A 64,393-nucleotide genomic window follows, 5' to 3' on the forward strand; every position below is an offset into this window, starting at 1 on the left:
CACTGTTGTTACCAGAGAGCCAGCATAAACTAGCTAGCTGGGAAAGGCTCATCAGGACGACTAACTCAACCGAATCCATTCGTTTCCACTCGACCCTCAGCTGTGCGACATACGTCATCAATTTGCGCACCAGGCGTGTCCGTATAGCCTCTCCCATGTAACTAGGGTCTGCATATGTGCATGAGACCATGAGCACCGTGGAAAAGTAACTGCGCCACAAGGAGGAGCACAGGCTAAATTAGGCTACATGCTACAGCTAGGACTACATACAGTACACGGTAGAATGAGGCAACATTAAGGCCTAACATCATGGATAGCAGGCTAGAAGTAACGTGACGCACATAGAAAATGATCTATAAAGCTTATAAACATGGTAATGACTCGACTGCCTTAGCAACACCCAACGAAGCAATGGCCTAAAGAAGCAATGACATGTACAGTACTTACACTTAGATGCATGCACTAAACACAGGTCAGATACAGATAAACAGTCCAACGAGACCATTCTCTTCTGACCGCGATCACTCTCTGAAGGCAGGAGTGGAGTTCAGTGAGGTACAAGGGGAATGGTGAACAATGATTGGCTGATGCAAGTGGGGTGACTTGTAGGTACCACTAATGAGTAAATAAGGGGTGCTGGGAAGTACCCAATTATTTATATATACACAGGGGGTGCTGTTTTGCAGACACTGTGCCTCCATCTTGGCACCCCCACCATTGTAAAAAATATTTTGGAAGCTATAGAAATGTCTAATGTCTACATTTGTTTTTGCCACGTTTATTATATTATAGACACTAATGCATACCTTTAATTTGCATTATGTGAGCTAAACATAACATTTTTAAAATGTATTAAAACATTTTCCTTAAAGTATACATTTTTTTTTAAAGTTCTATGTTACTGTCCCCACTACAACAATAAAAATACTTAAATACATTTAATTTTGTCCTTGAAATATTTAATTGAAATACTGTAGAATTACATTCATTGCTATGGAGGACTGCTACTTCTGGGGAGTGCCAATATAACTGACCGTTGACCTCAAAGTCTCTAATTGGGCAATACATAGCATCAGCAATCCAGGGTTTATATACACCATTGCAAGTACCACTAACTACTAGATTAGGAGTGATGAAACTGCTAAATAAGACCCGACCCTTTTAACACACACTCTATTGTACATACTGGAAGCATGTATATAAAGAACAGTAACACCAAATGTATATAAATGTGTTGTTACATTTGTATAGTGCAACTGTGTTGACAGAGCAATTTAATTTCCCTGACCCAAAAAGTACACACCGGTACACACAATTTTGAAATTATTCAAGCGACGTGAGCTTGGTAAATTTCCTGGTCAATGTTCAATTTCCTCCCCAAACTACTTTGTTCTATATTGATATTATGTTGAAATGCTACGGTGTACAAGAAATCACATATATGTTGAAATATCACTGTTTCAAGTGTCTTCAGGGAAGAGTCTTTTGAGGGATGTCTCATGTTGACCCCAAATAGAAAGTACAATAATGACTATAATTTCTCAAATTACAGGTGTAGATCTTCATTTGACCAGGAGCAAAATAACAGGATTTTAATGTTTAATTCATAATGTTGCTTAATCGGTGGTTAGATTATTAGCTGGACAAAAGTTGGCTACATGAAAAGTACCGTAATGTTAATATAACCGTGTGTTAGTGCAGGGTTTTAGTGAATTTATGTAAATCAGCAAGCTCATCTGCATTTCCTACGGCACAGTAAAATGCTAAGTTACAAAAGAGTGATAAGATCTCCCTCAAAATGAACAGCACAAGTGATTCATAGATCTGAGGAGATATCTTACCATTTCGAACACAGTGTACATATGTCCTGTTTAAACTCAAGCAAAACATGGGAGTGCATTATTTGTATTGCTCTACCAGAGGAGTTTTTAGGAGGGCTATTGGTCTGCAGGAGGTATGATGCAATGTGGAGTTTACGGACAGCTACTGCTCATTGACGGTAAAATGGGATAAAGGGGGCTGGGCTCTGCTTTCGAGAACAAAATGTGATCCTGTGTGGGAAATTCCCTCTCCTCTGTCAGAGCCAGGCACTAGGAGGGATCAGGGGAGGCTCCAGGAGCTGCAAGGGGCGGAACTACAAGGTCACACCAAGTATACACCAAGTGTGTGTGTGTGTGTGTGTGTGTGTGTGTGTGTGTGTGTGTGTGTGTGTGTGTGTGTGTGTGTGTGTGTGTGTGTGTGTGTGTGTGTGTGTGTGTGTGTGTGTGTGTATAAAGCTAAAGGCACTCTTTCCAAACTCAGTTCTTGTGTTGGGAACATTATAGAAAATATAGTTATTTGATCTCAGACAGTAATGTCCATGACTCATAGGGTGAGTAAAGTACTTAAATATATTGGCAGCTGCCCTGACTTGGCCTTATACACTGAGTATACCAAACATTAGGAATACCTAATGTTTGGTATTTTGCCCTCTGAACAGCATCAATTCATCAGGGCATGGACTCTACAAGGTGTCGAAAGCATTCCACATGTTGACTCCAATGCTTCCTACAGTTGTGTCAAGTTGGCAAGATATCTTTTGGGTGGTGGACCATTCTTGATATACGTGGAAACTGTTGAACGTGAAAAACCCAGCAGCGTTGCTGTTCTTGACAGTAGCTGCTCCTGGCACCTACTACCATACCCCTTTCAAAGGCACTTCAATCTTTTGTCTTGTCCATTCACCCTCTGAATGCACACATACACAATCAATGTCTCAATTGTCTCAAGGCTTAAAAATCCTTCTTTATTAACCTGTCTACTCCACTTCATCTGCACGGATTGAAGTGGATTTAACAAGTAACATCAATAAGGGATCATAGCTTTCACCTGGATTCACCTGGTCAGTCTATGTCATGGAAAGAGTAGGTGTTCTCAGTTGTTCACTAAGTGTAGACAAACTTCAAATCCTTTTACTCACATGCGTCAAATACAACCTTACCGTGAAATGCTTTATTACAAGCCCTTAACAAACAATGCAGAGTTTTACAGTTTTTTCCAACTGCTTACACACGTTTTCAAAACTGTCTCCTTTTTTCAAACCTCTACACACAATTCCCAAAACTGCACACACAAAATGCAAAATGCCTCACATCTCCTTCAAAATGTAACACTGCATTCAAAATGCCATAAACACATGTCAGAATGAAGCATTTACATCAAATGGCAAACACAGCTTTCATAATAGTACATTTTTGGATATACCATGTAAACACTGTTGTTCTAAATCTAAATCTCTTTGGTCTTTCATAGGCTTATATCTACATTTCAATACAATGTTCTACAGTGAAAGTAATCTGCTGAGAGGGGTAACAAGTACACTGTAAACACCAATGCAATGTAGAAACAGAAAATATTTATTAGGCCAAACATTACTGTTGTATACAGTAGCATACAACAAAACCATAAACATATGTAAACCAAAAGTATATTCTTTAGAATACAGTAAAGAACACAATGTGTGGGGTCCCGGGGGGGCAGTCCAGGAATTGGTAGGGGGGGCCAGTCACCAGTGCTAAGCTACGCTTCATCTCTTCTCCGGCCTGGGTCTGGCCACAATACTTCGTCCACATCACAAGATACGTTTTCTCTTGCCAAACATTGAGGGAAGTATCTCCTAGCATGGTGTATCCAACCTTGGACAGAGGCAACCTCTATGTCCCCACATCCGTCCTCCATTGCCTGGAGAAGCGGCATGCGGGCATAGGGTTGGCGATCATACACTTTCCAGCGCTAGGCTGAGAAGAATTCCTCTATGGGATTTAGAAAAGGTGAATATGGGGGTAGGTACAAAACTACAAATTGTGGATGGGTGGCAAACCAGTTTTGGACAAGAACAGCCTGGTGAAAACTAACATTGTCCCATAAAACCACAAATCTAGCAGGCTCCTGATCTGGATCAGGGACAAGCATTGTGTAAATTGCATCCAGAAAAGTGAGCATATGGCCGGTGTTGTACGGACCCAGTGTGGCAATGTGATGGAGGACCCCGTTTTGAGTGATGGCAGCACACATAGTTATATTACCCCCACGCTGTCCAGGGACATTGGTAATTGCCCTCTGTCCTATTACATTTCTTCCGCGGCGCCTGGTTTTGGTGAGGTTGAAGCCAACCTCATCCACATAAATAAATTAATGGCGAATTACATGGGCATCCAGCTCCAATACTCTCTGTAACAGACAAAAGGATATACAGATGAGTAAATATGGTATGTCTGAAGTACTGGAAGTAGTGTTGCATACATACCTCTACAAAGTCATGTCGCATATTCTTGACTCTGTCAGAGTTTCTCTCAAATGGCACCTTGTAAAGTTGTTTCATCGTCACTTGGTGCCGTTGGAGGATGCGTTGTATGGTCGACAGGCTTACAGCATTGATGTTGTTAAATATGGTGTCATTATTCAAGATATGCTCTCTTATCTCTCGAATCCTAATTGCATTGTTGGCCAAAACCATATTTATAATTGCAGTCTCTTGTACATCTGTAAACAAGCGTCCTCGTCCTCCATGATGTCTTTGCCTTTCCACTCTGTACAGAATTCAAACACAGTATGTGTTTAGCATAGGAACTGTAAACAATGTACAGAAAAATGTAGTACAGCATGATAACCAACCTCATTCATTCAATGCAGTGCAGTAAATGGATGGCTTAGAGTTACAAATGTTTATGCAATACTATGCAGTCATATGTATTTTACAGTACATTACTGTAATGCTAAAATAGTCATTAGATAGTTGCATACCTGTTCTCATTTCTGAAGGTTCGAATTATGGACGCCACTGTAAATCGACTCAAGTTGGGCTGGACTCTCAGTCCAGCCTCTCTCATGGTCAAACCGTGGTTGATCACATGATCAACAAGTGTTGCTCTAATCTCATCAGAGATGGCTCTCCTTCCTTCTCTTCTTTGCCCTCGTCCTCTTCTTCCTCTTCCTCTCCCTCCTACTACTCTTGCTCTCTGTCCATTGTTGGCATCCATTGTTCAAAACAGGTAATCTGACCTTTGACCTATTTATAGGCCTATACTACAGTAAAGCAGTGATTGGTTAGTGATCAGTTAAGCTATTAGTGTTTGCACATGTGAGGAGTGTGTGACCTGGTGAATAAGTGTAGCATTTTGATTGGTTGTGTTTGGAAAAGGAAAGCAAGTCACTTCCTGTTAGATTTTTGTGTTTTAGGTAGAGAATTGTGTGTAGTGTTTTGAAAAAAGTGTTTTATGCAATTGACAACTGAGTCAAAGGCTGAGAAATAGCTTATGGTTTTGGATATTTGGTGTGTAGTTTTGCACTTTGAGTGAGAGGTTTCAAAAATCGTGTGACATGAAAAGATTTTGTGTGTAAGCAGTTGGAAGAAACTGTAAGTAAGAAAAATGTGCTAAATAAGCAAAATAATGAGGCAATATACAAGGGGTACCGGTACCGAGTCAATGTGCAGGGGTGCGGATTAGTCAAGGTAATATGTACATGTAGGTAGGGGTAAAGTAACTACACATAGATAATAAACACAGAGTAGGAGCAGCGTATGTGTAGAGTGTGAAGGAATATGTGTGTGTGTGTGTGTGTGTGTGTGTGTGTGTGTGTGTGTGTGTGTGTGTGTGTGTGTGTGTGTGTGTGTGTGTGTGTGTGTGTGTGTGTGTGTGTGTGTGTGTGTGTGTGTGTGTGTGTGTGTGTGTGTGTGTGTGTGTGTGTGTGTGTGTGTGTGTTGGAGTGCCAGTGTAGTATGTGTGAGTGTGTGGTTAGAGTCCAGTGGGTGTACATCGAGCCTGTGCAAAAGAGTCAGTGAAAAACATTATAGTAAATAAGAATGAACATAAGGGGCTCAGAGAGAACAGTCTGTGACTTGTGTGGTTGGAGTCATTGACAATTTTAGACATGTACCAGAGAGTCTGTCGCCTTATAGTTAAGGATGGCTAACTGATAGAAGTTACAGTGACGTCTTGTGTTGGTTACAAATCTTAGAGCAGCATGGTAAAGTGTGTCTAGTGCAGTGCTTCCCAAACTTTTTCACTCATACTCACTATTTCTTCTAAGTGCACAAGCACTGTCCATGTCAAAAACTGTTCACACTCCTCTTGTTGGAGGAGAATGTTTTTTTGCAGGTTTAAAGCTTATTTCCTGCGATTCTACACATTTTGCCATGGGGCGGATTTTCTTTTGCTGTTTGGAAGCTCATTTCCTGCAATTCTACACATTTTGCCATTTCTTATGTGTTCATGTGATATCTGACTGACTCAAGCATTAAAACAAAATCATTGGGCTAAGAAACGTTAGCTGACATGGCTAGTTGATCAACTGGACATAAATAGCTCTCCAAGGTCTGCAATGACTGACATGACAAGAGGAAAACTGCTTTCGAAATTGCACCTTGTGCATTCTACTATTACAACTTTCAAGAATAAGTTGAAAGCCCAACTGAGTTCTCCTCCTACCTCTCCGCGCCCTACCTGCCGACCCCTTATGTCACAGTTTGGGGACAACTGGTCTAGTGTGCAGGTAAGACCCCGGTGAATTAAATGCAACCTTTATTTAACTAGGCAAGTAGGTTAAGAACAAATTCTTATTTACAATGATGGCCTACACCGGCCAAACTTGGACAACGCTGGGCCAATTGTGCGCCACACTATAGGACTCCCAATCACGGCCAGTTGGGATACAGCCTGGAATCAAACCAGGGTGTCTGTAGTGACGCCTCTAGCACTGAGATGCAGTGTCTTAGACCGCTGCGCCACACGGGAGCCCATGTACAGAATATCACCATAGTCCAATAAAGGCAAAAAAAGTGGCTTCAACAAGGTATTTTCTAGCCTGAAATTTAAAAAAGTATTGTTCCTAAAGAAAAAGATCAGCTGAAGGTTAAGGTTTTTACTGAGCTGTTGAATGTGGAGCCTAAAGAACAGAGTTTCATTTACACAGAGGGTAAAACTCTCATAATTTCCAGCAACAACATAAAAAACAACAAGAAATATCAATAACAACAAAAACAACAACAACACCACAGTGTATGATGGGAAGTGTATCATGCTGCTACACAGCTTGATTTGAAATGGCTTGGTTGTGATTTTGGTCTGTTATACAGAGCATGCTAACAGAGGTCCAGCACTACTCTCGTTATTTTTGACTCAATGATACTAATACTATGCAGCAGCTTAACAAACACAACCAAGATAGTACAGTATACACTACTTTTTTGGAAACAATAAAATCAAGTGAATGTACAATATAATTTGGGTGAACTATCCCTATTTCAACCTATTGCTAGATTTGTCTTGTAAGTACGTAGAGCATTGTTTTAATTGGGTGTGACATTTGAATTCACGGATGGAACAGGAAGATGTCGTTGAGCAATATACTCTGTTTCCATTATGGGAAGTTGTGTTGTGAAATTCACGATGTTCAAAACATTGTATTTTCTCTTTTATGTGATACAAGAAAGGATGACATTGTCAAAATGTACTTGGAGCTATTGGGTTCAGTAGCAAAGCCTAATCAAGAAATACATAAAGCACTAGCACACATACACAATTTGCTCTCTCTCTCGAAACTGGCCTCCTTTACAAACCTCTGCCCTGCATTGTCACGGGTTTACTGTAGTTCTCTAGGGATTCTCTCCTGTCCTATTACCAGGTTAACTCTTGATGGGCAAGTTTGATAGTATTTTCAGTCATTTCCACTGCCTTGCATTCATGTGTAGAAATGGTAGTGTATTTGACCAGTTCCACTTAGACCAGTTATTAGATTAAACTAAAACTAAACATACTGTATATAATCTTACTGAACAAACTGGACCTTTGGTGGATGATAGATTATCAAAGAGAATCTGTTCCACATCCAAAATCACTCTTCTCTTCGGCACATTTCATAGGCTAAATATTAAAGTATACCATTTGATATTTGAGGCTGGCAGGTTATACACGTTTTTAAAAACTATTTGCAGGACGGTGGTGGTGTGTTTGGGCAAAAGGTTAGTTAATCTTGGCCTGTGAGGCCTTGAACCCCTCTGTGGGTCAGTGGACCCACCAGACTATTGACCCGAGGTGTGTGCTTAAGATAATGGTGACATTTGCTAGTTGGGTGAAAAAGGCTCAGTTAGTATGGCTTCTTTCACCAATACACTGCTGTTGAAATATTAATTGTTTTACTGAATCACACTGAAGTAATACTGGTATTTTAGGTTCTCAATATTATAACTTATCATTTTGAATAACTATCATTAGATGAAAATGTGTCATCACATTCCAAATCAATCATCATATTTAAAATCATATTCCAAATCACACAATATCATAACTTATAATTTTTAATAACTATCGTTAGATGCAAATTAGTAATCATATTCCAAATCAGTTGTCCATGGGTCTAAAATGCAGTCAAAAACGTGATTTCCCTTTGGTTTATATATATTTCCACACTATGAGGTTAAAATAATACTGTGAAATTGCAAAAATTATGATAATGCCCCTTTAGTGTAAGAGCTGTTTGAAAAGACTGCCTGCCTGCAATGTCAGCATGTTTTGGTGGGATGGAGATTTGTGACATCACCAGGGGCCTGTTGCACAAAACTAGGATAAGGGATTAAGCCAGGATATCTTGGTGATCCTGGCTCAATTGATCCGTAATCCGGTTGCACTAAAGATGGATAGGGGGCAGGAGGATATGTTATGGTATAAATTACCATGGAGATTTATTCTGTGGAGCTAGCCTGCTCCAGACCAGGCTAAATTCCAGGATCTATTTAATCTCATCCCTAATGTCAGTCAGCAGTCACCACAAATGGAAACCAATAGTTATTTCACTGCTCACTATACATTGTTATCACATATAACTAGACCCACTGTTATTATTTAAACGTTTGTGATCATTAATTTCAATGATTTTGGATAAAAAATGATTTTTAGATGATGTTGCTATCATTAGATAATTTACAGTTTCCCATAGACTATAAGGCTATATATAAAATGATAGAATATTAGGGCCACAGAGGGGAAAAAAACACAAGTCATAATATTGTAACCAGTTGTTTTAAAGGAGGACAGTTGTTAAAATGACAGATGTGGGGCATTTCGTGAAATTGTACTTCAGTATGGTTTCATAAACAAAGACATGCTGATGTGCCAGAATATTAAGTATCACATTGTCATAAGTATCAAAACTGTAAAAACAATATGTAGCTTTTCTGCAGAAAGAACCAGCCTCATAAATTTATGACTTTATCCTTTTTCTTCAGTGTGGCCCTAGTACTCTGTCATATAAACAAATACACATTCCATATGAATATAAAAACACAATGTGTAACATTATGTTCCTTTATTGAATAAGGACAAAACAAAGCAGGTAAACCATCAGCTCCTTTCGAAACTGAAGTCACAGTGACTCTACAAGATGGAAAGCACAGAATCCAAGCATATTATACAAAATGATACATACACATTCAAAGGTCTGTATATAACACACCCTGCATGTCTGCACACTAAAATAAATGCAGGACAAATCCATACACATCAACTGAACAGACAAATGAATGGATGCAGTAGCCTCCCTGCAGCCTTGTATTACACACAGTATACCGCACAAACATCATAAGAGGCCAAATTCGTCAAAAAACGAACCCAAAAAAAAACCAATTCCTCTGCCACCGCAGGACATATTTAACCAAAATTTAAAGCACACATACTAACTAAAATAATTCAACACATATTGGTCCCTCAGCAGCCGACCACTGTCGTCATCAGGGAAGATTGCCGGATTGTCCCAGTCCATGGCTGGTGGCACTCTGGGGGCCCTCTCCTTCCTCAGGCAGGCCACATTGTGGAGGACAGCACAAGCCACAGTAATATCACATGCCCTAACAGGGCTGACCCTTAATTTGTGAAGGCAGTGAAAGCGTGCCTTCAGGAGGCCAAAGGTCATTTCAACTCTGGCCCTGGTCCTGGCATGGGCATGGTTATAGGCCTGCTGTGCTTCCTGGGGTTCTGTGAAAGGTGTCAGGAGAAAAGGCTGGCAGCCATACCCCCTGTCTCCCAGCAACACACCAGAGAATTCACCTGTCAACACAAAATCTCATCATTACTACCTCATAAACACAGTGATATTCTTGACACAGCCATGATGGTTATAAATAGGGGTTGTGTGGCTTACCTTGTGATAGGCACTGATAGATTTCAGAGGCCCGAAAGATTCTGGAGTCATGGACTGAGCCAGGCCATTTTGCCACAACATTGCTGATCACACAGTCAGCATTGCAGACCATCTGAAATCATAAGATGAGGGATATTACACCAATCAATGCACATCACTGGCAATGCAGAGTGTTCGTCAATGGACAATATCAAAAAGTTATGTTCACCTGAACATTAATGCTGTGAAAGGATTTCCTATTCACAAAATCGGCCTCATGGGCACCTGAGGGGGCTTTTATCCTTATGTGTGTGCAGTCCACTGCACCAATGACATTGGGGAAACCTGTCACACAAAGTAATGAGTATCCTACTATGTGTTAACAGTTGTCCTGTAATTTGTAGATCCTCTTACCTGCAATCCTATAGAACTCCTCTTTGATGTCACAGAGTCTTCTGTGGCCAGGGAAGGAGATGAAGACATCTGCTAATGCTTTGATAGCCAGACACACACTCCTTATTGTGCGGCAAATTGTGGCCTTGTTCAGCTGTTCTGCATCCCCCACTGAGTACAGGAAGGCTCCACTAGCAAAAAAGCGCAAGGCCACACAAACCATTTGCTCCACACTCAGTGCATGGCTCCGTGCAGTGCGGTGCTTAATCCTGGGACCCAGTAGTCTGCATAGATACCTGATGCCATCTGCAGAAAACCTGTATCTTTCATATAGATGGTCATCAGGGAAGGCCAGTGGGTCCAACCGGTCCCTGAAGACCCTTTCTCGCCTGAAGGCTCTCCTCAGCACAAGTGCTTCTTCATCCACCACATCTCGCACGAATGGGCATGCCATTGTCAGAGCAGAAAGGAACACACAATTTTGGCCCTTCATATAGGCTAGTGGCCACACCTGGTGCTGGGGGGGTGGGCAAAAGAGGGCGATGCCTTATAACGATGACTTGGTTGTACTGATTGCTGGGAAAATAAAAAAAACCTTAGAAAGATGCCACCGTCCTGTGTGCTCACAATAAGAGCTCATATGTCATGGCTCACTTGACTTTACGAGAATATACCTAATTTTTATTTTGAGCTGTGTCATCTTCTTGGAGCTGGGGGAGGAAAGAAAAATAATGATTAATACATTTGTGTTACAGTTAGCATACAGTGTACATTGAAGGCATATCTCACCTCCCTCTCAAGTTTTTTTATTTCAAGGTCCAGTTTCCTAATTGTCCTCTTTTTTATTTCGGACTCCAGTGCAAGATTTTCCATCCTTTTCTTCTTGTACTGAATGTCTATGTCTGCCAGTTCTATTTGGCGCCGGAGGTGGTTGCCATACAACTTTCTGATAGCTTGTGAGCTCTGTGAACACAATACAATTAGCGCAGCTGGAATTTGGCAGGATGTGGTGTCCTTTTATTAATACGCACTATGTTGCCAGGCTGGTTTTCCCACTGTATAGCATCTGGGTCCTGTAAAAGAAATTTGATTTTTTGATTTTGATGAGGACTCCTCACCATTGTAGAGTAAATAGTACTTTCACAGTCTTAACATGATACCTCATGCCTTCTGGAATCCAGAGAGATGGTCTCCTCCTCATCATCGTCTCCATCATGTGCTGTTGCTGCTGCACTGGGGCCTTCACCCTATCACATTTAATCGGATTCATATTGAAGCTAGTAGACAAGACATGCCAGGCCTACAGTATGCCTTTGATGGAGTACTCACTGGATCAGCATCGTCTGGTGCTTGTGCTGGTGGCTCTAACAGGAACACAGTGCTGCCAGACACTGCAAGGCAATAGGTAAACCAAAGTCAGACAGTCCAAATTGATTCAATATGAATGTGGTTGTATCCCATGTAGAGATGGAAGGACATACCTTGAATGAAGCGGGTGGCATCTTGGGAGGAACCTATGCTCGTCTCTTTCCCCCCAGGGATCCCCTCTAAGACGGGCCTGCCTTTATTTAGCTCCAAGGCCATGTCCTCTGCTGGGGTAAGGTCAGCCTTTGGTGACCCACCACCCGTGCCTTGTCTGTGGGTATTCTTTTTCACTGCTAAAACAGTACAGACAATGTGTGAGCAGGCACCTTCTGGGTACAATATATGCTTGTGCTTTGTTAAATATTAGTCAGGGACCATACCATTCTGCAGAATGTTCTTGTATTTGATTTTGACCTGCTGCCATGTCCGTTTTGGCCCGTTCATGTTTAATCTACACACACACACACATTTAATGGAGTCACACTGCAAAAAATTACTTGGTATTTTTGTCTTGTTTTCAGTAAAAATATCAAAAAATTTATCATAGCTTTATACAGTGTGATGGAGTTACTTTACACAATTTCACTCATATCTGCAGTGCATTTCAATTAAAAATTTAACCGTTTCATAATTACAGTACAACTGCATTTTTGGAGATGTGAATTAAATATTTGAATTGTAATTGTGATGTTTCAGCGGAGCGGTGAGTGTGTAATTGTGCACTACTTACGCATTCAGGCGGTCTGCAATACTTTGCCACGCTTTTTCTCTTTGCTTTATCACTGTGGCGGTGTTGCCTTTCTTCTTAATTATATCTTTTACCTCCTCGTATGCCTCCATGAGGATTTGTGCTTCCGACGGGGAAAAGTACGCGGCTCTAGTTGCCATGGTAAATCAGTTAATCTGTGATCTGTGGCGGGGTCTATTTGAGTGAGCCGTGAGCGCGCACCTATCCAGGATTGGTTTCACCTGGCTTAATGAATCCGTGTCTGCTCATCCTGGCTTGGTCTTTGTGCAACCAATTAAGCCTGGACGCACATGTTTTGGCTTCATTGAGCTCAGCTGAGTCATTTATCCCGGATGTCTTAATTCTACTTTTGTGCAACAGGCCCCAGGCAGGCCAAAATAATAATAATAATAAGGAATAATAATAAGGAAGAGAATTCCAAACCCCTCTGCCAATAACAGCTAGATTTCCATTTTCCCCTCCCCGCTTTGACCACTCCCAGACAGTCCTAGTAAAATTATTGCTTGATAAATTGCTATTTGCTATGAAGCTATTTGTGTTTCTTTTTGACCATTTTAATTGAAAACAATCACAGTAAGTTATTTAATTGTTACCCAGAAATGATTTGATATTGAGATAAAAACAGCTCCATTGGACCTTTAAGTTTGAGCTTATGTACACCTATAATCTTTTAATTACTTATACCTTGAATTCTTACACATGTGAGCGAAGAGATACATAAATGGTCTATTTAATTTTGTGTATGTCTGTGTGTATGTGTGTGTGTGTATGTGTGTGAAAGAGAGGAATAAACCTGTCAGGTGATCTACCACCTTTTTACCATCTCACAAATAAACAACATACAAATGAATAATATCAAAGTATAAATTGTTTAATTCAATAAAATATCAAGTACCATTTGTACATTTCATCATATTAAGAGATTACTTCATTCATTGCCAATACTGTTACAAAGAGTTGCATCATACCTCTGCAGTGGGCTACAACTCTTCCCTTGACAACCATTGCTCCAGATAAGGACATTTATTTTTAAATAACAGAATATTTACCAATATTCAATATAAAAATGCAAAACCCGTACAGAAATACTGCATACACAAAATTGTAAAGACAGAATGAAGGTGACATGTCAAGAATCATGAATAGTTGTACATTCATTGCACCTTCTTTACCCAATCACAACTTGTAAACTGTTGGTGGATTTGTCATATAGATACTGTACACAAACGTAACATCTTGGAATAACTTTTTCACATGGCACCGCGATAAATGTTTTTTTTAAGTCAGTGCCTGATCAAGTACCGGTTTCCAGTGAGAGGTGTGTTGGCACTCTGTGGCTAACACTGACCGGTGGCAGAGAGCAAGTTACGCAGAGTGGCAAGCTCTCTTGACAGCTGCTCCACGCGTTTTTGTAAACGGTCATTCTCTGCGGCCAGTTCCAGCACTTTGTGTTGTGTCTCCATATTGCGGATTTTGGCTTTATCCCTGCTCTTTCGAACGGCAAGGTTGTTTCTCTCCCGCCTCTGCTTATATTCCTCACTGTCCTTTTCCAGTCGCTTCTTCCCCTTGCCACCAGATGACATTTTCCCGCCCTGCAAAGGCGACCTGCCTTTACCTGGCGGGGCAGGTGTGCCGGGTGGACTTGAGGAAGACGAGGACGCAGTGGAAATATTACCAAGGCTGCCACTTGGAGTCGACTGGTAATGAAGATACCTCATGTCGTAGCCAGACGAACCGTTGTTGTCCATTCTTTGGTCCTCTTGAAGATCGTCTCTTTCACCGGTTTTAAAGTGGTTCCCAATAAACTCTGGGCTGAACACGGTGTCCACACGGGTCTCCTGCAGTTCAGGATAACCCAGGACATATGGCTCCCTAGGGTTGGCGTGCGCACTTGTCTCCCGCTCGTTGAGAGAGATGTAGTTTCTGTAGTTTTGTTCTAATGATGAAAGTCTCTTTATCCTGCTTTCCTCGGCAAGGAAACTAGCGAATACGCCTCCCCCTCTCTGCTGAGTTTCGTTGTGTGTTGCTAGTTGACAGTGCGCAGCAGCTGGATCCAAGTAGTCGCTGAAATCAATTGCTTTCTCGTGCTCGGCTATGCCAAGCTCCGTCATCGAGCCGTCAACGCGCTGCTTGCAAGTGCTGTTGTCGCTAATGGGACTGATAATGCTGTTTCTACTCTGGAAAGCAAAGCAATCCCCGTCGTAGAAGCCGGCCACTTCCATGGATCTTAACACCCGCCGAATTGCGGGAACATTGAAATCTGGTGCAGCCCGAGGTATTGGCTACGAGCGTAATTCTGGCTGAAAACACTCAAGTAACTTGGCACACGACAAAATGTCACTGTGATAATATTCAGTTATTGAAGAAAATAAACTTGAAGAATAGATCAGTAATGCAGCAGTGAGAGTCTATGAACGGTTTATATATAGGCTACTGTGAAGCTGAATGGGCGGAGCAAGCGTGATAAATCCCCTAACTACCGGTAACCTGTTCCCACTTGATTTCGTAGACTGGTTAGTTGTTTAGCAACAAAACTGATGTGTGCAGAACTATGAGGCTAAACACCCGGGGGTTGGCTTAGACTGTTGACAACATGTAGACTATATTCGTCTCCAAATTTGCATTGAAAATATAAATACATTTGCACAATGAGCACTTGTTTCTCAAATACATAGTTACAGTTGTTGGTTTTAGCCATATTAGCATTGCCATGACCATAGCTGTGGGAAGTAGAGGTGCTGAGTGTGCTGCAGCACCCCCCTGAAAGATCTGGAGAAAAGATTTTCACAGAAGTAGTGCATATTAGTGGACCGATATAGCCATTTCCAGCACAGGCAAAACTTTTTTTCCTGAATTGTAATTTTAAGAGTAGGACCTTAGAAAGGCAGAAATTCACAACTAGTCTATTAGTATAGGCCTAAAGTAATAGTCTACGGAGCTTGGTTCAAAAACATGTATATTTGAGTATATGTATTTGAAATATTTATTTGCTCTGTATTTTAGTATTTTTCAAATAATGTAGAATCTACTTATTAAAATAATTTCCTATAAAAAGCCTACTATTTGAAACGTTTCTACATTTCTTAATTACCGCTAGGACCAAACAGACCTGGATTTAAATGCATGTAGTATCTAAATATTTTTATTTGAAATACACTTTGAGTATTTTCAAATACATGCCAATACTTTCCAAGTGCATTTTTGAAAGACATTCCAATATTCAACTACTTGTATTTTCCAATAAAAAATATCCAAATACTGAACGAAAATATAAACGCAACATATAAAGTGTTGGTCCAATGTTTCATGAGCTGAAATAAAAGATCCCAGAAATGTTCCATACACACAAAAAGCTTATTTCTCTCAAATGTAGTACACAAATTTGTTTACATCCCTGTTAGTGAGCATTTATCCTTTGCCAAGATAATCCATCCACCTGACAGGTGTGGCATATCAAGAAGCTGATTAAACAGCATGATCATTACACAAGTGCACCTTGTGCTGGGAACAATAAAAGGCCAATCTAAAATGTGCAGTTTTCCTACACAACACAATGCAACAGATTTCTCTAGTTTTGAAGGAGCGTGGCACCAGTACTGTTGCCAGAGAATTTAATGTTCATTTCTCTACCATAAACTGCCTTCAATGTCATTTTAGAGAATTTGGCAGTACATCCAACCGGTCTCACAACCGCATACCCCATGTAACCACGCCTTCCCACGTCCTCCACATCTGGCTTCTTCACCTGCGGGATTGTCTAAGTAACAGGATCAGAGGAGGGATGTGAGGATCTTTTATAGAAAGTCTGAATTACATTTAATTCCACAATGCTCTCCATGACAAGGAAGCTGTAGTACATTACCAATATATTTTAAAAGAGAGACCCTGGCCAAAATAGCAGCACACAGAGTTGCAGACACATTTACAACATCAGACACAAAGCATTACAGTTTAAAAAACATTTATTTACACATTGGGAAAGTGTGGTGCAACTAATGGTCAAAACCTTGACAGCCCCCCAGATCATAGTGTTTAACTTAGTTTTAAACTTATTTAAAGGGACAAGCTCCTGTAATGTGCATCTAATGTCTATGGCTGTCTGCATTTAAGCATAGGCCACATATGACCTTACTCACAGATAAAGTTTTTGCCACTGTAGATTTGAAACAATTTGTAGAGATGATTGAATGATTTTATGAAATCCCACATTTAGGGCAGAGTGTAAATCCATTACCTGGCATATTGTAACCCACAGAGTCAAAGCTTTCCATTGAGAAGACTGGGAAAAGCATCAATACTTTGACTTGTGGGTCAGATTTTGTAAAATGATAATTTGTCTATTGAGTTGTACATAGTTGTACACTGCCATCTATGGGTAGTGTAAACAACAATTCACTCATGACTAAACTTCCCTTGATCTCTGCCTACTAGGCTTTGTAAAGCTTACGTTGCTTGTGACTTTTATTATTTTCTTTCGGTCACTCACCACAGTAGTTCCCCCCAAATTATCTATTGTAATAATGGTTTCATTTATGATCTCGAATAGGCCTAACACAGTTCAGTGAAAATGTAATTATGAAATTGTAAAAAGTGTACAACCATAGTGTTTTTACCTAACCAAAATCCTAATTTCAACATATGTGACATGCCTTTAAATTAAAGGCCTATCTCTCCTAATTGACCGTAATGTTTGGCTACCATGACCAGGTACATAGAACATGGAACAACGGTCCTTAACAGTCAAACACAATAGCTCTGATTGGCCACTCGCGGATGGGGTCAGGAAATTCGTTCGTTCACCTCACTACCTAATTGGTTATTCGCGTGATTATGGAACTATGTACAACTCAACAATTGGCTGCTTTAGATTGCAAGCGTAATGTGATAGGGTTAGAAACGCAATGTAGTTTTATCGCAGAATAAAAGGCCTGCATGATTTGCACCATGGAATAGCACGATTTTTACCAGAGCGGGCTGAGATTGATCTCAAATTCATGAGCACCGCGGCGTACACCTTCGCCAGAAGCAAGCGGCTTGCAAAACGAGTGCGCCCTATTTTTCGTAATGGCGTGTTTCTTGTGCGGTGTAGTTTCCACATCTGTTAGTTTCCTGACTGTGGAAAGGGGTTGAACCAGGAGTGGAACATGGCGAAAATGGTCAACGATAACGGGTGTGAACAAGATTTACAGAGCACAGAGCCAAATGGACCGGCTCGGAGTACGGCGCGGTCCCCAACACGCAGATGCTCGTGAACGTGCGAATTTGCCAGGTGAGGTAACAGCTATCTCTATTGTCAATGCCACTCAGGAATGTCGTAGCCGACTACATTTACAATGGTTCCTCTTACATATCGATTAGCCAAAAACAATTACATTTGTAATTTTTTTACTTAAAAAAAATAAGGTTTTTATTCATTAGGATCACGGGAAAGTAGTTAGGCATTTGAATTGGCCTACTAGTTGTTACGGAGTCTAGTTGATAGGTAATCGACTAGCCGGACTGTTCCCCGGGATAATTTCGAAATACAGAAATGATAACTAACTATGCTGTAAAAGCCATAGGCCTACATACAACTCCACACGCACACTGGGAGGGGTTTGTTTGATCTTTCAAAACAATATGCCCTAGTTGTATTCTCCTGGTCTCCTCCTCAAGCCATTAGGGGAGGGACCTCTGGCTTTGTAATCCAATTGGTTTTGAGAAGGAGAGGGGACTTGCGGAGAATGTAATTGAGAAAAGGCCATGGTGTCAAGAATGGAATCAAGTGGCCCAAAGCTCAGTCATCGTAATTTAGTGGTGCACTAAGTGACTAGAGTTGATATGCCTACAAAGTATTTAAAAAATATTCATGACATCTAGCCTATGATGACAAATTACTGTACCAATAGAGCATGTCATTCTTTAAATCTATTGCATGCTACTTTGCATGTTTCCTTTTGTACTTGATGCTTTTGACTGGTTTTTCTTCTTTGCTTGACTCCTATTGAAAGACACTGAATGCATAGGTGCTGCTGTGTCCTGGCTCCAACATTCCACATCAAATTAAATTTATTTATATAGCCCTTCTTACATCAGCTGATATATCAAAGTGCTGTACAGAAACCCAGCCTAAAACCCCAAACAGCAAGCAATGCAGGTGTAGAAGCACGGTGGCTAGGAAAAACTCCCTAGAAAGGCCAACACCTAGGAAGAAACCTAGAGAGGAACAAGGCTATGAGGGGTGGCGGGTGGAGATTATAACAGAACATGGCCAAGATGTTCAAATGTTCATAAATGACCAGCATGGTCAAATAATAATAATCACAGTAGTTGTCGAGGGTGCAACAAGTCAGCACCTCAGGAGTAAGTGTTAGTTGGCTTGTCATAGCCGATCATTGAGAGTATCTCTACCGCTCCTGCTGTCTCTAGAGTTGAAAACAGCAGGTCTGGGACAGGTAGCACGTCCGGTGAACAGGTCAGGGTTTCATAGCCGCAGGCAGAACAGTTGAAACTGGAGCAGCAGCACGGCCAGGTGGAATGGGGAGAGCAAGGAGTCATCATGCCAGGTAGTCCTGAGGCATGGTCCTAGGGCTCAGGTCCTCGGAGAATTAGAGAGAGCATACTTAAATTCACACCGGATAAGACAGGAGAAGTACTCCAGATATAACAGTCTGACCCTAGCCCCCGACACGTAAGCTACTGCAGCATAAATACTGGAGGCTGAGACTGGAGGGGTCAGGAGACAGTGGCCCCATCCGATGATACCCCGGACAGGGCCAAACAGGCAGGACCCACCCACTTTGCCAAAGCACAGCCCCCACACCACTAGAGGGACAACTTCAACCACCAACTTACCATCCTGAGACGAGGTCGAGTATAGCCCACAAAGATCTCCGCCACGGCACAATCCAAGGGGGGGCGCCAACCCAGACAGGAAGATCACGTCAGTGACTCAACCCACTCAAGTGACGCACCCCTCCTAGGGACGGCATGGAAGAGCACCAGTAAGCCAGTGACTCAGCCCCTGTAATAGGGTTAGAAGCAGAGAATCCCAGTGGAGAGAGGGGAACCGGCCAGGCAGAGACAGCAAGGGCGGTTCGTTGCTCCAGAGCCTTTCCGTACACTCAGTCATATGACCTACTGAAGAGATGAGTCTTCAGTAAAGACTTAAAGGTTGAGACCGAGTCTGTGTCTCTCACATGGGTAGGCATACCATTCCATAAAAATGGAGCTCTATAGGAGAAAGCCCTGCCTCCAGCTGTTTGCTTAGAAATTCTAGGGACAATTAGAAGGCCTGCATCTTGTGACCGTAGCGTACGTGTAGGTATGTACGGCAGGACCAAATCGGGAAGATAGGTAGGAGCAAGCCCATGTAATGCTTTGTAGATTAGCAGTAAAACCTTGAAATCAGCCCTTGCCTTAACAGGAAGCCAGTGTAGGGAGGCTAGCACTGGAGTAATATGATCACATTTTTTGGTTCTAGTCAGGATTCTAGCAGTCGTATTTAGCACTAACTGAAGTTTATTTAGTACTTTAGCTGGAAAGTAGAGCATTGCAGTAGTCTAACCTAGAAGTAACAAAAGCATGGATTAATTTTTCTGCATCATTTTTGGACAAAGTTTCAGATTTTTGCAATGTTACGTAGATGGACCACATGTGACCAGAATGCTGCTCTGTCAGCTCCATTTGTACTTCACATGGAGGGGTGGTGGTCCCTAGGCATGAAATGTTGCAATGCCTGCAAATTATGTAGGCAACGCCATTTACGTTAGAAAATTCCAAGCAGTCCCTTTACAAGTCAGAATATAGAATAAACTTAATGTGAATATACTCTGCTGGTTGTTCATGGTGTTGGCCCTTCATTTGGTTGAAATTTGTGACAAAATATCCACAGGACGGTATTATTAACCCGACTTCAAAAACGTTGGTCTCTGTGTGGTAATGCAGATTTGTTTGCTCGTGACCAAAGGAATAAAACGGAAGTACATGCATGTAATCGAAGTCTGTAGGTGTTTACATTGTTTTGCATATGAGCAGGTGACATAAATTTCAATGGCATCACCGTCACTCTAAAAAGTTGTGTAAACAGCTCTTTCCTGTGGATATTCTATCCCAAATTGAGTGGCTGAAGAACCAACCGCACAGACAACCATCAGAGTAAGTGCAAATGTAATTAAACATTCTGGCTTGTAGGAAAAACGTATACAATTTTGCATTGCTATGTTTCAGACTGTATATTAAGTATTGGTATAAACGTCTGATTTTATTAGGCAAGCTCCTCATTAGCTCTGGTCCAGTGTGTTTATCTGCGGATGAGCCTCCTCTGAAGGAGGCTGAGACATGTAAATGCCCTGGACCAGAGCTAGCTCCTCACAGGCACAGTGTTGCCATGGTGTAAAGAGACTAACTTTGCAGGTACAGGGTACAAAAAGTTAAGTCAAGAAACACTCATACTGTTGAATACCTTTGGGTTGAAACTAGAGGTCGACCGATTATGATTTTTCAAATCCGATTATTGGAGGACAAAAAAAGCCGATGCCGATTTATTTAAAAAATGTTTTATATATATCATACACACACATTTTTGTAATGATGACAATTGCAACAATACTGAATGAACACTTATTTTAACTTAATATAATACATAAATACACACACACACACACACACAGCTCTGAAGTGACAATGATACTGAAGAGTCTGCTTAGGAGACAAATCCTCAACTGTTTGAATAAAAATAGAGTTTAAGTTACCTGTGATGAATGTTGAAAACAAAAACTGTAATTTCTATATGCAGGAAATCCTATTTTAATAATGGGCATGGTAAGAATTGACGACCAAAGTCGTAAAAGCAGTTCCTTCAAAAATCTGAAAAGCAGTTCCTTCATTTATTCCATAGGATATTTTTTAGATTCACTTAAAATAAGGTCTGTGTTTCGTGTAGGCTTACACCACCATGCCAATTTTATAACTGTGTAGATATCCATAGGACAAGGTAACTCTGATCAATATTGGCTAAATATAAGCGAAGATTAAAAAAAAATTGTAGAGTGGCTTTATGAAAATATGTTGACAAACGTTACCTTATCCTAGTGAGATTTACACGGGTATCAAAACGTCGAGGCGGTTTAAGCCTGCACGAAACACAGACCTTATTTGAAGTAGATCAAGACATTCTCTATGGAAGACATGAACGGTAAAATAATGAAGGAACCCCTTTCAAGTTCAGCCGCAAGTTATTACAGGAATTATAACGCGTCGACTATTTCTCTCTAAACCATATATACCTTTGACTAATCCGGAAACTATCACCTCGAAAACAAAACGTTTATTCCGTTCCGTATTTTATCTAACGGGTGGCATCCATGAGTCTAAATATTCCTGTTACATTGCACAACCTTCAATGTTGTCATAATTACGTAAAATTCTGGCAAATTAGTTCGCAAAGAGCCAGGTGGCCCAAACTGTTGCATATACCCTGACTCTGCGTGCAATGAACGCAAGAGAAATGACACAATTTCACCTGGTTAATATTGCCTGCTAACCTGGATTTCTTTTAGCTAAATATGCAGGTTTAAAAATATATACTTGTGTATTGATTTTAAGAAAGGCATTGATGTTTATGGTTAAGTACACATTGGAGCAATGACAGTCATTGATTGTTTTTTTTATAAGATAAGTTTAATGCTAGCTAGCAATTTACCTTAGCTTACTGCATTCACGTAACAGGCAGGCTCCTCGTGGAGTGCAATGTAATCAGGTGTTAAAATGTAAGGTTGCAAGATTGGATCCCCCGAGTGGACAAGGTAAAAAATCTGTCGTTCTGCCCCTGAACGAGGCAGAACGTTCCTAGGCCGTCATTGAAAATAAGAATGTGTTCTTAACTGACTTGCCTAGTTAAATAAAGGTATAAAAAAATAGGCAAATCGGCGCCCAAAAATACCGATTTCCGATTGTTATGAAAACTTTAAATCGGCCCCAATTAATCGGCCATTCCGATTAATCGGTCGACCTCTAGTTGAAACATTGTGCAATAAAACAGCAGGCGCATTCAAGTGTGCAGTTATCCCATCTTTTCTTTGATTGGTTATTTCACTGGGCATAATATTGTCTAAGTTGAAGATGCAGCCCTATCCTATTAGCTTTAAAGTTCTTTAACCATGGGATGTTCATTTGTCTTTGGTCTCTACAGGAAAAAGATGTCAGGAATGGATAAGTGTTGTCCTCTGCTTCTCTCATAGCCTTCAACTTCTGTCACCTCCTTGCTCACTTCCACCTGGGTCATATGTGGTACATCCTTTTGGGCATTGGTAAGCACCGTTGATGCATCAGTCATTAGAATAAGCGTGCGTTGATTGACAAGATTCTTGCTTACATGTCATCGCCCACCTCCCTCTCAGTGGCAGGAATATTGACTGCAGACTTTGCCTCTGGTGTAGTCCACTGGGGGGCTGACACCTGGGGATCTGTGGAGCTTCCCATCTTTGGAAAGGTAGGAGATGTGACTGACTGGATTTGGAAAAGTATTGTCCCTCCCCCCCAAAATTGTTTAATTACCTAATTGTTGTGATGACTTTCTGTTTTACTGTTCCTCCTGTTATTTTGAACTCACTTTCTGATATGTGGCCCCAGGCCTTTATCCGACCATTCAGGGAGCATCACATCGATCCTACAGCCATCACCCGCCATGACTTCATTGAGACCAATGGTGACAACTGCATGCTGACCCTGATCCCATTGGCACACATGGCCTTCAACTTCCTTACCCTCTCGCCTGGTGAGCTGGAACGATTATCATTCATCTGAGCCAATGCTATGGCTTTTGAACATTTAAAAAAAAAAATACAAAAATTGTCACGAGAAAATTATATTTGCTGTAAAATCTGTAGATCAAATGTGAGGTAACAAGTTCATAAAACCATAATGTCAAGTCTTATCTCCCCAGGCTGGCTGAACTATCCCCTGGAGAACCTGGGGTTCTGGTCTAAGCTTGAGGATCTGATCCAGAGTGTGACTGGGGAGAAGCTGATGACCTGAAATGTGCCCACAAAACCAAGTAACCATTCAGACTGGCTGCAACCCTACCTCAGAAGGAGTAATCAGTCTCCTTGCTTAACTCTAGCTGTAATCCATAGGCGACACAAACCTTAACAAGGGTTTGGTTTCAGAGATGCCGTATAGCTTTAAACCTTGCACATTTTGTCTGGTTCTATCTGTGGAGTGTTTTCTTAACCCACTGTGGAAATCTGAGTGCGAAGTGCTATTTGAAATCACTACTACATTGCGATACTTTCTCAAATCCTCATCTTATTCTATATTTCTGATCTCCTTTCTTGAGGTGTAACACTGAAGCCATTGTCACCATAAGGGACAGTTAAACATTTAATTGTCATCCACTTTACGAAGACTGAGAATGAGAAACTACCTTTCACAGAAAACTCTAAATACTTGAAGGAAACCGTCTTGCTTTTTTGCAGCACTTCGTCTCCCCCCCTCAAAAACAATGTGACAAAAAAATGCATCTCTCACTGGGCATGAACCCAGTATGCTGTCCTTCACCTGTCAAGGACTGCCTATTACCTTAATTTGCCATTTGTATAGTTGATGCCTGTTAATTCACCTGAGATTTAAGTTTTGCTTTACCTTAGTGCTGGCTCGTATTTTGTCTATATCCAGTTGTCTTGATGGACATAGTCCGTGTGCAGTTAAAAAAAAAAATGGCCTTAACAATCACAGATGCAGTAATCTCTTGCCTTTCATTTCACTTCTCAATTTGCCAAACCTATTTTGTAAAGCTTGTGTGATTTGTTCTTTTCAACCATTTTTCTTTCTGTCTTAAATTTGCTACTATCCACACATTCATTCTCAAATTTGCCACTCTTTTCCACACAAAGCATTCCTTTTTTTTATATATCAACCCAGAAGTTGTATACCAAGTTTACATAGATGTGGTCAAACACAATATTACCCTTCAGTGATATTGCCAATATCTGGCTTGCAACCACCATGCCAAGCAGGATTTGAAGGGTGATTAACATGCTGACCAGACCGGACACGTCGCGTGCGCGAGCGTCGCAAAATATATTTAGAAATCAATGTTATTCAATTATTGCACCCACACTGCTCGCGCGCGCGCTAACGAGCGTCTGCGGGCTAAAATAAAACTCATTCCTTTTTCTGATGCAGATCGCGCTGCAAGTCCTGCCTCTCCCATCTCCTCATTGGTTTATAGAAGCAGGTACCCACGTGCCATCTCCTCATTGGTTATACCCACGTGGGTAACTGAAAGACAAACTGTTTTGCCAGTAGTCGTGGTAATACAATGAAAGTTTAGATGCGATCACCATATAAGTTAAACGATGAAAAAGCCTGGAAAGAGGAGAGATGACTAGAAACGATTCGGTTGGCCGTTTTATGTGTGGATTAATTGTCGGAGTAGAGGTCCTTGTGCATTTCAGTTAAAATAACAACTCAATGTTTATATCCCAGGACAAATTAGCTAGCAACAGCAAGCTAGCTAAATAGGACAAATTAACGTTAGCTAGCAAGGGCAAGCTAACTAGCTAAATTGCCATACATGTTTAATGCTTTTCAACCTGTCCCCAAATTAATGTAATTGGTTCAGAGTTTGTTTTGATATTTTAACCTGCGTGTCGTCATCGCGTTTGGTGTGGGGGGACAAAATAAATGTATGCACGATGGCGCACGCGCGCAGCCGGTTTGGGTTCCGTGTAAGGCTACAGTGATGATGGCCTAATAATTATTTGAATGCAGTAGAAGAGTAATCCGAAGATATTTAATTAGCAAAGTACCTGAAATGAGTGCTTTGTGTGTGCTGTAGTAACCATGGTTGGAAATTAACTGTACAGTAGATACCTATACAGTCTGATACTTAACCTGAGGCTTTTGTTTTAACAACCTTGGCTAGAAATGCTATCAGGTTTAAATCTGTCTGTTCTTAAATTCCCTTAACTTGGACATTATTTAATTACGAACACACGACTATCCCCCTCTGCATGTGACATTTTATTGTCTTCAAAAAGGTCACCTACAGAAACGTAATGATGTGGGAGTTATTTTTCATAATGATTTGAACTCTGGGGCTTTTATTTCCAGCATCACAAACAAGAGAGACAGGTGAATAACATGCACACCACCAATCTAGAAATGATTTCCCCATATACTGTATCTGCAAATAGTTCCACTTGGGAAGAATAAAGGCTGTGCACAATAACATAGTTAAAACATGCTAATTGCCCACTGTGCTCAAATTACCCTTTTTAAATGTCACTTAAACTGACTTATATACTGTAAGAATGCATGCACACAATAGGTTGGCTTATGCAAGCAATATGATGGATCACCAGCTTTCCTTACTATTTTCATTTAACTAATTCATTACTTGATAATGGAATGAACTCAACCTGCTGTATATGACCACTTGAGTTTTGGGGCAGTTGTGCTATTGTTCAATAATGTAGTTTTTCAGTTGGTCCTTGATTTGAACAACTAAAATTGTTGCAATAATTATTTTATGTTTTATAATATTTGGTTGCCCAGCATTGGTTGGGATTGTCAAGGTTCAGAGTTATGAAGTTTGAAAATGTGTGTTAAACTAGCTGAGATATTCATATTGTTTTATTCAGAAGCAAAAAGCACTTATGCCTGAAAATTAACAAGTGTCCTTTATTCTTCTGACTGTTCATACATTTTTCAATTGTAGGTCAGCAGAGAAATTACTGCAGAGTTAAATGTTTAGTATAAGTAGGATATTGTAAAAGCTGGGAAAGTGAAACCTCTGGTCCTGTAAGCATGTTTCCATCCATAGTTTTTATGGGAGTAAAGTCTTATAAAAATCATGACAGCTTTGATATAAACAGGAAGTGTCTGAAATGTCGACAGACAATTTGTTAGTTCGACAGGGTGGGATCTGTTTTGTGTCTGTAAAATTAATTATGTTACAAATTTGAGGTGGAAATTATTACTAGCGCAATTTGTTGATCGAGTAACCATGTCGATGTAATTTTGCAGTCATGCGACACTGTGTTCCTCCCACTACAACTTGAAAAAGCATGCACAGTTTTAGGCTACAGATGAAAGAAGTTATCAACTTCACAGTGTGGTGAAAAGATGTGGTGATGCGCCTTTCAAAAAAATATTGATTGTCTTAATTTGTATGCTAGTGAAAGGATGATCGGTGCTTAGCTGCCAATTAACCCGACCAGTCCCAAGACCCCAGCAAAAATCGTATTTTCGTTTATATGACTTTCATTTATCTTCATGTCCAGCCTGCATGTTATATTTAGCATCACAATTACACTACTGGTCAAAAGTTTTAGATTAAAAATATTAAATAACATGTGGAGTCATGTAACTAAAGTGTTAAACATATCAAAATATATTTGAGATTCTTCAAATAGCCACGTTTGTCTTGATGACAATTTTGCACACTTTCCATTCTCTCAACCAGCTTCACCTGGAATGTTTTTCCAACAGTCTTGAATGCGTTCCCATGCTTTTCCTTCACTCTGCGGTCGGACTCATCCCAAACCATCTCAATTTGGTTGAAGTCGGGGGATTGTGGAGGCCAGGTCATTTGATGCAGCACTCCATCACTCTACTTCTTGGTAAAATATCCCTTACACAGCCTGGAGGTGTGTTGGGACATTGTCCTGTTGAAAAACAAATGATTGTCCTGTTGAAAAACAAATGATAGTCCCACTAAGCCCAAACCAGATGGGATGGCGTATTGATGCAGAATGCTGTGGTAGCCATGCTGGTTAAGTGTGCCTTGAATTCTAAATAAATCAGTGTCATCAGCAAAGCACCCCCACACCATAACACAACCTCCATTACGGTGGGAAATACACTTTCGGAGATCATCCGTTGATCCACACCGCGTCTCACAAAGACATGGCGGTTGGAACCAAAAGTCTCCAATTTTGACTCCAGACCAAAGGACAAATTTCCACCGGTATACTGTCCGTTGCTCGTGTTTCTTGGCCCAAGCAAGTCTCTTCTTATTGGTTTCCTTTAGAAGTAGTTTCTTTGCAGCAATTGGACCAGGAAGGCCTGATTCACGCAGTCTCCTCTGAACAGTTGATGTCGAGATGTGTCTTGAACTTGAAGTCTGTGAAGCATTTATTTGGCCTGCAATTTCTGAGGCTGGTAACTCTAATGAACTTATCCTCTGCAGCAGAGGTAACTCTGGGTCTTCCTTTCCTGTGGCAGTCCTGATGAGAGCCAGTTTCATCATAGTGCTTGATGGTTTTTGCCACTGCACTTTGAAGAAACGTTCAAAGTTCTTAATTTTCTGTTTTGACTGACCTTCATGTCTTAAAGTAATGATGGACTGTCGTTTCTCTTTGCTTATTTGAGCTGTTCTTGCCATAATATGGACTTAGTTTTTTACCAAATAGGACTATCTCCTATATATACCCCCTTGTCACAACACAACTGATTGACTCAAACGCATTAAGAAAGAAAGAAATTCCACACATGAACTTTTAACAAGGCACACTTGTTAATTGAAATGCATTCCAGGTGACTACCTCATGAAGCTGGTTGAGAGAATGCCAAGAGTGTGAAAAGCTGTCAAGGCAAAGGGTGGCTATTTGAAGAATCTCAAATATAAAATATATTTTCATTTAACACTTGTTTGGTTACTACATGATTCCATATGTGTTATTTCATAGTTTTGATGTCTTCCCTATTATTCTACAATGTAGAAATAAAGAAAAACGCTTGAATGAGTAGGTGTTCTAAAACCTTTGACTGGTAGTGTAATTGTGATGCTAAATATAACATGCAGGCTGGACATGAAGCTACATGAAAGTCAGATAAACGAAGATATGATTGTTGCTGGGGTCTTGGGACTGATCGGGTTAATTGGCAGCTAAGCACCGATCATTCTTTGTGTTTTATCATTTATTTTTTCAGGACAACCAGGGCTACAAGTAGAACACTAAACAATTTGACAAGCTGTTGCATTCATGAGTTTTATTGACAAATGTCAACAACAACAAATAAGGCCCGTCAAAGAGAACCGTACTAATGATGAATTTATATGAATGCTGTAAGTACAGATTGTTTTCTCAGTGGGAAATTAAAATCCAACTAGTCAGTGACAACTATGTGGAGTTTGCAGTTTGTGACCGCAACGATGTGAGCTTATTATAGACACTATGCCCTTGGATTTCCTATGATCTTCTATGTAGAAGAACCCCTTACCTTCTAATGTCTCTTGTGTAGCTTGTCAGTGTCAGAGCTTACTACGAGGATTTGAATTATTGTATAGTAGTAGGAACAAGATAATAGTAAGTGGATCAATTTGTAATTATGACTATGGCTTCACTAGTTTATTAAATAATTCAGTTGAGGGGAAGAAGTTTGAAAGGATAAACTGAAATGGCTTTTAATATTGGTGAAATTGTAATCTCCTAAAGGACAATTTTCTGTCCAAGATAGGACATGCACGTTTAGGTTCTACCTCCGAAGAATGCTATTTATACATTTACAAATTCGCTGTGGGAATTTCCAAGTGGAGTTGATAAACATCAACATATAAGCTTTGGCTGTATCGCAGCAAAAGCCTGTCAGCAGCCTACCTACTAAAGGTTGCACTGTGTCCATTACAATGTAGAAAAACAAAAAACTATCTTTCAATAGTTATCCATATTACCGGAACTTCATCTTATTCTTTTAAACTATTTATATGGCAGATTAGCAGCCGCAATTTATATAAGATGCCAAAACTTGAGATAGAAATAGAAGTCAAAGATAAGCCAGTGTTTCCATCTGTGGCGAAGTTTTCCCTAAATCAATGCTTATGACAAATCCAGCTCCAGAACTAGCCCTAGAGCCAGCTTGCTAATCTTTTGAATATGGTGTAGTAAAAAAAAAAAAACAGCAACAACAGATAACATTAGTTAGCTAGAAAAGGTTAGTAAGATAGCTAGCTATTAAAGTTAAAAAGAATAAGATGAAGTTCCGGTAATATGGATAACTATTGAAAGATAGTTTGTGTTTTTCTACATTGTAATGGACACAGTGCAACCTTTAGTAGGTAGGCTGCTGACAGGCTTTGGCTGCGATACAGCAAAGCCAAGTGAGCCAGTGCTCAGGGTTCTCACAGGGGAAGTGAAATGATAGGCTACAATGACTTTGGTCATGATCATGCATGCCACAAATGACATAGAAGTTCCTTAAATTTTCTAACGTTACAGCCATCAAAGCAGTGGAGCGTGTAGTGAAGCAAAACTTCAGTGGTCAAAAACCATAATCTTAGGGCATATCACGCAATTATACTATTTATAAAAGTACCAGTGACTTGATCAATACGAAAGTGGTCATTTGACGTGTATGCTACGCTACAGGGCTGTTTTGCTGACACAGACTAGAATATGTTCCCAGATTCCTCCAATGGCATTGAGGAGTATACCACCTCAGTCATCGGCTTCATCAATAAGTACATCGACAACGTACGTACGGTCACTGTGGGGACAACATTTCCCAACCAGAAGCCATGGATTACAGGCAACAGCCGCACCGAGCTAAAGGCAAAAGCTGCCACTTTCAAGGAGCGGGACACTAATCCGGACCCTTATAAGAAATCCCGCTATGCCCTCAGATGAACCATCAAACAGGCAAAGCGTCAATACAGGATTAGGATTGAATCCTTCTACACTGGCTCGAATGCTCGTCGGATGTGGCAGGGCTTGAAGACTTACAGACTGCAAAGGGAAACCCAGCTGCGAGCTGCCCAGTGATGCGAGCCTACCAGACAAACTAAATGCCTTTTTTATGCTCGCTTCGGGGCAAGCAAAACTGAAGCATGCATGAGAGCACCAGCTGTTCCGGACAACTGTGTGATCACGCGCTCCGTAGCCGATGTGAGCAAGACCTTTTAAACAAGTCAACATGGATTACAGGGCCAGGTGGATTACCAGGATGTGTACTCAGAGCATGGCGGACCAACTGGCAAGTGTCTTCACTGACATTTTCAACCTCTCCCTCACCAAGTCTGTAATACCTACATGTTTCAAGCAGACCACCATAGTTCCTGTGGCCAAGAAAGCAAAGGTAACCAGCCTAAATGACTACTGCCACGTAGCACTCACGTTGGTAGCCATGAAGTGCTTTGAAAGGCTGGTCAGGGCTCACATCAACACCATCATCCCGGAAACCCAAGACCCACTCCAATTCGCATACCCCCCAAAACAGATCCACAGATGACACAATATCAATCACACTCCACACTGGCCAAGCACGACTCCAACACCATCATTTAAGTTTGCTGACGACAACAGTGGTAGCCCTGATTACCGACAACGATGAGACAGCCTATAGGGAGTAGGTCAGAGACCTGGCAGTGTGGTGCAAGGACAACAACCTCTCCCTCAATGTGAGCAAGAGCTGATCATGAACTACAGGAAAAGGAGGGCCAAACAGGCCCCCATTAACATCGACGGGGCTGTAGTGGAGCGGGTCGAGAGTGAAGTTCCTTGGTGTCCACATCACCAACGAACTATCATGGTCCAAACACACCAAGACATTTGTGAAGAGGGCACGACAACACCTTTTCCCCCTCAGGAGACTGAAAAGATTTGGCATGGATCCTCAAAGTTCTACAGCTGCACCATCGAGAGCATCCTGACTGGTTACTGCCCGGTATGGCAACTGCTTGGCAAGGTGCTACAGAGGGTAGTGCGTACGGCCCAGTACATCACTATGGCCAAGCTTCCTGCCATACAGGACCTATATACTAGGCGGTCAGAGGAAGGCCCCAAAAAGTCACCCAATCATAGACTGTTCTCTCTACTACCGCACGGCAAGCGGTACCGGAACGCCAAGTCTAGGTCCAAAAGGCTTCTTAACAGCTTCTACCCCCAAGCCATAAAACTGCCGAACAATTAATCAAATGGCCACCCGGACTATTTACATTAACACCCCCCCCCTTTGTTTTTACACTTCTGCTACTTGCTGTTTATCTATGCATAGTCACTTTACCCCTACCTACATGTACAAATTACCTTGACTAACCTGTACCCCTGCACATTGACTCTGTACCCTTACCCCCCCTGTATATAACCTTGTTATAGTTATTTTATTGTGATTTACATTTTAGTTAATTTAGTAAATATTTTCTTTAATCTTTGTTGAACTGCATTGTTGGTTTAGGGCTTGTAAGTAAGCATTTCAAGGTCTACAGCTTTTGTATTCGGCACATGTGACAATTTACAATTTGATTTGATTTCTAATACAGACTAGCTAAAAAAAAAAGACAAATTATCCAATGGATTATGGTCATTTTCTGAAAAGAAGAAAAAGTGCAAGTTTTCATCCCATATTTACATTTTCTCCATGACTCAGGTGGCCAAGTGAACACAAGGCTGTTTGGGTCCTCTCAGTCGCAAAGAGGAATAGCGTTGCAGCTGTTTCTGATTTAATAAAGGATGCCATCCTGGTGGGTGGTAACATTCAAATAAAACCCAGCCCTGAAAATAATTTGTATGTCGTATCATAGGAAAAGACGCTGCATTCATACGGATTTGCACAAAGTGGGCATTTCGGATTTGTCACTTGAAGCCCAAATATATAATACTTAGACTAAAATTAAGACTTTACTTAAATCGTTGTGCAACATCATGGGTAAGCTCTAGCCATCGTCTTTCAGCTCAAAGGGGGACTGGTGTGGGCGTTTTAAGTCTTTCAGATCATGTTGCTATTGACCAATGCCAAACTGTTTGACTATTTCTTTTCCCATGATCAATTTATGTGGTATATGCAAGATTTCATTTGTCATGCCATTGCAGATTTGAAGTTACAGGGTCTAACTGATGGATTGTAATATGATACAGTACATTAAGACGCGTTAGTTTGTACTAAGCGATCACCTACTGTAGATGTACAGTGAGCACTCAAAGTATTGGGACAGTGACAATTTAGTTGTTTTGACTCTGTACTCTAGCACTTTTGATTTGAAATGATACAATGACCGGTTAAAGTGCAGACTGTCTATTTGGCTTTAATTTGAGAGTTTCTTCATCTATATCGAGTGAACCGTTTAGAAATTACAGCACTTTTTGTACATAGTCCCCCCAAATTCACGTGTGTATTGAATTAGTCCAAAGTTTAGTATTTTGTCCCATATTACTCACATACAAGGATTACATCAAGCTTGTTATTCTACAAACTTTTGGATGCATTTGCTGTTTGTTTTGGTTGTGTTTTATATTATATTGTGTCCAATAGGAATGTATTGTGTCCTTTTTTGTTCCTAAACACTTCTACATTAATGTGGATGCTACCATGATTACAGAAAGTCTTGAATGAATCGTGAATAATGATGAGTGAGAAAGTTACAGATGCACAAATATCATACCACCAAGACATGCTAACCTCTCACCATTAAAATAACAGGGGAGGTTAGCATTTTTTGGGGGGGTGTGATATTTGTGCGTCTAACTTTCTCACGCATCATTATTCACAATTCATTCAGGATCATCTGTAATCATGGTAGCATCCACATTAATTTAGAATGTTTAGGAACATATTTACAATAAAAGTGACTCCAAAACGAAAATATTATTTACCATTTAATTTCTATTGGCCACAAAATTATCTGAAACACAACCCAAACAGCAAATGCATCCAACAAATTTGACTTCTGACTACTTTAATACACATAAGTGAATTGGCCCTAAGACTTTTGGTCCCCTAAAATGGAGGGACTGTACAAAACGTGATAAAATCTATACGGTTCACCCGATATGGATACAAATACCCTCATATTACAGCTGACAGTCTGCACTTTAACCTCAGTCATTGTATCATGTGCTGGAGTACAGAGCCAAAACATGCTGTCTCAATACTTTTGTTGCTCGCTGTAAATGTGTGATTTAGTAGTTATTTTAATGACCTAATTGCTTTAATACAATGCTTTTTCATGAATGGATTTAGCTAAAGGTCTTGTTGAAAGTGTACAATTGGGGTTTGTCTAAATGTTAAAAGAAAAGATGTTGCCTAATGCACTTATTTTTTTGTCAAGAATGAGATCAATCATGTTATAAATGGTTATTGTTGATTTGTTCAGGTGTTTCTGACATGTTTGTCTGAATGAAATTTGTAGTGCTCCTTGGACCTTTAAAAAGCTGGCCTTGTCTTCTCTGCTGAGAAGTTGTTGTAAATGTTGTTTATCGGTACAATATGGTTGGCCTACTTATGGCTTACAATTTATATTATATTTATAAAGAAACTAAATAGAAAAACAAGGTAGTACTTGGTTGTGTTCATTATTTCCATTAGAAGCATATCTAACAAAGACCATCCATGAGAACAGGGGTGTCAAACTAATTTTGCCCCGGGGAGTGCATTCCTTCTTCAACGAGGTCCGGAGGGCCGCACTAAATTGGTTATATTTCCACAGTCAAAATGTGTTCTTTTTTGGGGGAATTTAAGGCTCCCTGACTGTCTAGCTTTCATTAGTGAGCTGGACACAGTCAATAAACTATGAATGAAGGTCCATTATCATTTGTACACAGTTTCAATTTGGTTTTTGTCATTTTAAGTATATTATGCTATTATATTTCTTAGAAATATAGCTATGCCATTGTCAAAATAACTACCATGATAAATCTATGAATTAAACTTTTCCCAAAGTGGTCTCTAGGTAAATCAAAAATATCTGACCCCCCCATTCAGTGTTGGGAACAAGTTGCCCCTAACCACTGGTCCAGGGTTAGATATGTTTAATCGCCCTTTTGGTTAGGATTTGTGGTGGGTAAATCTGATCTGTGGATCAATTTATACTAGGTAATGTGGATCAATTTACCTCGAGCAAGCGCGTTCCCATCTCTCCGCTCCCATGCTGCAACCAACCCCCAACCATGCTTACGTGCGCGCTCCCGCTATTAAGCGACAAGATGGCGGTCGCCGCCGGATCAGGTAAACGGTTCAGCTAAATAAATGACTAGCTACCACATTACTAATTTCGTGTAACATTCAAATAAACGTTTGCTGATAGTGTATATACGCTCCAAGATACTTTCCAGAAATGCTCAAGTAGTGCTTATTTTACTAAAACATGGCTATGTATAGCTGCTATGTATAGCTGCTATGCATAGCTGCTAGCTAGCGGCTAACGCTAGCTACCGAAGTTAGCTCTCACCTGCTATCTGCCAGCTGACAAGGCTTTTGGTCTCGCAAGTTCTAGTGTATTGAAGCTAACATGGTAAATTCCGTTGGAAAACCTCTCCATGCATAGTTACCCATATATTTAATGCTAAATTTAACTCCGTTGACATGGCAAAAGAGCTCGTCAACCTGTGTCGACTGATCAAATGCCGCGTCATTCATCAAGCGTTGTTTTTAGCCTGTTAGCTAGCTTCGTCCAGAACGTCATTGGCAAGAGAATTACCAGCTAGCTAACGTTAGTTCATTATTAACTAGTCGCAGGAACAGCTCGAACTGGCTGGTTTGTGTGTTGCATGTTGTCAGCACACGTTATAGTAGCTACCTAACGAGTTGCTATTTGTTGTTAGCTGGTTTGCTAGCGTAGTCAACTAACGTTAGTCAGATAACGACTCGATTTGTTACTGTAGTGATTTCGTGATCTAACTTCAGCTAACTTGTCAGTCACATTAATTGTACTTGTATTAGTTAGCTAACTACCCAGCGTACGTGGGGAAGATGGCACTATCGGCTTTCTAATGCGATCAATTATTTAGCTAACGTTAGCTCACTCATCTGAATTTAGGCCAGAACCGTTTGGGCCTACTATGAACTGAAATAGCAAACGTTAACTAGAGAGAATTGGCTAACTAGCTACCCACACATTTATGCGGATTACGTTTACCGTCCACATTACGTCAATCCACACCTCCAATTTGTTCTCTAATACAGGCCAGTAACGTTCGTTTGAATTAGCAAGCTACTGTAGCTATACACTTAATAATCATTGAAAAACTCCTCAAAATAGTCAGGGGCTTTATTGTAATTACATTGGGCAGTGATAGTGGGGTAATTGATGCAGAGTGGTCTCTATAAAGACAGACAAATAAATGTGTTACACAGCTGTAATAAGCCCAATTATACAGTAACAATCCGTTTTATTGCTAAAATCAAAATAAGCAGTAATGTTGTAAAGGTAAAATGGCAGGTAAATGCCACACACATACCCAATCAGACTACCAGATAATCTAGACAGGGAATTTAGCAGATTATTCCCAGAAGCTCAGTGTGAATGGGTCGACTCACTAAATCTGCCCAGAGTTATTGCTAATTTGTCTCATGCAAAACTCTCACCACCTATCTACAGGTTTATGGACAGATGTTGAGTGGAGTTCAAATGTTTATGAACAACAGCTGTTTTCTGGAGCTGCTTGAAGGAACTGACTGGTAGGAAGTGGAATCTGGCTTTATAGCAGTTTCTTATTGGCTACTGCTAACCTATTGGTCAATGGAACAGGTACAGGTGTGATTGGCAGAGGATGTGACCAATGGCTGGTTAGTGGCACTTTCAAACTGTTTTGGCACAGACTGAGGTGGTCTGACCCGCTCGCCTGGTTTTACTGTCAAAGCTAGCCCATCCTTCATATTGCATGGCTTGCAATCAGCAAAACCCAGTCAAACCCTGGCAGGTGCGGCTATAATAGATGCTCTGTTTCCACCACTAAATTGTATTCAAAGGGCACTATAGAAGAATCAAAGTTTGCCATGGTGTGTAACTTCTGACATATACACTGAGTGTACAAAACATTAGGAACATCTTCCTAATATTGAGTTGCACCCCCTTTTGCCCCCAGAACAGCCTCAATTTGTCAGAGCATGGACAACAATGTTTCAAAAGCGTTCCACAGGGATGCTGGCCCATGTTGACTCCAATGCTTCCCACAGTTGTGTCAAATTGGCTGGATGTCCTTTGGGTGGTGGACCATTATTGATACTCACGGGAAACTGTTGAGTGTGAAAAAAACAGCATCATTGCAGTTCTTGGCACACTCAAACCTGGCACCTACTGCAATACCCTATTCAAAGGCACTTAAATATTTTGTCTTGCCCATTCACCCTCTGAATGGCACACATACACAATCCATGTCTCAGGGCTTAAAAATCCTTTAACCTGTCTCCTCCCCTTCAACAACACTGATTGAAGTGGATTTAACAAGTGACATCAATAAGGGATCATATCTTTCACCTGGATTCACCTGGTCAGTCTATGTCATGGAAAGAGCCGAACATGGTTTTGTACACTGTGTATATTGAAACTTAATGGGATGTACTGTTTGTTTTGTCTTGTGTGGTATTTCAATCTTTTCTGTTTTGTGCTTGTTTGTCTCACACACCAACAGGCGTTAAGGTTCCTCGTAACTTCCGGCTGCTTGAAGAGCTGGAAGAAGGCCAGAAAGGTGTGGGGGATGGGACAGTGAGCTGGGGCTTGGAAGATGATGAGGACATGACCTTAACAAGATGGAGAGGGATGATCATTGGCCCTCCTAGGGTGAGTTGGCTACTCTGATTCACAGGAATCCACCAAGTTTGGCTCACTGGCCTTGTCCAGAAACAACCCCTTAGGCCCTACCCCGCTAGGCAACTGTGGAGGTCTGAGAGGATTGGACAGGTGTAATCAATATGTCAAAAATTTCGCCTAGCCCAGGGGTGTCAAACATACGGCGCGCAGGTTTGATAAAACAAAGAATGCATTATTTTTTGCCAATAAATGTACATTTGCGGGGGACAATCTTAATCAATATTGAAATGGCTAAAAACCAAATCAAAACTATTCTGTCCAGCTTGCTAACAGTTGGACTGTCGGGGAGCATTTAAAATTCCAAATATAATGGACAGGGGACTACTTTTGGCAAATTTTTGCCAGCGTGGAAATAAAATGAATTATATTTACAGCCCTCAGGACCTCGGTGAAAACCGAATGCGGTCTGAGTTTGACAACCCTGACCTAGCCTATCAAAGGGGCAAGGTGGAGCTATTAACGTAATGCTAAACCCATTCTTACTGATGTCTTTGTCATTTTTCAGACAATCTATGAAAATAGGATGTACAGTCTGAAGGTTGAATGTGGGCCCAGATATCCAGAGGCCCCACCGTTTGTCAGATTTGTAACTAAGATAAACTTGAATGGTGTGCACAACTCCAATGGTGTGGTATGTAAATCTGTTTGTCTTTCAAAATGTTTCCATTGTATAATAGTTAATACTGGCTGTCTCATTTGTGTTGTAGATATTTTTTTATGTATGTTTAAGGATTTGATTGTTTATTGAAGTGAATGACTGATTCATTTGCCCCTGGCTCCTATAATAAGATATGGATTTCAGTGCAGGGCTAATGCCTACTATGTTTAGGTTACATTACAGACAGAGGAAATGTCACATGCAATATGAGTCCATTGGCAATACTTTGCTTGAACATACTAAATGTAGTTATGCATGATCGTATAGGATGTACGTTCCGCTGGATAGGCTATTCCACAAGTTGCATTTATGTAGACTTTTTATATCCATACAAAAATGAACTATTTTTACCAGATTATGTAGCGAATAATTTTTGGGATATGTTTGTTGACAACTAACCAGTACTTCAGCCAACCATGATATTACTACAAAAAATATAGAGAGATTTTTGAGTCATGTTTTGTGAGTGTGCGTGATTGAGGTGTAATGTTTCTCTCCTTCCATTGTTCCCTGTCCTGCAGGTTGACACACGAGCAGTGTCTGCACTGGCCAAGTGGCAGAACTCCTACAGCATCCGTGTGGTCCTGCAGGAGCTCAGGCGGCTCATGATGTGCAAGGAGAACATGAAGCTCCCCCAGCCACCAGAGGGCCAGATCTACACCAACTGAGCCCATGCTACTACTCTCCTTCTCCTTTTCCCTCTTTTGTTTGCGTTCATCCTTTCATCCCATCCACCACCTCCCTCCTTATTTTAATTAATTTGCCAGCCAACACTCAAGCGCACACACACAGGGATGTACGTGTGGCCGAACACACGAATGCAGACACCCACAAACATGCAATCACTTCTACATGCGCCATTCTCAGGCCCTGGCCCCTCCCCTTTCCATCACTGGAGCTCTGGTTGGACTAGAGAAGACTAGGTAGGCGGAGTCATCGGTCCAGCCCTGATCATTCGAATACTGTACATCTTACTAATCTTTTTTTATTATTATTTGTTATAAATGCAGATTGTACAATAACATAAATAATCTTATTGAGTGTACATGTTGTGTGCTGCCTTTTTGTAATAGAGAGGACCCTCCAGCGATTATGCAAGTATTTGTGGATTTTGTTCAGTGCAAGATATAAATTAGATAAGAAAAACGTATCAGGTTCTAAACATAAAGTTCAACCAGTCAATTTACCTCCCCATTGATTTAGAGAGCTTGATTTCTTGGGTGTTTTTTGGGGGCTTTATGCATGTCTAACTTATAGCAATTTATTTATGGGCTCCACTGGAAATGCATGTGACTGCAGCAGCTTATAGCAAGATCCCTGAAGTAGTAAGCTCTTCAAGCTGTCACTTTAGTCAACACACACCTGGCCATGACAGGCAACCACTGATATTTAGCGTCCTATATAATTTTTTATATATTTTTTTAAGATACCAGAAATGTTTAGTTCATAAGTGTCATTGGGTGTAAAACACAATACAATAATAACATATGTCATCTGAAAGGATTCACAAACCAGAAAACCTGCAACCATTTAAGCCAACAACCCTTGAATGGAGATAACTTGAATTGGGCTACCTCTTTTGGTCCTTAGTTGGAGAGTAGAATTGACCAATAGTCATGTCTTCTTTTATAATAAGTTTTTTTTTTTTTTTTTTCCTATCATAATTATTGCATCATGCATTCACACTTATGTATGTATAGTGTCTATATTCCAATGGTTCTAACCCCCTGCAGGCATTTCCCATGTTTGTTTCAGAATGCTAGTGTCATTGAGTTTGCCATTCATACACTGTCAGTGTGGGTTATGGAACTACATTGATTGTACTTTTACACTATCTTGGTCTGTACAGGATCTTATGTATAGTGTTTGTCTGTTCCCCTTTAGTGATCTTACCAAACATGCAGTAAATATCATAGGGTGACCAGTCTTGTGACTATTTGTTTATCACAAGCTAGGTTTCCATCAAATTGGCGACAGATTTTCATGCTAATATTCTACAATCCACAAAGACAATGTTCACACCAATGGTGTGTTTCCACCAAAGGGACTTGTTGCTGATAAAAGTCAGTGGGGGATGATGTAGTGCACACAAAATGTACTTTTTCGCTTAAGTTTTCGTGTACCGAATAAAAATCTAAAGTTCAGTGTGTTTCCATCGCATTTTCAACTCTACCCATAGTTTTCTCGCAAATTGTTGCGTTAAAAAGCAAATGTGCCTACTCTGGTCTTGGCATTTGCGCTCTTGTCAACAGCTGGCAGATACTGTGCGGGTAGTCTAGTCTACATGATGAGATTATTATGGATAAGAGCGAAAAAATATTTGTGTTAAACGTCAGTCAAGCATCGATCATCATATAATCGCATGACTCCAAATGTACTTCGATATGATAGTTAATATATTAATAGGAGGTTGCAGCCAGCATTTACATTAAGGCGTTTCCACCGCCATTTCTCTTGTAATACATTTCACTGATACAAAAAGATCCCAGTTTTTCAAACGAACAAATGATGTCTGCATTTATACAATTGTACCGAAACCTCCTGTTTTCATAGATGTGATTTTTTAATACCGTATGACTACTCGCATACAAACTGGATGGATACGTGGTTAGTAATAAAGGTGGGTAGTTTATTGATCTTATCAGGTACAATATTAAAATGATTATGCTCTTCATGAAGTAATATCAGAGGGAATAATATCCATCAAAAGGGGGCAATCTTATAATCAAAGTTCAGCATTTATAAAGTGATTGAGACCCTCGTGGACATAATAAAATGGGGTTAAATATTAATTAAAGGGACAGTAGACACACAACACCAGTGGTGATTGTGATTGTTTGCTTTTATTTAACTAGGCAAGTCCATTAAAAACAAATTATTTTTTACAATGACGGCCTACACCGGCCAAACCCAGACGACGCTGGGCCAATTGTGCACCGCTCTACTGGACTCCCAAGCACAGCTGCTTGTGATCAAATTAAATTGTATTTGTCACATGCACCGAATACAAGAGGTGTAGACCTTACAGTGAAACACTTACTTACAAGCCCTTAATCAACAATGCAGTTTGAAGAAAATACCTATAATTAAAGAGCAGCAATAAATAACAATAGCGGGGCTATTTACAGGGGGTACCGGTACAGAGTCAATGTCAATGTGCGTGGGCACCGGTGTCGAGGAAATGGGGGGGGGGCGGCAATGCAAATAGTCTGGGCACCCATTTGATTAGCTGATCAGGAGTCTTACGGCGTGGGGTAGAAGCTATTTAGGAGCCTCTTGGACCTAGACTTGGTGAACCGGTACTGCTTGCCGTGTGGAGCAGAGAGAACATTCTATGACTAGGGTGGCTGGAGTCTTTGACAATTTCTAGGGCCTTCCTCTGACACCTCCTAGTATAGAGGTCCTGGATGGCAGGAAGCTTGGCCCCGGTGATGTACTGGGCCGTACGTACTACCCTCTGTTGTGCCTTGCGTTCCGGGGCTGAGTAGTGGTGCAACCCATCAGGATGCTCTCGATGGTGCAGCTGTAAAACCTTTTGATGATCTGGGGACCCATGCCAAATATTTTCAGTCTCCTGAGGGGGAATAGGTCTTGTCGTGCCCTCTTCACGACTGTCTTGGTGTGCTTGGACCATGTTAGTTTGTTGGTGATGTGGACACCAAGGAACTTGAAGCTCTCAACCTGCTCCACTGCAGCCCTGTCGATGAGAATGGGGGCGTGCTTGGTCCTCCTTTTCCTGTAGTCCACAATAATCTCCTTGTTGATTGTTGTCCTTGCACCACACGGTCAGGTCTCTAACCTCCTCCCTATGGGCTGTCTCATCATTATCGGTGATCAGGCCTACCACTGTTGTGTCATCAGCAAATCTTAATGATGGTGTTGGAGTCGTGCCTGGCCGTGCAGTCAGGAGTGAATAGGAAGTACAAGAGGGGGCTGAGCACGCACCCCAGAGGGGCCCCCGTGTTGAGGATCAGCGTTGCGTATGTGTTGTTACCTACCCTTACCACCTGGGGCCGGCCCGTCAGGAAGTCCAGGATCCAGTTGCAGAGGGAGGTGTTTAGTTCCAGGTTCCTTAGCTTAGTGATGAGCTTTGAGGGCACTATGGTGTTGAACGCTGAGCTGTAGTCAATGAATAGCATTCTCTCATAGGTGTTCCTTTTGTCCAGGTGTGAAAGGGCAGTGTGGAGTGCAATAGAGATTGCGTCATCTGTGGATATGTTGGTGCAGTATGCAAATTGGAGTGGGTCTAGGGTTTCTGGGATGATGGTGTTGATGTGAGCCATGACGAGCCTTTCAAAGCATTTCATGGCTACAGACGTGAGTGCTACGTGTCGGTAGTCATTTAGGCAGGTTATCTTAGTGTTCTTGTGCACAAGGACTATGGTGGTCTGCTTCAAACATGTTAGTGTTACAGGCTCAGACAGGGAGAGGTTGAAAATGTCAGTGGAGACACTTGCCAGTTGGTCAGCGCATGCTCGGAGTACACGTCCTGGTAATCCGTCTGGCCCTGCGGCCTTGTGAATGTTGACCTGTTTGAAAGTCTTACTCACATCGGCTGCAGAGAGTGTGATCACACAGTCGTCCGGAATAGCTGATGCTCTCATGCATGTTTCAGTGTTACTTGTCTCAAAGCAAGCATAGAAGTTATTTAGCTCGTCTGGTAGGCTCGTGTCACTGGGCAGATCTCGGCTGTGCTTCCCTTTGTAGTCTGTAATAGTTTGCAAGCCCTGCCACATCCGACAATTGTCGGAGCCGGTGTAGTACGATTCGATCTTAGTCTTGTAATGACACTTTGCCTGTTTGATGGTTCATCGGAGGGCATAGCGGTATTTCTTATAAGCTTCCGGGTTAGAGTCGCGCTCCTTGAAAGCGGCAGCTCTATCCTTTAGCTCGGTGCGAATGTTGCCTGTAATCCATGGCTTCTGGTTGGGGTATGCACGTACAGTCACTGTGGGGACGACGTCCTCGATGCACTTATTGATAATGCCAGTGACTGATGTGGTGTACTCCTCAATGCCATTGGAAGAATCCCGGAACATATTCCAATCTGTGCTACAGCCTGGATTCGAATCAGGGTGTCTGTAGTGACACCTCAAGCACTGAGATGCAGTGCCTTAGACCGCTGCGCCACTCGGGAGGGATCCCTGATATTGTTATTGTTCCCATGGACTATTGTTGTTGGTAAAAGGATAAAGCGGTGTAGGCCTATAAAAAGTTCATGTGAATCTCAGTTAGTGTTCACCAGAGTCATTATTGGTCAAAGATGTTGAGTAGATGCCCTCTCATGTCTTAATCAATGTATATTCTGTAGGTCAATAAACAGATGGATTTTTATTGGATATTATTGTTATGATTAAAATGACCATACCACATCCCAATCATTTACACACACACAAACACACACACACCCTGGGTTGTATTACCTGACTACCTCTGATATAAGCAACCTCGCTTTCTTCCTGAATTTCCCATTCACATAATTGTGGAATGAGATGAGGGACCATAGGTCTCCCATTAGTCTCTCGGGGCTGGGCAGGCAGAGGAAAGGGGACGTCCCATCTCTACTATGTATCTAACTTTATGGCTGTTGTACAGATTTAAAAAGGACACAGCTGCACAGCTGCTCAGTTTACTCTTACACGGTGGAGCTGACTGCTGGACTGGACTCTGAACTACCCACAAGGGACTAGTTCCCTAGTTCTCCTCCAGCCTGTGTGTGAAGGAGAAGCCAGTGGCATTGTCCCAAAGGTCTGTATATAAGATGAGAGTGGGAGGATGTTGGATTCCTCAATAAGGCATCCATTCAGTAGCTCAAGAAACCTGTGAGTATACTTTTTTATCTTCTTGGTTCCTATGAGCTGTATTGGAAATGTAATATTGCCTTATGGTCATGCAATGGAACAATCATGGAAGTTAAAGTGTATCAATTTCAAATCAATATTGTAAAGAAGGTATTTTTCAGGCAGATTCTGATTATCCATTCCCCTGACAAAAGATCATAGTGATCAATATGAATTGAAAGTTCTTGCAGTTCACACTGACCATCTACATTACTGTAACACATTGGTGCTTTGTAAGCCAGATACACAGTATGTGATGGTATTGGCTCTGATATTGTCTCATTTGTTAGGCCGAACATCATGAAATCCTGTGTGGAAGCTAAATGCCTGTCTGATTTTCACTAGCAGAGATAGGAAATCAGCAGGGCCATGTAAACTAAATTGTACTAAGTGGTATCCTTGGGATGTCCCTGCCCTAAACCCTAACCATAACCTTAACTCCTAACCTTAACTCCTAACCTTAACTCCTAACCTCAACCCCTAACCTTAACCCTTCCCTTAACCCTTACTTTAACTGTTTTAAATTTAAATGGACCATTTTAAATTTCAAGTGACGTCGGTTCCCACTTAGACTTCCCAAGGATCCCTCTTAGACTTTTCCATTGTGCAGTAACAATGTTAACTTTTTTAAAGTAAAAGAGGAGACTTGAGTTCCAGAAGTAAAAGTTTTAATACAGAGCTTTGAGGTGCAGGTGGTCATGCGGAAATACACATGCTAATCGCACCAGTTCCTTTAAAGCCACAGCCAGTAAATATAAAGCAAATTATGTCTCAAGACTAATATAGTCATTCTTAATTGTGTATACCTGGCATCGTTACAGACAATGGTTGATATGAAACTGATAAAATGTTTAGCTGAACAATGAGAAGAGTGAAACATTTGCTACTTTGGGTACAGAGAGTGAAGTTCAGCAGCTTGAGCCAGTTCAAGGTTTGGATTGTCACGAGTTGAGGCCTCTGAGAAGTGTGTGTCCTGTATGATCTGGGTCGTAGTTAGGCATCCGGCTGGCCCCCACAGCCATATGGTACGTTGTGTTTCTAGAGGGAAGTGTTAGGGAAGTGAAAATTCCTTCAGCTGCTTGACATGTAAGAAGAATGCGTTGAGTAGACTGAATACTTCTCTGTTACAATTGCTAGTATTGTCTCAAGGTTTCATGGTTTCATCTCTGTATAAATGAAAAATACAATACATCTGATTCTCACTACTCCATCTACACAGTTAGTTAGATAGTTGTCCTTGACTTACATTTATTTTTTAAATTTAACATACAGTATATCATTTAGGTAATCAAAGTGTAACTAATTAACTAAACCAGTCATTTCAAAGTTGGACGTGTGACATTTGCACCCTTGAGCAACAACACCCTGTGCATAAATTACAGGGCACACAGAGAGCGTCAGAGTTGAACCAGTTGACCTAGATCTGCTTATGCCAGGTTGCTTCACCCTGTGTGACTCACAGCTAAAGTGTAAAACAGTAGGGTTAAAAGCTGTTTGGCAAAAAGTTAAAGATCAAATTCCAATGACAAAATGAATGCACATTCAATAACAGGGCACATATCCATAAAGAGTCTCAGAGTAGGAGTGCTGATCAGATTTAATCTGATTCATTATGATCTAAAAGGCAAAACTGATCCTTTGATTTGTAAACCCACAATAACAATGTGATATTTACTCTTGGTTATACAGTAATGATGGTCATGGTCTAGGCCAGTAGTTCCCAAAAATAAAAAAGGAACTCAGTCTGGCTTTCAACTTACTCCTGAAAGTTGCAATAATGCACAAGGTGCAATTTCAAAATTGATAGTGCATCAGCAGTTTTCCAGTGTTCCCCAATGCTGGAAGGGGAGCCTGAGTGAAAATGTTTGGGAACCCCTGGTCTAGGCTAGGGTTAGGCCTACTTGTTGATAGATCCTTGCAGAGAGATTTGGTACTATAATACTTTAAAAAATTTACAAATATTATTATTGTCCTACTCATTTCATCCTCGATCTAGCGTGATAGTTTTAGCAGCAGTGTCTTTAAGCAGTGGCATGTATTCATGGATGCCAAGGGAAGCCAGGTTTTCCCCAAAAATATATTTCATAATTTTCATTCAATTCGCAAGAGGCTGAATGTACAGTATCTCACCGAAAAAGCATCAGAGCGAGTGAAACAGCTCCCCTCTGTCTCTGTATGTATAGCCCATCTATCTGATGCTGTTTGGTCAAAAAGAGTATGAGATTGTTGAAACCCGTAGCATTGAATGCAAGGGAAACCAGCAAGCATTTTGCCTCCCTTGATAAAAAAAGTATACAATAATAGCCAACTAGCGTTGCGCTAAACTGAGTGAGCTCAACTGTGAATGGTCCTGGTGCACCAAGGGAAGCCAGTTTGGATTTGGCTTCACACCAATCACATCACATCAAAAGCAAAATATAATTGACAGAAAAAAATTGAATTGTTGCATCTCGTTGTGTCGTTGTCCTCCAGTGGCTAGCTAGCTACCTAGAATCGTCTCTTTCCTAAATTAGCCATGGATGGAGACAGGGATTTAGACTTGTGGTTTTACTTAATTCTGTACTGGTCATTGATTATAATGGCGATTCTGATCCAACCATTAGTTCATACATTGTGCCCCTGGCCCTTAGAGGATGGAAGTTCAGTATGTAGCTAGATGTAGTAGGCTAATTTTAACTAGCTGGCTCATCGTTGCCCAATAAAGGAAGTTAGGCTAGCGAGCAAGCATTCTAGCCAGGTAGCATAGGACAACAAAAACTAAAAGCGTGTACTGTATAACACAGTCATAGACCGTTTCGTCAACATGAAAGAGAGGACGATGGCAGAACCATGGACAGCCACAGCATATTTAGCTTACATTGATTGGACTAAGTTGTTTTTTATATCTTTTAGTTGTCACTGTATTAGACTAAGCATACAGTAGGTTATTTGATGATGTTGAAATGTTGAAGATGAAATGGTTCTGGAATAGTGGAGATAGCTCCTGTTTTCTTTGCAACTCGCAGGAACTCTCATTAGTTCTAACTCAATAGTTGTTTAGTTTAGTAGTCTGAAAATATCAGAAACATTAACTTGCTTGACCATGCTGTAGGTCATGTAACTGTTTGTTACATGCAATATGCTTTGTGGACTTCACCGGACAGAGGTTGCTCACACACCGCTACTGACTTTCAGTATTTGTTAAGATAATCTCTAGTTTCCTCTTTTTCTAGGCTCTGAAGGCTGGCCAGGTTGAAACTGTTCAACCAGATATATCTTCACTTCAGATCTGAAGTTCCTCCAGAAGACTACTTCACCTCACCTGACCTGACCTGACTGGGACTAGCTACAATACAGCCATGTCTCTGCTGGTCCATGTTCTGGCCTGCTGCTTCGGCCTGGGCTCCTGGGTGGCTGTCAACGGCCTGTGGGTGGAGCTCCCCCTCATTGTCAACACCCTCCCCGAGGGCTGGGAGCTACCATCCTACCTGACAGTCATCATCCAGCTGGCCAACCTGGGGCCTCTGCTGGTCACTGTCATGCACAAGCTGTGTCCGGGCCGTCTGAGGGAGAGCGCTGTCATCTACAGTGTGTTGTCCATCGGCATCCTGGCCTGTGTACTGTTGGCGTTCTTCTGGGATGAGACCACGGTTGTGGCAACGGCACCACGGAGCACAGTCTTCTTTATTCTAACCCTTTTCCTGGCCTTGGTGGATTGTACTTCCTCTGTTACCTTCCTGCCCTTCATGATGCAGCTGCCAGCCCACTACATCACCACCTACTTCATTGGAGAGGGCCTGAGTGGCTTTATCCCTGGTCTAGTTGCTCTTGGCCAGGGCGTCGGCATGGCCAAGTGTGTAAATGGCACTCAGTCCTCTGGTAACCTCACTGAAAAGGACATGTACATTGTCCAGACCCAGTATCTACAGCCCAACTTTTCCACAGAGGTGTTTTTCTTCTTCTTGGCGGCGATGATGTGCATCAGCCTGCTGGCGTTCTCTGCCCTCAACAGGTTCCCACGCAGCTTTGAACTGTCCACAGAGAACCTGGTTTCAGACACTGACACAGTGGCGTCGGTCTGCTTCGGTCTCGACAACCCTGGAGTGGTAACCGACGAGCAGAACTCTAACCCAAAACCCCACAGTGAGGAATCAGGTCAGGCTAGGCCACAGCTGGCTAAACCAGGCCACTCTGTTTATCAGTTAGCTTTTATCTATTTCATGGTGGTCTGTGTGAACGGGGCAACCAACGGCCTGTTGCCCTCGGTGCAGACGTACTCCTGCATGCCCTACGGTAACCTGGCTTATCACCTGTCGGCGGCTCTGGCATCCTGTGCCAACCCAGTGGCCTGTATAGTCGCCCTGTTCTTTCCTAAAAGGTAAAACCCCAAATAGCCTCAAGCTTTCCTCTTTTATTGATGATAAAGCAACAACAAGCATTTATGGACAAACACTCAAATCAATATGTATTATTATCTCAGCTTTGACAGCATTATGTGCAGAAATTGCTTCCTGCTGTTCAATAAGTAACCATTTTTTACAGCGTTCTCAGGTGAACATAGATATTGTTTGTACACTGACATAGACATTCAGCTACCCATCACTGCAGCAATCTCAGTGGTTATCTTTATGTTGAATGACATTCTCCAGATATACAGTTTACAAACTGTTTTCTGGTTTCCTGTTTTGCGCTCAGGTCACTAGTGTTGCTGGGTGTACTGTGTCTCCTGGGCTCAATCTTTGGAGGATACAACATGGCCATGGCCGCCATGAGTCCATGTCCAGTACTACAAGGCTCTGCACTGGGAGAAACCATCATAGTGAGTGACAACTCCACCTGTAGAAATAGGCCTCAGTCTAGAGACACTTTCTAAGAAACATTTATCTATCAAACTGTCACAGTTATTGATCCTTGGAATTCAAGAAAAGCAAAGGTAACAAAGTTGTTGCGGTCCTTTATGGTAGGGTTTCCCAAACTCGGTCCTGGGGCCCCCACTCGGAGCATGTTTAGTTTTTTGCCCTAGCACTACACAGATGATTCAAATAACAAACTCATCATCAAGCTTTGATTATTTTAATCAGCTATGTAGTGCTGGGGGGGGGGGGGGGACGACGACGACGACACATGCACCCGGGGGGCCCAGGACCGAGTTTGGGAAACCCTGGGGGTGCACATTTTAGTTTTTCCTCTGGCACTACACATCTGATTCCACTAAACAACTGATCATTAAACCTTTGATTAGTATAGGATCAGGTATGTCGTGCTAGGGCACTTGAATTCTTACACTTGAATCGTACGTGTTACCTAACTAATAAAGTCACAATGTAATCCTCAGGTTCTGTCGTGGGTCTTCTTCACGGGGACCATGTCCTATGTGAGGGTAATGGTGGGTGTCATCCTGAGGGACGAGAGCCACAGTGCCCTGGTGTGGTGTGGAGCAGCGGCACAGACAGGCTCTCTGCTTGGCTCTGCCATTATGTTCCCTTTGGTCAATGTCTGCAACCTGTTCGAGTCAGGAGACTTCTGCAACACTAGGTGCCCTTTATGATGATGACTTATACCTGAGACACTAACATACCCACTGGTAAGTAGCCTTGTCCGAGCCAGAACGGCCCTAGGGCAGGAGTTTATCTCTTGTTTCTGTAGTGCGATGCAGCTTGATGTACAAGTACACCCCCTGGACAGGAGTACCTGCTAGTACCTATACCCACTGGGGTGATGTGTGAATAATGTGGGGGTCAAGAAAAAGACAATGACGAGACAATGACGTATCTGGCCTCAGATTAGAGATTGGACTCTAAGTATGTCTTTAAGGGCACCCTGTGGTGAGAAAAAAATCCACGTGGATCAATGGAGTAAAGCATAAGATTTCAAACTGTTGTTCAGTTAATAATTGTATGTATTTCTATGCAGTATGATTCACAACCTACACTCAAGGGTGTTGGAGCAATTGTTGTAAATATCTGCATTATAAACCTCATAACCTTATCTTATTTCAAATGTATGGTTTTAAACCATTACTTGTTGAATAATTGGGAATTTAAGGAGACAAGCAGAATCCAGATTCATGTTTGGTTTGTAATTACTAATTATAGTGCCATGAAAAATGTTATTATTGAATTAACCTTAGATTTACACTGAGTGTACAAAACATTAAGAACACCTGCTTTTTCCATGAGATAGACTGACCAGGTGAATCCAGGGGAAAACTTATTGATGTCACATGTTAAATCTAATTCAATCAGTCTAGGTGAAGGGGAGGAGACAGGTTAAAGAAGGAATTTTAAGACAATTGAGACATGGATTGTGTATGTGTGCCATTCAGAGTGTCAATGGCAAGATAAAAGTGCCTTTGAACGGGGGTATGGTGGTAAGCGCCAGGTACACTGCTGGGTTTTTCATGCTCAACAGTTTCCTGTGTGTATCAAGAATAGTCCACCAACCAAAGGACATCCAGCCAAGTATTGGCGTCAACATGGGCCTGCTTCCCTGTGGAACACTTTCGACACCTTGTAGAGTCCATGCCCCGACAAATTGAGGCTTTTCTGAGGGCAAAAGGGGGGGGGGGGGGGGGGGGTGCAACTCATTATTAGGAATATGTTCTTAATGTTCTGTATGTACACTTAGTGTATATCACGGTCACTCTGCTGAACCCACTGGTGTTTTCTCTATTTAGAATGTTTCAGATTGTAACACTAGATGGTGGTAGTAGACCATGTTAGAAAAAACTAATCTTTGCATTATTCAGGCATCCCAGCAGATTCTCTTGTCAACCCAAAATACATTTAATTACACTTTGTCTATTCAACACTTGTTGTATAAAGGCTTTTATATCTCTATGTTCATGTGTGTGTCAGTGTGAAAGAGCATTCCATGTAAGATCATCATATGATATGCACTGTTGATTGTTTTTGTAAATACATTATAGATCATCATATGCTAATGTGTTCAAATTAATGTGTTTAACCTCATGTGTTCACTCACATACAATGTTGCTTCGAGAGATTCTATGGCTATCATGGATGTGTGAGAATCAGATTACTGTAGGTTACAGCAATTTCTCTCAGGAGGATGCTGCTCTTCCATAGGAACCAGATAGTGATGTCCCCATCAGCAGCTGTTGTTCTACCAGTCTCTATCTCTCAGTCTATCTCCTTCCCCTCAGATGAGTTGAGGACCACAAAGAGGTCCCCCCAGCCCCAGGTTTAGGGGAAGCCCAGGGAGGTGGTCACTAATTAAGGTTAGTCAGAGTAGAGGAGGCAGTTAGTCAGCTGTTGGCCCCATTGCTGGTCACTTGGGAGCTCCACTGACCCCGGCTCTGAGTAAAAAAAATAATAAAGAAAGAGTGCGACAATTACCCCCAGCCTGCCTCCGGGAGTCCGGGTTAGCTGACGATCAGATGAGGGCCACCCTGCCTCCGGGAGTCCGGGTCAGCTGAGGATCAGATGAGGATCAGGCGAAGAGCAGATGCGACTTTCTCACTTGGATTTGAGGAAAGGAAAACCCCTTTTCCTGAAATCACTGCGGTGAATTATTCACACCATTGACAATAAATAAGACCAAATTATTTCATCATTATTGGATGTTATTATGTAAAAGGGAAATTGTCAAAGGGTAGTTCTGGATAAAGTGTTACATTTAGTTGAAGGTGAATCAGATTTTTTTTCTCTATGTCATTTTTATTTCGTTTTGGGCACTTCACAGCTCCTTACTCACTATAGCCTTCATCTTGCATTCAAATGTTGTTTCGCTTTGCTTCACAACGTCCCTGAATATCTGAGTGCAACTAAGAGATTTTCTGCTAGCTTCGTTGGATAAATTCCTTGATTGGCCCGGGCTTTTGTGTTGAGGAGAGGCATTGACAACACACAGCATCAGCAGCAAAAGAAAAGTGTATAATTTTGTGTCAGATGGCCCATTTCTTCTCCAGCTGGTCAGGAGGGACTGTGGCCACCTGGATTCCCTGTCTTGGTCCTGTGAGATCCTGCAGTCTCTTCTGCCATGTGAGGAGGACTCTTACTACGCCACTGAGAGGCCCATCTGGTCAGGACGACACCTCCCAGAGTGGACCCCCACCATCACACCTCACCGAATCCCCACCCCACCCAGCCGCTTCCCATCCCAGTTCTCAGATAAATGAGCAGCGCGTCAAATTGAATGGGGGATTTAGCCTCTTTAACAGAATCAGGGAATTAATTCAGGGAATTATAATGCAATGAACTCTAAACCACAACTCTAGATAGATATCCTATCTACCTTGTTGCTGAATCCACAGATACGTCACCTGTGCCTGACACAGTAACTGATTGTAGGATCCCCTTGGTAAAGTTGGTAAAACAACAGTCATTCAAGGATGAATGATTAGCATTATTACAACAATTTACTATACCACCAGCAATAAAATAACATAATCACACTCGAAAAATGATAAAGCAGTTTTGTCAAAACATCAACAAAATCCAGAACGTGGGGGAAATTTGCGTGGGGAAATTTTTGCTTGAACAATCCCAGAGGGAGACAAATGCTGGCAGCTGATATTCGGGTGAACAGCTTGTGGAAACCAATTGCAGACAATCTAGTGACAGACACACAAGGCAATATTCAGACACTAGTACTCTGGTACATATGAAATTCTATTTAAATAATACTCTCCCATAAAATGAGATTGAACGTTACAGCCCTCTGTCATTTCCCTATGGTGTCTCCCAGTGTTTTGGCCTGCTCCTTTTTTTTCATCAGCAGATATTGATGTTGGTTTAATGAAGTGCCAAACGCTCCACCCTTGGAAGGGACGAGTCTGTCAGCATATGTAAATGCCCCCTGCTTGTCAATGTGGCATGGGTTCTGCAGGGTTTAGAATGCCCCCCCCCCCCTTCTCTGGGAACCCTTTGTTCTAGGGCTGACTGTGCCACGTAATGAGACCAATTATAGAGACGCACAGTAGGGAGGATGGAAAAACTTGTAACGCTGATAATTATTACACTTACCCAGCTGATAGAAGAGCGTTCATGAGTGACTAACTAAATAGACAAATTCTTTCAGCTATTCTTTATGGATATCTGTCTAAAAGCCTGTTTACTAAAATGTCAGTTATTTGTACTGTATTTAAATTCTTACGGTACTATGATAATCACTGTTTGGGAAAAGGTTGTTCTTATTTTGTAACCATAAAGGTAGAAAAGGTAGATAACAAGTCTATAAAGTGAAATCCTCACAGTGCTTCTTTGCATTGTCTGTGCAATTCAAAGGCAATTGACTTGTGTGTGGTACACTATACAGTATATAAAAAAGTATGTGGACATCATTTCTATTTAGTGGATTTGGCTATTTCAGCCACACCCATTGTTGACAGGTGTATAAAATCGACCACAAAGCCATGCAATCTCCATAGACAAACATTGACAGTAGAATGGCCTTACTGAAGACCTCACGAGTGGTGCAGCAGTCTAAGGCACTGCATCTCAGTGCAAGAGGCGTCACTATAGTACCTGGTTCGAATCCAGGCTGTATCACATCTGTTCGTGACTGGGAGTCCCATAGGGTGGCACGCAATTGGCCCAGCGTTGTCCGGGTTTGGCCGGAGTAGGCCGTTATTGTAAATAAGAATTTGTTTTTAACTGACGTGCCTAGTTAAATGAAGGTTAAATAAATTATAGCAGCAAAGGGGAGGACCGAATCCCTATTAATGTCCATGATTTTGGAATGAGATGTTCAATGAGCAGGTGTCCACATTCTTTTGGTCATGCACTGCTAGCCCTGTAACCTTAAGATGACACCTTGAAATGATTTATGAAAATGTTGATTCCTGTCTTAGTGTCGGGATGGACCGCACCTGATCGGGCCAGATGTTAATGTTGACACAAAGCCCAAGTGGCTGGCCAACCAGATATTTTCATTCATTATCATTGATATCATTATACTGTATATCCCTGTGGTGTGTTGTCTCTGTCTGTGACCCAAATGGCACCCTATGGGCCCTGGTCAAAAGTAGTGCACTATATAGGGACTAGGGTGCCATTTGGGACATAGTCTTTGTTCCGGATGCTCTGAGTTATGTGAGGAGGCTTTGGCAGTCTGTACTACATAAATGGGTTCAGGATGGGTTGCCAGGTTAACATTGATACAGTGGCACTGCTGACATGCCAGGCTGTGCTCAATACAGCAGCAGACTCCAGAGATCATTGACAGTACCAAGCAAGCAGCAAACGATACTGCAAGCAGTAACATGGTGAAAGATCCCGTAAGGGTTAGAGGACCTGTGGATGGTGTTTATGATGACCATTTTCCATTATCCAGGATAATTTTATCTTTCTGTGGGATACCTGCCGAATTGCTAACCATTCCCCATGCAGTGCTATGATGATCATGGGCCAAGATTTAGCTGCAGTAGCATTATGACCCTTTCCACTGTAAAACAACCTTTATATCTATGGTAATCAACAATAAAAGCATTGAATTTAATGATGCCTACTCTGAGGGGTCCAGCAAGGTATTGTTTGTTGCAACAATATTGGATGCCGCTTTAGGGAGATGATTATGTTAATGTCGACCCTCCCATTAACACTGAGATCCCTCTCCACTCCAGTTTCCCTCCCCTTTCCCTAGAGCACCAACTGTTGGAGGTTGCCAAGCCCGGGAGAGGCTGAGCTAGCCCATTTGTGTGTGGGACCAGTCATGTGGAAAATGGCCACTCCAGAAAGAGGCAACTTCAGAGAGCTGCCATTCTTTAAAGGGGCTTGATGGCCTTTGACAGCCACAGTGCTAACATGGAGCGCACATGAACACAGCAAGGCTATTATTGTGTTCACCAGCGCAGGGGGAGAAAAGAGAAGATAAAGTGGAGACCACCTTGGTTGATATTTGAAGCCACAGTGGCAGGGGGCTTGTCTGATGAGTCTGACCCTCATGCCAGAGTGGCATCACAGAAAAAAGACATGATTACAGCCAGGTGTAGCTGTATATCGTATGTGCATAATATCTGCTGCTCTATTGGTGCTGTAAATATACAACTTCTCTGCTGAAGGTCGGGTGCAAAATAATATGTCCTCAACCAGGCCATCATAGTAATATTAGCTATATATGTTACAGTGAAATGCCTCAGCTGGTGAGCTTACAGATGGGTAATGATTGACTACATTTCAAAGGAGAGATACTGGTAGCTGTTCTTAGAATAAATAGGGGCTAGGCTACATTCTTGTAGATATTGTACTTACTGATTGATGATAATATGTGTAACTAATTTTCAATTGACCTTCAGCCATATGAAAACATATTTATGGATCTAGGACTGGATTGGCATCAGAGATATATGACTGAGGTAGTTCTGGCAAACTTTACCTTTGGCAGCTCTCAAACTGTTTAATGAATGACAAATGTATGCAATTTAACATGAACTATTCCCAACTTTCCTAGAAAATTTATGTTTATTGCTAAGGGACAACAAGTGTCCCTGTGTGCAGCAGCTGAATGTGCAACAGTGATTCTATCTGCAACAAATGGTCTCGCTACAATATGTAATTATCCAGATTCTCAGTAGTTGGGTCATTTTCTGCCACAGATGCCACTGTCATTTGCGTCTCACAGGAGTTTGTCTGGGGGCTAACATGTATACTTGAAAAGAGCAGGAGGCATCTTTGTGTTGAAGCACACCTGATCTCATTCGTCATATGGCAGTACCACCTTCTCACCAGGTCCCTCTCCTCATGGCCTTGCCTCAGGGTGGTCCATCTGCTGCAGAGAGACAGAGAGCGATAGAAAGAGAGGGCGGGGAAGGGAGGGAGAGAGGGAGAGACAGAGAAAGAGAGAAGAGATAGAGAAAAGAGGGGGTGTGTGGGTGGGTGTGTGGGTGCGTGAGAAGGGGGTTGGATAGGCTTTGATGGTCCTCCCTTAGGGTTAAGATCTCTCCCACTCCTAGTTATTAAACTGATGTCTGAAGTGGGTGAAGGCAGTAAATAAAGGTGGTAACATATGCAGAGACTGTAATTAGCACAAACAGAGGTGGTCAGGGGAAAAATACTTAGACATCCATTCCAATGCTGCCAACAAAGTCCCACTTTATTAATGTAAAATGTAACCTTAAAAAAAAAAGTGAGACATCTGACAAATGGCAAAACAGTAGCATACCTTGCATAACTGATTTATTTTATGCTGATGCAGCGTTTACCTATTTGTCCTTGAGCACCTGCTGGTGTTATCATCTCCGCCTACGTTAGTGTTCATTGGTACAGGTTTTTGATGGGGCTGTGTTGTAAGGTTTGCTCTGAATGTGAAGTGCTGTGTTTGTGTCACCTCCAAAGAAATGTATAGGTCTTTGAATGTTACAATATTTCACCAAGGATCCAAAAGGGCTTGGCTGTTGTTTTGGACAGTTGCATGTATGACTCTTCTAAAAGGGTAAGAGGACAAGACCACAGGTGATGATTTATCCACCAGACCACCGTAAATGATGGGGGTGCTTTGCATTAATATCCAGAACAATGATGAAAGCTTCTATTTGGACTCAGTTCAAGGGAAATTACCTTGGGTGGTCTTCAGCTTTCTGATTGAAATGATGAACTTTGATACCTGGTATCCAACAGAGGACGTTGAGCAGTCAATAAGAAGTGGTGGTCTTTTCAAGATTTTATTATTTATGTTCTTCATTTATTCATAGATCGGTCTCCTTAATTCCTGCATCATTATTTCTCTAAGCAGAATGATTCATGATAAGAAACAAAGTACACTACATGACCAAAAATATGTGGATACCTGCTCGTCGAACATCTCATTCCAAAATCATGGGCATTAATATGGAGTTGGTCCCCCTTTGCTGCTATAACAGCCTCCACTCTTCTGGGAAGGCTTTCCACTAGATGTTGAAACATTGACGCGGGGACTTGCTTCCACTCAGCCACAAGAGCATTATTGAGGCCCAAACTGTTGCCACAAAGTTGGAAGCACAGAATTGTCTAGAATGTCATTGTATGATGTAGCGTTAAGATTTCCCCTCACTGGAACTAAGGGGCCTAGCCCGAACCATGAAAAACAGCCCCAGACCATTATTCCTCCTCCATTAAACTCTACAGTTGGCACTATTCATTGGGGCAGGTAACGTTCTCCTTGCATCCACCAAACCCAGATTCGTTCGTCGGTCTGCCAGATGGTGAAGTGTGATTCATCACTCCAGAGAATGCATTTCCACTGCTCCAGAATCCAATGGAGGCGAGCTTAACACCACTCCAACCGACGCTTAGCATTGCGCATGGTGATCTTAGGCTTGTGTGCGGCTGCTCGGCAATGGAAACCCATTTCATGAAGCTTCCGACGAACAGTTCTTGTGCTGACATTGCTTCCAGAGGCAGTTTGGAACTCGGTAGTGAGTGTTGCAACCGAGGACAGACGATTTTTACACGTTATGCGCTTCAGCATTCGGCAGTCCCGTTCTGTGAGCTTGTGTGGCTTACCACTTTGAGGCTGAGCTGTTGTTGCTCCTAGACATTTCCACTTCACAATAACAGCACTTACAGTTGACCGGGGCAGCTCTAGCAGGGCAGAAATGTGATAAACTGACTTGTTGGAAAGGTGGCATCCTATGACGGTGCCACATTAAGTCAATGAGCTCTTCAGTAAGGCCATTCTACTGCCAATGTTTGTCTATGGATATTGCATGGCCTTTGCCCTCACTTCACTATGATTTACTTAATTATTTGGATAGATATAGGTTGCAGGAAAGAATGTCATATGCTATGTTGACCTCTGCATACCGCTAAGGCTTGGTGCCAGCTATGAAAGGACAACAACACAAGCACACTCTCTTTGTTGACGACAATTGGCAAAGTCCCCAACCCTTAAAGTGACCTGTGCTGCTGTTGCTGGATGAATCCAGTGGGGAGAGAGTGCACTCAATAAATCTACAGTACAGGGCCTAGATACACACCGTCCAGCAGATCAGGCACAATGTCCTTGAGAGTAGTATACTGTAAATGTAAGAGTTAATGCCCTATCAGTTTATGTAACAGTTTAACTTGATCCTGTTTTCTTCTACAGCATGTATAGACCACATTTTGAACTCTGTGTATGATGATGGATAGATAATAAAAAGCATTGGGGGAGATCTTGACAAGTAATTTGAATCCGAGCCTCCCAAACATGCATTCTGGCAAATAGCGTGAGGACAGCCAACAAACCCATTGAGAAATTAGCAGCCAGGCCCCTAACAACGTCTTTCTGGCCCTTATGAATAATTCAGTTGTCAGAGAGAGGTGAAGGCAGGGAGAGCTGGAAGACCTTGTCACTGGCATCTGACTCAGCACACTGTGGCCTGAGGGGAACACTCTAAACCTGAGAGATGGGTTCTCCTTAGTTTCTCCCAGGTTCTAACTCATACTGTGCTGATGTGACTCTGGACTGTGTTCAAACCTGGGTCTCTGGTGTGCCACAAGACAGTGTTTGCCTGCTGAGCTAAAGCCTAGACGTTAGCTCTGGGAGCTAACGTAGGTCTTCAGGTCTAAGACAAGATTACTCTTGTGTGGATTAAAATCAAAATCAAATTAAATTTGATTTGTCACATTCGCTGAATACACCTTACAGTGAAATGCTTAGCCACCAAAGTCTTGTTGAATGTCTTTAAAACTGCGTGAAACTGGTGGAAAAGTCAGTTGATTATCATCACAACAATGATGCTAAGGAACTTTATCCATACATTTACATTTAAGTCATTTAGCAGACGCTCTTATCCAGAGCGACTTACAAGTTGGTGCATTCACCTTATGATGTCCAGTGGAACAACCACTTTACAATAGTGCATCTAACTCTAAGGGGGGGGGGGGGGGGTTAGAAGGATTACTTTATCCTATCCTAGGTATTCCTTACAGATGATTAAGATCATGACCTGGACAAGGGTAAGTAATTTTAACACTAAATCGATGATTATAGTTGTGTTTGTGTGGCCCTGTCAAATTACTGTAAGTGCTGCGTGTTAGCCTGACCTGATTAATCATATTAAACCTGTTGTCACTATGACCTTTAGGTCAGACAGAGAACACTCTTCTTTTCACACTCTCTCCCTCTCTTTCTCACTGCCTCTCCCTCTCCCTTTCTCCTTCACCTTCTCCCTGCCTCTCCCCTCCCTATCCCTCTCCCTGTCTCTCCCCCTTCCTCTCCCTCTCTCCCTCTCCTTCTCCCTGCCTCTCCCCTCCCTCTCTTCCTCTCCTTCTCCCTGCCTTTCCCCCTCCCTCTCTCCTCTCCTTCTCTCTGCCTCTCCCCTCACTCGCCCTCTCTCCCTCTCCTTCTCCCTGCCTCTCTCCTCCCACTCCCTCTCTTCCTCTCCTTCTCCCTGCCTCTCTCTCCCTCTTTCTCTCCCTCTTCCTCTCCCTCCTTCTCTCTCTCTCTCTTTATTCCTCCTTCTCCCTCTTAACAACTAATCCCTCTGATCCACGATATGCCCCCATTCCCTTGTTACTGTCTTTCTACTCTATGTTCTTCCATTGTGGCTACCTGCCACTCTTATCTTATAGCCTTTGGAGTGGGAAGGCATTTCAGAACACTTACAAAAGAGCATTCCACATCCAGGCCATGCTGCTATATGGCATCTTCTCCTACAGGCCACAGACTCAAGCCTAAACAAAACATATGTTTGGCTCTGGAAGGATCCTTTGAAGTGGAAGGATCACAATGCAGGATAAGAATGAAGGAAAATTCAAACCAAAATAAAAAGTCAGGGTTGAGGACCCACTCAATAAGCTCAACAGATTAATATTTTTGATATAATTATTGTGGTTTATTGTCTTAACAAGCCAGCCTATGGGTGCACTGCAAAACAGATCAATACTACTTTACAAAGACAGCAGTACTGTATTAGAAAATCTACTCCAACTATCCGACTTCATAAATCTGTGTAAGAGGAGATAAGTCCTTTGATTGAGAATTCAAACAGGTGTCATCCTGTCTCCTTGGAGGCGTCATAAGTGACAGACTACTGGGCTGTAAATAGCAGAGCAGATGATGGGAAACTGGCCATATGTCTACTGTTTATCTGTTAGTGCCAGGCACAGGCAGTCACACCGGTTTGGTTTCTGATGGGAGGGATTCTTCTGGGAACATCTGTGAACACTCCTCTGGGACAGAGAGATGCTTCTCCATCACCATGGCTGTGTTTACACAGGCAGCCCAATGCTAATATTTTGCCACATTTTTGGCAAAGGAACTGGTCTGATTGGTCTGGGCCTAAGTAATTGATCTGCTATTCATATTTGAGCAATGTTTTGGCCAAGGGCTATGCATACAGTACCAGTCAAAAGTTTGGACACACCTACTCATTCAAGGGTTTTTCTTTATTTTTACTATTTTCTACAGTGTATAATTATAGTGAAGACATCAAAACTATGAAATAACACATATGGAATTATGTAGTAACCAAAAAAGTGTCAAACAAATACAATTAGATTTTAGATTTTAAATTCTTCAAAGTAGCCACCATTTGCCTTGATGACAGCTTTGCAAACTCTTGGAATTCTCTCAATCAGCTTCATGAGGTAGTCACCTGGAATGCATTTCAATTAACAGGTGTGCCTTGTTAAAAGTTAATTTGTGGAATTTCTTTACTTCTTAATGCGTTTGAGCCAACCAGTTGTGTTGTGACAAGGTAGGGGTTGTATACAGAAGACAGCCCTATATGGTAAAAGACCATGTCCATATTATGGCAAGAACAGATCAAATAAGCAAAGAGAAACGACAGTCCGTCATTACTTTAAGACTTTTTAAGAACTTTTAGAGTTTCTTCAAGTGCAGTTGCAAAAACCATCAAGTGCTATGATGACACTGTCTCTCATGAGGACTGCCACATAAGTTAAGTTCATTAGGATAAGTTCATTAGAGTCACCAGCCTCAGAAATTGCAGCCCAAATAAATGTTTCACGGAGTTCAAGTAACAGACACATCACAACATCAACTGTTCAGAGGAGACTGTGTGAATCAGGCCTTCATAGTCGATTTGCTGCAAAGAAACCACTACTAAAGGACACCAATAATAAGAAGATACTTGCTTGGGCCAAGAGACATGAGCAATGGACATTAGACTGGTGGAAATCTGTCCTTTCGTCTGATGAGTCCAAATTTGAGATTTTTAGTTCCAACCGCCGTGTCTTTGTGAGACACAGAGTAGGTGAACGGATGATCTCCATATGTGTGGTTCCCACCGTGAAGCATGAAGGAGGAGGTGTGATGGTGTGGGGGTGTTTTGCTGGTGACACTGTCGGTGATTCATTTAGAATTCAAGGTACACTTAACCAGCATGGCTACCACAGCATTCTGCAGTGATACGCCATCCCATCTGGTTTGCGCTTAGTGGGACTGTCATTTGTTTTTCAACAGGACAATGACCCAACCCACCTCCAGGCTGTGTAAGGGCTATTTGACCAAGAAGGAAAGTGATGGAGTGCAACATCAGATGACCTGGCCTCCACAATCACCCAACCTCAACCCAATTGAGATGGTTTGGGATGAGTTGGACTGCAGAGTGAAGGAAAAGCAGCCAACAAGTGTTCAACATATGTTGGAACTCCTTCAAGACTGTTGGAAAAGCATTCCAGGTGAAGCTGATTGAGAGAATGCCAAGAGTATGCAAAGCTGTCGTCAAGGCAAAGGGTGGCTATTTTGAAGAATCTAAAATATATTTAAAAAATATATAAAATATATTTGTTTAACACTTTTTTGGTTACTAAATGATTCCATGTGTGTTATTTCATAGTTTTGATGTCTTCACTATTATTCTACAATGTAGAAAATAGTAAAAAATAAAGAAAAACCCTTGAATTAGTAGGTGTGTACAAACTTTTGACTGGTACTGTACATTCACACAGTTACACTGAGGACAATCAAAAGATGTGTTGACCTTAATGTCAGAACTTTTTCAGAAAGGTTGTGTGGGACAAGCATCCTGGGTTTTGGGGGTTTGAATAGCTAATAGTCTCTATTGATAGTATTAAGTTGTCATAATGCTGGAAATGGAGGTTCCCTTGTAGAGATAACTACCCTTCAATGTTCCAAAATACACATTTCTCCTTAAATTTGGGAAACACACTTTATTAAAAATACAGTTATGTAAAATGAGACAATGGGGATTGATTTTAATTATATATTTTAATAATGTAAGATTAGATTATTTTAATAACAATAAGATTAGACTGCAACAGCAATATAACCTTTTATCAGAGATCACACTTTTCATAAGGACGATGTCGTTATCCTCAGCAATAGAACATCTCTGCTCTTTTCATTCAAAGACTCAATCATGCACAGTCTTACTGACAGTTGTGGCTGCTTTGCGTGATGTATTGTTGTCTCTACCTTTTTGCCCTTTGTGTTGTTGTAGGTGCCCAATAATGTTTGTACTATATTTTGTGCTGCTACCATGTTGTGCTGCTGCCATGTTGTGTTGCTACCATGTTGTTGTCATGTTATGTTGCTACCATGCTGTGTTGTCGTGTGTTGCTGCCTTGCTATGTTGTTGTCTTAGGTCTCTCTTTATGTAGCGTTGTGTTGTCTCTCTTGTCGTGATGTGTGTTTAGTCCTATATTATTACTTATTTTTAATCCCCCGTCCCCGCAGGAGGCCTTTTGCCTTTTGGTAGGTTGTCATTGTAAATAAGAATTTGTTCTTAACTGACTTGCCTAGTTAAATAAAGGTTAAATAAATAAATTAAAATATATTCAGTGAGTCATGAAGTAAAGTACAGTGGCAGCTCATGATGAATTATCATCTCCTTAAAATTATTATATTAAAGTTCCAAAGGGTTGTAAGAGCAAAAAACAAGCTCACCACAATGGCATTAACACCTATACACACGTATACATGCACATTCCTCTTGGCAACCATCCAGTCATAGACCACAGCAGTAATACATTTCCATATTTCATAACTAATGAACTTAGTCATGAGATATTACCAAATTCATATTCCATCCCATTGTCAATGCAACGTGACAACTATAAACTCCCTTCCTAACATTAATGCTTTCCGCTTTAAACCTGTCTGCTATTCTACAAGTGGAACATAATCAAAGGACAAAACCCTTTTGTTGTGTACATAGGTATAGTCTGTCTGGACAACATTTCATAGGACACAACACCTTTATCATCTGATCATTGCTCAACAAGATGAATACGGCGGTCAACACATTCACAGACAAATGCTGTCCTCATGGTCGCAAAGGTTTTGGAGTGGTTTATTTATCATGGTTTGAAGAGGCGTCTGAGTCTATCCAAAGTACTGATTATACAGAGTGAAGAGGAGCTGCCGGCCCATTACTGGCCCGGAAAAAGACAATGTAAACACCCGCCTCCATCGCCTCTCCCAATGTAGTATGTCAGAGCTTGTCAGCTGCAGCACTATTCATTCAATCTCAACAAGCCGTGTGCTTGAGTCCTCATTCGTTCTCCCCTATCTCTTCCACCCCACCCCCCTCTGCCCCCTCTACCCCTCCAGCCCCTGTCCCTATGAGCCATTGTGAGATCCAAGCAGATGGATGGGAACAAAGGGGGTGAGATGAGGCCCCCCTCTACTCTGCCTGTCCGCTCCCTCAGTATCACTGCCAGCCAGGCCCTGGGTAATCTTCTCAAGCTTTCACGGCAAGGCCATGAATAACCCCAGCCTCCCCTCTGTGACCCAGGCTCCACCACAGCCCAGCCACCCCCTTCTTATCTCCCCTTGTGCAGGCTCGCCAGCCAGGCCCCGTGCTCCCTGGATAGCATCTCTCACCCTCGCTTCCCACTCACTGTCTCTGACTCTCTGTCCTCCTAGTCATACGGACCCAATGACTTTTTTGTTTTGTTTCTTCTAGGGGTGTGTTACAAGACGTGGAGATTAATTGGGGCTGTGGCTGGCTGACATCTGGTCCTGGATTCATAAAGACTGGGTCCTTGAGGTCTACTGGGTTTATAATGAAGTGTACATAAGTTAATTTTCTCATCAACGGAACGTTCATCAAATACTCTACAATAGCAGTCTCCACACCCAATTGGGAATGATTTTGAAAACACAATTTTGACCGATTTGATTACTCAAATTGGTGTAGCAACTCACAATCTGGTTTTTGATATTTTCATTAAATCTGTGATATTCTGATGTTACCATTTCTAATACAGTATTTGAGAAACTGTGTCAAGATGAAAATAATCCAAGTATAAAAATACATTTAACTTCAACCCAAGAACAATCAACAAAAGAAAATGAAACAGGTGTGAACCTATCAATTCAATTCTTAATTATGTATATGAAAATAGAGTTGATAAAACAAATGAAGAGAAAAATACTTTTCAAACCACATGTCACATGGATATATCATTTCTTTCTCCAAAAGAGGCTTTTACAAGGTCAGAATGACCCATGTTTTTGTGGTACAATTTCACAATATTTTTTTTCCATCATTAGTCATTGTGTCAAACTTAAGTAACTGTACCTGGTGTGAGCATGGAGTTTAAACCATAGTGCCTGGACAGTGATGCGTGTTGTTGCGTGATAGGTCAGCCCAGAGATTCTAAATTACATGAATGGTGCTCTACTCTACAGTTGCTGTGGCTTAACAAAGACACAATCCACCAGACATGCCATTCCATTCCCAAGCCTTCTTTCATGGCCAGCCTGTTAAAATATTGAGCAGGTACTTAAGTGTTATTTGGCCAAGTGTCATTTAGGCTGAAGGACCCTCCATCCACAAAAGACGCCTTGAAGTGACTCAATCAGAACTGGTAGTGAACCACAGACGAACACAAAGG

The 64,393-nt window shown here is 41.6% G+C and overlaps 4 protein-coding genes and 1 pseudogene across 12 annotated transcripts; 3 read left to right on the plus strand and 2 right to left on the minus strand.

The window, feature by feature from the left end:
* Positions 1-9,327: 9,327 nt before the first annotated feature.
* LOC139557546 (putative nuclease HARBI1) lies at positions 9,328-13,137 on the minus strand. Of its 7 annotated transcripts, XM_071372522.1 has the most exons (11): positions 12,641-13,137; positions 12,291-12,361; positions 12,027-12,203; positions 11,875-11,936; positions 11,706-11,792; positions 11,577-11,618; positions 11,335-11,508; positions 11,220-11,255; positions 10,567-11,121; positions 10,174-10,285; positions 9,328-10,079 (listed from the first exon to the last, which is right to left on the minus strand). In XM_071372522.1, exons 1-8 carry the CDS (start codon positions 12,796-12,798, stop codon positions 11,220-11,222), a joined length of 807 nt encoding a protein of 268 aa, XP_071228623.1. In that variant the 5' UTR covers positions 12,799-13,137; the 3' UTR covers positions 9,328-10,079; positions 10,174-10,285; positions 10,567-11,121. The 7 variants fall into 7 exon arrangements, with proteins under 7 accessions (XP_071228623.1, XP_071228620.1, XP_071228618.1 ...); XM_071372519.1 differs by adding an exon at positions 10,382-10,497 and having other exon boundaries at positions 10,567-11,936; positions 12,027-12,361; positions 12,641-13,105; XM_071372517.1 differs by lacking the exon at positions 12,641-13,137 and adding an exon at positions 10,382-10,497 and having other exon boundaries at positions 10,567-11,618; positions 11,706-11,936; positions 12,027-12,632.
* Positions 13,138-13,508: 371 nt separating this feature from the next.
* On the minus strand, positions 13,509-15,707 carry LOC139557547 (CCAAT/enhancer-binding protein beta-like). The gene has a single exon (XM_071372523.1). It carries the CDS (start codon positions 14,878-14,880, stop codon positions 13,996-13,998), a length of 885 nt encoding a protein of 294 aa, XP_071228624.1. The 5' UTR covers positions 14,881-15,707; the 3' UTR covers positions 13,509-13,995.
* Positions 15,708-17,662: 1,955 nt separating this feature from the next.
* Positions 17,663-23,824, plus strand: LOC139557548 (plasmanylethanolamine desaturase 1-like; annotated as a pseudogene).
* Positions 23,825-34,466: 10,642 nt separating this feature from the next.
* On the plus strand, positions 34,467-39,968 carry LOC139557549 (ubiquitin-conjugating enzyme E2 variant 1). Of its 3 annotated transcripts, none has more exons than XM_071372524.1 (4): positions 34,467-34,582; positions 36,988-37,136; positions 37,672-37,797; positions 38,346-39,968. In XM_071372524.1, the coding sequence occupies exons 1-4, from the start codon at positions 34,525-34,527 to the stop codon at positions 38,490-38,492; spliced, it is 480 nt and encodes a 159-aa protein (XP_071228625.1). In that variant the 5' UTR covers positions 34,467-34,524; the 3' UTR covers positions 38,493-39,968. The 3 variants fall into 3 exon arrangements, with proteins under 3 accessions (XP_071228625.1, XP_071228626.1, XP_071228627.1); XM_071372526.1 differs by lacking the exon at positions 34,467-34,582 and adding an exon at positions 35,955-36,034; XM_071372525.1 differs by lacking the exon at positions 37,672-37,797 and having other exon boundaries at positions 34,479-34,582.
* Positions 39,969-43,428: 3,460 nt separating this feature from the next.
* On the plus strand, positions 43,429-50,214 carry LOC139557550 (solute carrier family 52, riboflavin transporter, member 3-A-like). The gene is made up of 4 exons (XM_071372527.1): positions 43,429-43,646; positions 46,877-48,021; positions 48,339-48,462; positions 48,979-50,214. The coding sequence occupies exons 2-4, from the start codon at positions 47,003-47,005 to the stop codon at positions 49,189-49,191; spliced, it is 1,356 nt and encodes a 451-aa protein (XP_071228628.1). The 5' UTR covers positions 43,429-43,646; positions 46,877-47,002; the 3' UTR covers positions 49,192-50,214.
* Positions 50,215-64,393: the final 14,179 nt, after the last annotated feature.

This window comes from Salvelinus alpinus, chromosome 28, assembly GCF_045679555.1.
Source record: "Salvelinus alpinus chromosome 28, SLU_Salpinus.1, whole genome shotgun sequence".
NCBI classification, from domain to species: domain Eukaryota; kingdom Metazoa; phylum Chordata; class Actinopteri; order Salmoniformes; family Salmonidae; genus Salvelinus; species Salvelinus alpinus.

Bases quoted from the DNA above. Each gene is read 5' to 3' on its own strand.
- LOC139557546 (XM_071372519.1), bottom strand. From the start codon at position 11,038: ATGAAGGGCCAAAATTGTGTGTTCCTTTCTGCTCTGACAATGGCATGC. The intron at 10,498-10,566 runs GTAAGAGGATCT...TTTGTGTGACAG, and splicing joins GGAGTTCTATAGGATTGCAG to GTTTCCCCAATGTCATTGGT. The intron at 10,286-10,381 runs GTGAACATAACT...TTATGATTTCAG, and splicing joins TTCACAGCATTAATGTTCAG to ATGGTCTGCAATGCTGACTG.
- LOC139557547 (XM_071372523.1), bottom strand. From the start codon at position 14,880: ATGGAAGTGGCCGGCTTCTACGACGGGGATTGCTTTGCTTTCCAGAGT.
- LOC139557549 (XM_071372524.1), top strand. From the start codon at position 34,525: ATGCTTACGTGCGCGCTCCCGCTATTAAGCGACAAGATGGCGGTCGCC. The intron at 34,583-36,987 runs GTAAACGGTTCA...ACACACCAACAG, and splicing joins GGCGGTCGCCGCCGGATCAG to GCGTTAAGGTTCCTCGTAAC. The intron at 37,137-37,671 runs GTGAGTTGGCTA...GTCATTTTTCAG, and splicing joins TGATCATTGGCCCTCCTAGG to ACAATCTATGAAAATAGGAT.
- LOC139557550 (XM_071372527.1), top strand. From the start codon at position 47,003: ATGTCTCTGCTGGTCCATGTTCTGGCCTGCTGCTTCGGCCTGGGCTCC. The intron at 48,022-48,338 runs GTAAAACCCCAA...TTTTGCGCTCAG, and splicing joins GCCCTGTTCTTTCCTAAAAG to GTCACTAGTGTTGCTGGGTG. The intron at 48,463-48,978 runs GTGAGTGACAAC...TGTAATCCTCAG, and splicing joins CACTGGGAGAAACCATCATA to GTTCTGTCGTGGGTCTTCTT.